The sequence below is a fragment of the Aulostomus chinensis genome, chromosome 2 (assembly GCF_037954235.1).
Source record: "Aulostomus chinensis isolate RoL2024-O1b breed Wild chromosome 2, RoL_Achi_v1.0, whole genome shotgun sequence".
In the NCBI taxonomy this organism is placed as follows: domain Eukaryota; kingdom Metazoa; phylum Chordata; class Actinopteri; order Syngnathiformes; family Aulostomidae; genus Aulostomus; species Aulostomus chinensis.
Window position 1 is genome coordinate 2,059,320 of NC_141321.1, and position 70,254 is coordinate 2,129,573.

At 44.3% G+C, this 70,254-nt stretch overlaps 4 protein-coding genes, 2 long non-coding RNA genes and 1 pseudogene across 14 annotated transcripts; 5 read left to right on the forward strand and 2 right to left on the reverse strand.

The window, feature by feature from the left end:
- Positions 1-764: 764 nt before the first annotated feature.
- On the reverse strand, positions 765-7,399 carry LOC147268763 (cilia- and flagella-associated protein 99-like). 5 transcript variants are annotated; one of them, XM_086222610.1, is made up of 16 exons: positions 7,334-7,399; positions 6,654-6,778; positions 6,420-6,561; positions 6,249-6,343; positions 5,954-6,060; positions 5,697-5,862; positions 4,870-4,958; positions 4,513-4,615; positions 4,220-4,352; positions 3,976-4,127; positions 3,688-3,890; positions 3,381-3,506; positions 3,060-3,200; positions 2,812-2,884; positions 1,688-1,756; positions 765-1,556 (listed from the first exon to the last, which is right to left on the reverse strand). In XM_086222610.1, the coding sequence occupies exons 2-16, from the start codon at positions 6,765-6,767 to the stop codon at positions 1,365-1,367; spliced, it is 1,905 nt and encodes a 634-aa protein (XP_086078736.1). In that variant the 5' UTR covers positions 6,768-6,778; positions 7,334-7,399; the 3' UTR covers positions 765-1,364. The 5 variants fall into 5 exon arrangements, 2 of the variants coding, with proteins under 2 accessions (XP_086078736.1, XP_086078744.1); XR_015119033.1 differs by having other exon boundaries at positions 1,480-1,556; positions 2,007-2,884; XM_086222618.1 differs by lacking the exon at positions 2,812-2,884 and having other exon boundaries at positions 1,369-1,556.
- Positions 7,400-8,550: 1,151 nt separating this feature from the next.
- LOC147268764 (uncharacterized) lies at positions 8,551-10,099 on the reverse strand. The gene is made up of 3 exons (XR_015111155.1): positions 9,954-10,099; positions 9,703-9,795; positions 8,551-9,563 (listed from the first exon to the last, which is right to left on the reverse strand). It is a non-coding gene; the product is annotated as an uncharacterized LOC147268764 (long non-coding RNA).
- A 10,139-nt stretch (positions 10,100-20,238) lies between these two features.
- Positions 20,239-22,105, forward strand: LOC147268765 (uncharacterized). The gene is made up of 2 exons (XM_086222633.1): positions 20,239-21,309; positions 22,041-22,105. Exon 1 carries the CDS (start codon positions 20,478-20,480, stop codon positions 21,228-21,230), a length of 753 nt encoding a protein of 250 aa, XP_086078759.1. The 5' UTR covers positions 20,239-20,477; the 3' UTR covers positions 21,231-21,309; positions 22,041-22,105.
- A 2,127-nt stretch (positions 22,106-24,232) lies between these two features.
- Positions 24,233-43,849, forward strand: LOC147268766 (palmitoyltransferase ZDHHC21-like; annotated as a pseudogene). The gene is made up of 10 exons (XR_015111074.1): positions 24,233-24,278; positions 25,052-25,163; positions 25,301-25,439; positions 25,575-25,691; positions 25,853-28,802; positions 41,948-42,190; positions 42,309-42,777; positions 42,870-42,925; positions 43,172-43,275; positions 43,498-43,849. The product of XR_015111074.1 is annotated as a palmitoyltransferase ZDHHC21-like (transcript).
- Positions 29,473-36,232, forward strand: LOC147268767 (E3 SUMO-protein ligase ZBED1-like). The gene is made up of 3 exons (XM_086222628.1): positions 29,473-33,555; positions 33,701-33,944; positions 34,260-36,232. Exons 1-3 carry the CDS (start codon positions 33,359-33,361, stop codon positions 35,673-35,675), a joined length of 1,857 nt encoding a protein of 618 aa, XP_086078754.1. The 5' UTR covers positions 29,473-33,358; the 3' UTR covers positions 35,676-36,232.
- Positions 43,850-57,284: 13,435 nt separating the features above from the next.
- On the forward strand, positions 57,285-58,794 carry LOC147268768 (uncharacterized). The gene is made up of 3 exons (XR_015111156.1): positions 57,285-57,391; positions 57,550-57,642; positions 57,782-58,794. It is a non-coding gene; the product is annotated as an uncharacterized LOC147268768 (long non-coding RNA).
- Positions 58,795-63,602: 4,808 nt separating this feature from the next.
- LOC147268769 (uncharacterized) lies at positions 63,603-66,690 on the forward strand. Of its 4 annotated transcripts, none has more exons than XR_015119042.1 (6): positions 63,603-63,653; positions 63,832-63,957; positions 64,138-64,278; positions 64,454-65,331; positions 65,582-65,650; positions 65,782-66,690. XR_015119042.1 is itself a non-coding variant. In XM_086222651.1 (6 exons), the coding sequence occupies exons 1-6, from the start codon at positions 63,613-63,615 to the stop codon at positions 65,971-65,973; spliced, it is 642 nt and encodes a 213-aa protein (XP_086078777.1). In that variant the 5' UTR covers positions 63,603-63,612; the 3' UTR covers positions 65,974-66,690. The 4 variants fall into 4 exon arrangements, 1 of the variants encoding a protein (XP_086078777.1); XM_086222651.1 differs by having other exon boundaries at positions 64,454-64,526; XR_015119041.1 differs by having other exon boundaries at positions 65,582-66,690.
- The last annotated feature ends 3,564 nt before the right edge of the window (positions 66,691-70,254 follow it).

Genomic DNA, 70,254 nt, shown 5'->3' on the forward strand with positions numbered 1-70,254 from the left:
GCGGCGTAGCGCATGCGCGAGTCATTTGTAGTCTTGATGCGGAGGAGTGCACACGTCTCCTCTGACTGCAGCTGGGAGGGACTGCTGTGACACGCCAGGACTGGGCCGCTTGTGAGTGCTGTGGGATGGGGGTGAGGCTCATGGCAGCACACGCTGCTCGTTGAGAAGAGTCACTGATACGTGCTTCAACATCAGAGTCTCCAAAAGTCTCCAATGACACCACAAAAAGTCGCTAGATTTGTCGCTAGTCGCTTTTTTGGAAAATTGGTTGCTAGAGGGGTCTGAAACTCGCGAAATATAGCAACAAAGTAACTTAGTTGGCAACACCTTTTGAATGGAAATTTGTGCGGACATGTTTGTAACATTTAAATTCCAGTGAGCTTGCTGACAAACCATGAAGGATCTCTGAGCCAATAGCATGAATACATTGATATCACATGTTGTTTATGTGTCTTTACTGACCACAGTGTAGCATCCTCAAGTTCACATGGTGTGTGTATTCAGGGACACTGTAGTTGATGACATAGTCCAGTCATGTGTGTTGTTATGGGAAAAATCCAAGATGCCAGAATAAACTACGAGTGAGACCGCAAAAGTTAGTGTCCATTATTTTATTGCTAGAAGGCAAACATAACACACAAGACCTCAGGAGTTCCCAGGTGTTGGATTAACTAGAGAAATCTCTGAGACACATGAGGCTTCATTCTGTTTTCCATGTCAAAGACTGTCGGACCAACAACGGAGCAAGAAAAAGGTTCAGCATTTCTCGGCTGGTCCAAATTCATGCTGAGGGGGCCACTTTTCTGCTTTAGATGTTTGCTAACAATAGCAACTGTGCATGTTAGCAACTTTAGCCTCTGAAGAAGGTTAATGTTGTTATTGTTAGTGTGTGACATCATCATGAAATGTACCACAATAAGACAGGCCACATGTAGTGTCCTCCTTTTTCCTGCTATCGTGAGCGTACCCGGTAGAATCGATAACTCCAGCAGGAATGAGTGAGACACCGACGGACTGGGAGATATAAATGTTGTTGATTGCACCTTGAAAGAAATAAAAATCATAAGACTTAATAAACAAACATCCATTCAAAGGTGTCAAGAAACGAGAGACATCATTAGAAAGTTTCAAAAAGATGCTAAGATGTTAAAACACAAAATAAAATTTGTTAGAAAGAGAAGTGAATGTTTCATAATATGTTGGACACCATGAGGCAGGGGTTGGGGGTCCTGCTGTCTGGGGGGAGGCAAGAGCCTTTGAAACCCAAGTTATTATTTTGAAGGTTTATGTTGGGAAGATATTTCATTCATTTTCACATCTTTATTTAAAAGTGTTTTTGCTGTCAATACTAAGAGTTGTATTAGTCATGTATGCAGGAACGGTCCATGCCAGATTTGCTGAGAGGAGGAGCTTGAGGCCTGTGTGCTGTGTGGAGGAGACTGCATGTTACAGAACCTTATTGTGTTTTTGTTTGTTGTTGTTGATTTGTGGAGACAAATCCACTGTCCTGCCTTCAATAGAGAGCAACCAGTAGCTGGACGTGGTCCGGGTCCTTCCTTCAGTCAGCACAGCATAGACAACAGAGCAGAACATACAAGGGTTAACAGATGTGCATCCATCATGATATGAGACCGTTAAAGACAATGCACGCCTGTCCCACAGAGATGAAGGTCATTTATATCTATACCAGTGGGGGGGCGTGCAGTGGAGCAGGGTTGCTGTCTGGAGTCCTGAACAGGCTGTGGGAAGTCCAATCCTGTCAAGACATGACGGTCATAGTTTGGTGACTAAATGAATTATTCTTACAGGTTTAACGTAACTGTCTGCATCAATACAGAAATGAGCATCCACAAATAATATGAAGACACCAACATAATAGGAGCCCATGAACAGAAATCAACCTGCTGCTTTTTGAGTCAATGTCTCAGAAACGCCAAATTGTCCCCACTAATATAGACTTTGCTGATAAATGTCAGACATTGATTTGTGTCATCACATCATCCTACCTGTGGCTGTTTAGCGTCCTGGTCAGTTGCAGCTGCACCTGCGGCCCCATGGTCCTGTCAGCCTCCCAGGTCCTGACCCTCCTTCTCCTCTCTGTCCTCTGATGTCCTGTCCTCCATATCTTCTTGCTCCATGCTACCACTTATTGGTCTTGTGGACACAAAGGGACTCTACTGTGGACCCTCTCCGCATCTACATGCTCTTGTCCCTGTAAGAGTCCCTGAGCCCCTTCCATTTCTCCTTCATGTGTCCTCTTAGTTGGTAGCCCAGCCCTCACTCCCTGGTAAATTACACACACTTCATAAACCATCCAGGTGGTCCAAGCTCAGCACTGACATCTTGCCAGGCATTCCTTTTGGGTACGGACCTGTGTGACAAAAGTTGTGTGATACAATTCTGTGTGCACAGATGGCCATTGATAACCATTCTATGGTAGCAGCCAGTAATAAGGAGGCCACAGGCATTTACACCCAGGGCCTCCAACCTGGAGCCCACAGTGTTTATCTGCTCACAGCAGAGGGAGGGCAATCACAAGCAGCCGTATCAAGGAGGAACACGTCCGGGTAAAAGCACGAGTCCATCAAATGAATGTCTTCTGGAGAATATGGGTCCTGGGTTTGAGTCGGTGATGGAGATTCTGAACTGTAATCCTGGTGACAGACGGTCACCATTTTCCCACGGTGTCAGTTGGAATGAGTCGGCAGCAACGTTGGCCCCTTGGCGCTGTTTTCTAGAATCAGACTGTTGATGCTGCCTGGGGGCTGGCTTGATTTTGTCTCTACCCATTTCCCTTTTCCTTTGACTCACCAGCGATTTCTCCACACATTTCTTCTTCAGATCCTGCTTCATTTTTTCATCTCTGGCTTTCTCCTTCACTTGCCTGCAACATGCAAAACTACCATGACTTTGTGGTGCTGGGTCTCTCAGAGCTTAACCTTTCCCAATCAAAATATCTGTCTGAATGCAACAGGAACAACTCGGCCTCACATGGGTCACTCCCAGGCCACTCGGCCTCTGGCCATGGGTACATTCATATTTGACTGTATCATCCTGACCTGATTGCAGCAGCCTTTGCCTCTTCTCTCTTGCAGGCATCGAGGGCCCTCTTTTTGATGCTCTTCTGCTGCTGCTGCTGCTGCTTCTCTTTCTGCAGCTTCTGCTTCATCGCTTCCTCTCTGGCTTTCTCCTCCACTTTCCTGGAACATGTGAAACAACCATGACTTTGTGGTGCTGGATCTCTCAGAGCTCACCCTCTTCAAATGAAAGCATCTGACACATTGCAATCAGAACAACTCTGCCTCACATGAGTCACTCCCAGCCTAGGAGTTCGGACCTCTAGTAAGGGATACATTCATGTTTGATCGCATTATCCTGACCTGAGTGCAGCAGCCTTTGCCTCCTCTCTCTTGCGGGCTTTGAAGACCATCTTCTTCATCCTCTCCTGCTTCTTCTCTCTCTGCAGCTGCTGCACTTTTTGTTCTTTGGCTTTCTCCTCAGCTTTCCTGAAACATGCAAAACAAATGTGACTTTGTGTTGATGGGTCTCTCAAAGCTCAACCTTTTCACATCAAAACATCTGACTCGTTGCAGTGGGAACAGCTCTTCCTCATATGGGTCCCTCCTAGCCCCCATGGGCTCTGACCCTAGGAATGGCGATATTCATGTTCCATGTTATTATCCTGACCTGGCTGGAGCAGCCTTTGCCACTTCTCTCTTGCGCGTCATATTCTTCAACCTCTCCTGCTCCTGCTGCTTTTCTTTCTTCAGCTTCTGCCTGACACGCTCGTTTTTCTCTATCTCATCTTTTTTCTGTTGTTCCTTCAGGTGGAACAGCCGCTTCCGCAGCTCCAACAGGGACATCTCTTCCATGAGATCCTGGCCTGCAGGCTGGCATGGGACACAAAGGAAAACCATGACACATGGAAGGAAGTGTGTGAACTGTGAGAAGACACCAATCCTTTCTTTCACTTACCTCAGTGCCATCAAGAGCCTTCAGTCTCTTCTGGGGAAGTGAACTAATAGTGAGGATTTCACCAATTACTCTAAATTTCAGGATGAGCTCTGCTTGTGCCTCCTCCAGTGCTTGACGAAGTAGCTCTTGATTTTTCTTGGTGACTTCTTTCACTGTGGTATTTGCATAGAAATTCTTTGAATGAAAAGGATCTCTTCAACAAATGATCATACTCGTTCATACTACGTGAAGTCTAGCAGCTTACCAATACTTTGCTTTGATTTTGTCAACTTCTCCTCTGCCACTCTGTAGTTCTTTTGGCGCTCTGCCACCTGTCGCACCAAGTCTCTCATTCCTCTTTCCTCCTGCAGCCTCTTCTTTGCGTATTTCTGCATCAACTGAGCAGCCAAAAAGATACAAACACAAGGAGCACATTTTTACATGAAAATCCCTTGTTTTAAAAAGGTGTTCAGAGAGCAGAAATGTTCTGGCTAATCCTCCTTGTATTTGTGTTGTGTAACCTTCATTTTCACCAACTGTCTACTGGTCTTTACCCACCTCTTTTTCCTGGAGTTGAGGAGCCTTCTGGTCCCTAAATGGCTCCTTGGTGGTGATGTGCCCTCGATTATGATCACCTGCCCCCTCCAACAGGCACTGAATTCTGGGTCAACACACAGAGAAATTACTCTTAACACAGAGTGGTTTACAGAAATCTCAAAACCAGACAATTCAGTTCCACATAGCAGCATCCACACTGGCCATCCCATCCATTACTGGTATTATTGGACCAGCCAGCATGTAGAATTCCCTCAGACAAATCACAGGCTTCAGCTCAGTCCAGCAGTGTCCTGTAGAGAACTCTGATCATATTGAGGAGCCTCCTCAAACAGGTTGAAGGTAAACTACATGCCATACCTCTGGAATTCCTCTTCTGCCTGACGGTTCTCGATCACCTCTTTTCTCAGGGTGTCTGCTTTGGTGGTCTTTAAGGTGTTGCTGCCTCTCTAAAGGAATCAGACCTTTTTGGTTAACTGATGCATGGGAACAGTTATCATACTGAGGAAAGAAATTACGTAGTGGGAGCAGGTATGAGGAGAGTCCAAGCCCTGCACAATACAAACCCAGCAACCAGTGGACCTGCAGGCCCACAGGTAGAAATATAACCAATGCCAATATGGTTGCTTGAGGCTCAACCTGTCACCTTTACCTGTCAGACTACAATTTTATTTTTTTTTTTACTTCTTCCTTCATCTCTTTGAACATTAAATCCATTTTTCACTTTTTCAGAATTACTGTTTTTTGATTTGCTTGAGCTTTGGCAAGGATGTAGTTTTTTTTGCCTGTTCATATATGTACATGTTCTCATTTTGGTGTTTTCAAATATTTTCAAAATAAACTAATTAACCAAAATTAACTAAAAACCCAACTGATATTGACATATTAATAAGGTCTTCATCAGAAAATGCTAAATTACCAAAGAGGTCAAACTCATTCCAACCACAATTTGTCAATTGCATGACTCTGATCTGACCTGTCCAGGGTGAAACCCGCCTCAGCCCTGAAAGATGCTGGGATAGGCTCCAGCCCCCTCCCCCCGTGACCCTTAACAGGATAAGTGGAAGAAAATGGATGGATGGATGGATGAATGACCCTGATGCAGTTCAGAATCTAAGCAAAGAGAGAGACGTACATGTACACATCTAATTGTACGGAAATATTCAAAGGCAATAAATGGGTCTTACTGGTCTGGGATTTTGCCGCAGTGGGATGAGATTTGGCACTGGTTTGGGATGGGTGAGAGGGACCTCCTGGGGCTCAGTGGGGTTTTTTGGCACCTTCTTGACCTGATGGCCTTTGGGAAACTGCTTTGCAAGCTGGACTACAATTTTATTAATCTCAGGTCGCCATCTGAAGGAGAAAATAAACGTGTTGCCTCCTACTGTATCTTGCCTTTAAAACAACTGATTTCTTCAAAATGGTCACAGACAGTTTTGTTCACCTCAACAGGGGACCAATTAACTTCTCCTCTACATGGGCAGCATCACTCACACTGCTCCACTTCTCTTGGATGCATGTGGTGAGGTTTGAGGAAAAGAAACTCAGGAACTAGAACAGAACACATGAACAAAACCATTCTCCATGAAAGAGCACGAGACAGTTCCTTCTTTCCAGTGCCTCATCCATTAAATGCGCCATCACTGGTACTATCGGATGAAGGACCAAGTTTTTGTACATTAAAGTAGTACAGTCTTATTGATGGAAAAATGTATTCTTGATCAAATTGATGTTCTTACAGCATGCATGTTTTTGCAGTCCAGTGCCTTGACAATGATGTCAAAGCGTCGAAGTCCAATCTCATCCAAGGCAAATGTGGCCAGGTAACAGATAACTGACAAAACAATAGAAGTACGTCAGTCGCCATTTTGTTTCTTTCTGACTGAAATGAAAAAGTGCTGTTTACTTACTGGCGAGCTGGCTGCGATGACTTTTGGGTATCTTTCCATTTTGGCCATAGAAGTCATCGATCACCAGGTCCACCAGGGTTTTGTGCTCAATACATCCAGAAATGACATCAAGCACAAACTTCTGCTGCTGGGTTCCCCTTTTCTACAACAAAAACCAACGTGATATTGCTGAGTTGATATGGTGGACGATCAGCATCTGAGCTTGCTAGCAGCTATTTAATCCCTCTGGTGTACCTTCAGGTCCTCTGAAGCATCTTTCAGGAAGTTCTCCACTTGATGTTTGCCTGGGGTGAACTTATCAAAGACCTTAATGGCCTCTTTGACAAGTGCTCCATACATAGTTGCCATTCTATTTTTACCTGCAGTGAGAGAATGATCAATGAAGAGAAAGACTTTTCATAGCAGATGAAAGACACGCACTTTCCAGCACCGATGCAAAGACAAATGTAACCAAGCTAAAAGCTGGTTCAGATCAATGCTACACAACAAAACTGCAGGATGTTCCAGCAAAATATTCCTGCAACGTGAATGCGTCAGTTGTAGAAAATCTGAAATTGTTGTATGGAGTCTCAGAAGTTCCACCATGTCACATCTCCAACTGCAGTTTTCCAACTTTGGAAGACGCACAAAGTAAAACGAGTGATCTTTCTGATTGTTACTCCATGAGAAGTCTGATCCCCTTCAGTTGCTAGATGGCCTCTCTACCTCTGTGCCATGCCAAAGATTCTTTTCCTGTGCTGCATTTTTGTCACTGTCAATGTTTACACAAACAAACTGCCAGTGAGAACCTCTTCAACTTGACCACCTACCAACCATGATCACTCCTCAACTATGATGTCTCTGAATCTACCAACACTCAGACATTTGCATTGGTTTGTACCTGAGGTCTTCCTGAAAAGAATGAGTCAACTTACCAAATAAAAACTTCAGGTCAGAGATGATTCAAATGTAATGCTCTTCAGCGTACGTTTGTCTGCAGGATCGGATGTCTTATATGAGGCCCATTCACCCGTTACTACACAGTCAACAGGTGTTATCATGCAGCTCTTCTGTGATGTTGCTGTGATCAACCGGTGACAAACAGGTGCTGTGTGTGTGTGTCAGTCATCATGACAGGAGCCAGTGTTCAGAGCCCCAAGACCAAAGTGATGTCACAAACTCACGGTCTTCCTCCTGAAGCCTTCCTCACCACCATTCCACTCAGACTCTTACTGTAACTGATATAACAATACTTAATCAACACTTTGGAAAAAAATAAAACACAAGGTGACTATGAAGGTTATTATTGTCCACTGTTTAGTGCTGGAGAATCAGATACCCTCTTCTTCCTCTTGGCCATGATGGGTAGTTTCTCTGCCATAGGTGGAAAGTATTTTTACTCAAGCGCTTTACTTTTGTTCCATGTTGAGGAATGGGTGTTTCAGTTTTTGCATAGTCAGAAATGTCATTTTATTTTACTACCTTTTGATGGACCCAACATTCATTCATTGTCTTCCGCTTATTCCTTACTAGTAAGGGTCGCGGGGGGGCTGGAGCCGATCCCAGCGTCTACGGGTGAGAGGCGGGGTTCACCCTGGACAGGTCGCCAGTCCATCACAGGGCCAACATACAGAGACGAACAACCATTCACACTCACATTCATACCTACGGTCAATTTAGAGTATCAATCAGCCTAGTCCCCAATTGCATGTCTTTGGACGGTGGGAGGAAGCCGGAGTACCTGGAGAGAACCCACGCAGGTACGGGGAGAACATGCAAACTCCACACAGAAAGATCCCATGCCCAACCCGGGACTCGAACCCGGAACCTTCTTGCCGTGAGGCCACAGTGCTGACCACTGCACCACCGTGCAGTCCCTGGACCCAACAGTTACTTTTAAATTTGAAGAAAAATATTTTTGAAAACAAAATATTGCAGTAATGATGAAAATACTACTACACTCTTAACCTGAATTAGTTGCATTTACTCGCGAATTGCGTGGAAACCTGTTGCCCTATACCACTTTAGTTTTTGCACAAGCTGAAACTAAATATGCTGACTTTTACTAACATGGAACGTTAACTTTTTACGCAAGCTGAAACTGGATATGTTGAGTTGTATTAATTCACTACAACTACTGTTTTTTCCTCTAATTTAATTACCTTTTCTTTTGTTTTTTAATATTGTAGAAAACATTGTTTCAATTAAATTAGATGGAAAAAATAAACACCTTTAAATGCTCCAACGCATTTTATTTTGAAGTAAATGGCAAAACACAGCCAGTGTTGTAATTACAAACTCATCATCAGGTCAACATCAACACATCCAATCTAAAATGATTCGTCTGAAAAAGGTCATTTCAAATCATTGAAACAATTATGTGTGTGGGTGTTGAATGCATCACAAATTTACAAGAAAAAACATGGATGTGCCCTGAGATTATAATGGTAAATCCATAAAAAAAACAAAATTCACAAGAAACCTCTGCTCAAATGTACAAATAACAAATATTCATCTGCCTAAATGGAGGGAGGCCAGCACATGGACCAACAGAGGCTATCAAATCAGAACAACATCCAACTCCATCTCCAGAGATGATGATCTTATGTCTCTCTGCTACAATTCGTCTCAATTCTAATTTCACATAAGTCACATCCTTCAGCCCGCTTCCTACAGCATTTAAGTGTGTGTAGGAGTGTATGTGTCAGTGTCTTTTGTGTGTGGGTGTTGAATGTGTCTGTTGTTTGTGTGCGTCTCTGCGTTTTACGTGTGCCTGTTTGTCGGCCTGTTTTACAGAAAATAAAGAAGGTTTACCCCACGGTTCAGAAAGTGTTTTTACTGGTGTAGCAAAAAGAAGCAGTCAACAGCTTATTACAGTAGAGCCGACATCTCTTTACATTGCGAGCTGATTTTTCAAAGTCTGTAGCTTCGGTTTTAGGTTAGTCTGGCCTGACGAGAGCAATACCTGTTTAGTTAAGATGGAGTGCATATGTGAGTCCAAACAGAATGCACATTGCTTTTGGCAGATCTTGAATGTTTCCCATCACTTCTCCCTAAATGACGCTTTTCAACGAGGCTGGACTGAGATGCTGGGAAGATGTGAGCACGCTCAGTGAGAAGTATCCCGATGTCAAGGTCACGGAAAGAATCGTCATCATCAGATTCCTTAATAAAAAATAACAGAGGAGCACAAGCATTACATTAGACTTCTCATTTGGAAACAACTTCAATCAGTATACTGTAAGAGTGTCCAGGTGAAAAATGAATAATGGTGAAAATGATAAGAAAGCAAGAGCTTACTTACAAAGCCTGCTTTGAAGAAGTTTGTGGGGTTGTCCCCCAGGATGATTGGAAGCCCTCTGAGCACCTGTGTCCAGATCGCAGTTGGCTCGGTAGTCTTTTGGGAATTAAACAGATAACAAGTTAGATAGCTAAAATGAAAAACAAATAAGGATCTATAAGAAATTGAATGACACAACCAATAGAGTGGCACTATGATGTTTTTTACAAAACCTGTAAAGAACAATGCCAAGAACATAATGTGTATGGACCTACGTTGGTCTGTTGGGAAATCTGTGTCAACAACTGTCCAACATTCCCTCTCTTGGAACGAAATATCTCAAGGATTCGAGGACTGTGACGATCGATGCTCTCAAAGAATTCCTGCTTGAGGGTTCTTGCCCACAATCCTGCTGAACTCCATGAACACCTGAAAAATACAGAGAACAAAAAACCAAACAACCTAAGAACCTAGAACTGAGCTACACAAGGCAAGCCATCTGCAAAGTAGAGCTGAAAAACATCCATGAATGTCCTTTTTGTATGATTTGAAATGTTGATGTAAACAACATGCCCGAAATTAAAAATATCAATGTTTTCCTTTAAGAGGACAAGAGAAATATACATCAGACACATTATATGATAGAAAGACATGAGCTATCTTCTCTTTCATGAACATACCTGATCTTCAGAGAAAAGGGCAGGCCAGCGTTTCACCATTGTGCTTATGGCGGGTTCCGACTCCACGACCTCTTATCTTCTCAGAGTAAACGTCTGATCCATCTTCTGTTTCACAAGGGGTCCATTTGGTGTTCTCCTCTGCATTTCATCAACCAAGTCTTTGCAGGCCCCCTCCAGGGCTGCCTGATCAAATCCATCCGGGAAGCTGGGCAAGTAGTTGATTTCTCCTTTCTTTGCCTTTTTGATGCGCTTGTTAGCTGGTTGTCCTTCTGCTGAATGCCTTCCCCGCTTACCGGCATTTATTGCAACATCAAGGCATCCTGATTGCTTACGCTTTGTTCTATAATTAGCCATTTTATGCTTTAGACTATTTTTCCAACCACAACAGCGAGTGGTTGAGCCTCGCTCCTGGAGACAAGGGTGTTTGCTCATCAGTGCTGCTGCAACACTTTCGAACTGGGCAGCAGTTGGGGAAGCTGTGTAGCTATACATGCTCTCTGCCAATCTCTCAAGTATGTCATGTTTTAGTTCTTTTGATACTTTAAGGTATGTTCCCTCACTCACAAACTGCAGATCTGCTTGCCTAAGTCTACACTGTACATCAACAGAAAATGTTGGGATGTCAAAAAATTCTGGCCACTGTTCCTGTTGCTCCTGAGATGAGTGTGAGAGTATCTCTGTATCTGCTGTACTCAGTGTGTCACTGAGGACTTCATCAGGTGGAACAGGTACCAGCTCAAGGACAGGCAAGACTTTAACTGTTGGTTTTTCTGGAAGTTCTTCAGTATCTGTCAGATTACAAAGTTCACTATTGAACTCAGGGTCTTGGTCTTGGAGACTGAAGTTGTATTGAAGTCCCAGTGCCTCTTTAAGCTTGCTTATCAAAGCTTCAACTGTAGAGGGCCTTGTACTTAGGATGACTTTTCTTATATCTGCCTCTGTTAGAATGACCCTCAAGGTCATCTTCTGGTTTGCAGTCTTATTGGGAATAGAAACAATAATTTGATTAGAAATGTTACACATCGATAAGGTCATTCAGTTGCTGAGCCATTGCTATGTGCATCACAAAAATAGCTGATTAATAAGTTGGTTGCTTAAGTTCAGTGCACTTTGTTTTTCCTCCAGAAGAAACATGACTGTAAAGACAGGTGAAATGATGTAAGTGTTTATGTAGACATGCAGTGGACCATTAGAAATAGTTTTACACATCTATGGAATAACAGAGCTGCACCAATGAATAGATTACATGTATGTTGATAATCTCCAACTGTTTTCAGATTTGAGTGATAATTTCAAGTGAGAATATTTGAAACTGTCACACTGGGCTTTGGAAAACACTGATCAAGCTGAACCAACACCAGCACCAACACTGAACCAAGCTCTGAGTACTGTTCTGAGACAAAGAAAGAAAAAGTGGAAATTCTCAAAAATCAAACTTAGCACAATCAACAAGAAAAAAAGAAATTATGGAAGTCTGCGAGATTAAAGTGGTACATCCATTAAAAGCTGAGTGTTGCACGCGTCTGTTGTTTGTGTGGGTGTTGCATGCGTCTGTTGTTTGTGTGGGTGTTGCATGCGTCTGTTGTTTGTGTGGGTGTTGCATGCGTCTGTTGTTTGTGTGGGTGTTGCATGTGTCTGTTGTTTGTGTGGCCGTTCTATGTGAGATTTACAAGAGAAAAATGTGATGTCCCCTGAGATTAAAGTGGTAAATCCATTAAAAAAGTCTAATTCAAAAGAAGCCCCCTTCTCAAATGTACAAGAAAAACATTTTCAAAAAGTCACACATTTAGGAAAAAAGAAAAAGAAACTTCTCAGTGTGTAATTATAAATTCCAACATGAGCTCTAAAATAAGCTCCAGAATCTTCCATTACCATCTGGACTGATTGCAGAAATCACACTGTGCCGGATCTCGGTGTTGAGTGCCACTATCTGTTTGATCTTCCTAAATGAAGGGAGGCCAGAGTATGAACCAACAGACACTGTCCTGTCAGAACAATATCTAACTCCATCTACATAGACTGATGATGCAACAAGAACTGATGTAAGCTGAGGAACTCTCTGGCAGAAAACCTGTAGGACATTCTCAGGATAAGATGTGACTGATGCTGTAGTGACCTTGTCCATTTACACTGAAGGCTTGAAAAATGAACTTGTGTCCAAATAGTAAGCCATCATTTTCTGATGCTTAACAGCCAATGTACTTGCTAGATTTTTGAAGTTGTGTGCATTACGAATCACCCGTTTGAAGAATTTGTGTTTCCCCTCAAATCGCATTGTCCAAACATCTGAAAGGGGACCAAATGCTTTGATCATCTCGGGGTAATGCTCGAGGAAGTGATGTTTCGGCCGTAATCTAAAATCTGGGAATGTTGTTTGCAACAAGTCTCTGTGCTCTGACACTTTGCAGTCAAGGAAATGTACCGACTCTTCAGTGTGCTTTGTTGCGACAGCCAACTCAACAATGTCTTTTAGGAGCAGCAGAATGTTCCATGCATTGTCTCCCTCTGGGACTTTATGGCCAATGATAAGTGGGAGCAGCCTGAGTAGGGTCAGGTTCTCATGGCCATTGCCACCTATGGTCCCTTTGGTAGAGAAGCCGTGGGCAATTGGCTGAGGCTGGTCAGTTCTGTCATGAAAAGCATATTCAAAAGTTTCATGGCATGGTTCAGTGCTTCTATGGTGAAATATTTCTTAGAAATCCTGTCTGAAATGCAGAGCGATAGCTCAACAGGAACAATCCCTTCCAAAAGGTCATGGAGGATGTCAGGGGGGTACCCACGGACAACATGAAAGTGCTCCAGACCGTCAGTCAAAACACACTCTCCTTTAACACCACACCGTTTTGCCATAGTGGGATCCTGCTTTACCTCCTGCACATGCTGGTTGTGAGAGTCTATAGTGCGGGGTTCAAAAGCGCCTGAATAACTTCCTTGGCTTGCATCTCGCTTCTTGTCGCCATGCAGAACCTGCAGAATCTGTCCACTGTAAAGCTTTGGAAGAATCCTGCCAGAGAATGAGCAGCCAGGTTATCTGTGGCCACATACAAAACTGCACCTTTGACACATTCTCCCAACTTCTCAACATACACACCTGTTGCTCCAAAGAAGCGAGATCCTGTATGAGAGGGTGGAGAATTTTGGCGTAGCCAAATTCTTTTACATCAGAGACTTTATACAAAACGGCAAGCTGAATGGAGTGGAGTGTAGATCTGTATTTGATGGCACATTAGCTATCACCCAATACACTGCACTTATTTTATGTTTCTTTTTAGATGTTCCTAAAGGATTGGACACTTCAAAATCATCTGTGTAAAGTCCCACCGCGATTTTGAATTCCTCCCCTTTAAGGAGGTCGTTGTCATTACAGTACGAACCATCTCTGTATGAACTGTACTCATGTTGCACATGCTTTTGGATGGGAAGAGCTTTATCCAAAATGTCTGCCCTATTTAACATCTTCTGTAGCATTGGATGCAAAGGTACATATACAGCACTACATTTTTTTTCCTCTTTCAATAAAGGGACTCCACTGGTTTAAGTTTTTATTCACTTACGCTGCTCTCCGCTTTGTTGCCATCCCATCCAAGGGGCCATCCTTGCCGCAAAACGTCATGATCACATTGCTCTTTGCAGCAGCCCTGACTAACTCTTCCACAACTGAATCGTCTACATCTGTATGCTGTTTCAGAATATCCTTGACTGTATTATGCAGCAGTGGTTGGGCTAGTTCACACATCTGTAACAGCTGTTGTATAACTTCTTGTACTGTATTTTCTGAAATGTGTAGCACTGTTGGCATCTTTAAAAAGAGAGCTGCTGGGTTGTGCTCCAGCTGTTTCTCTAGATCACGAGGATCTTCACTGGTCCAATCCTCACTGTCATCTGATTCGGAGGTGTCATTTAGAGGCTCATGTTCTTCTTGGGCCACTTCATTAGTTACACTACCAGAGACTATTTCTGGCCTGAACATCCTCCAGTTGTGTGTTCAGTGCTCCTTACTTCTGTGTGCATTAAATGTAGAATACACAATGGCTCAACAATGGTAAATGGACTCAATTTTATATAGCGCTTTTCTACCTTAGCGGTACTCAAAGCGCTTTACAGTGTCATCTCATTCACCCATTCACACACACATTCACACACTGATGGTGGAGCTACCATGCAAGGCGCCAACCTACTCATCAGGAGCAATTATGGGTTCAGTATCTTGCTCAAGGACACTTTGACATGGTCACCAGAGTCGGGGATCGAACCAGCGACCCTTTGGTTGCTAGACGGCCACTCCACCCCTGAGCCAAGCCGCCCACAATGTAACTGTTAAAAAATAAAATGGTAATAGAACCGAAACGACGTCTGTCTGACACATAAAACCGGCATGTAAACAAGCGTGTATGTGCGAGAGGGAGTGAGAAGGGGAAAGAGAGTGGGCACAGAGCGTGTCGAGTGGATCAATGCGTGGCGCGCAGCTCTCAGCGTCCACAACATACACCTCCACAGCAGCAGCTCCTAGACCAGGGGTGGGCAACCATGTGCCATGGAGGGCCGTGTGTACGCAGGTTTTCCTTCCAACCAAACACTTTAACAGGTGATTCCACTGATTGACACTCTTCTGTGGCTGAAGGTTGTAGATAAATGTATTCATATATTTGCTTAAACTGTAGATTAATCCATACAAAATATTTGCTGAAACTGTAGATTAATCCATACATATATATTTGCTTAAACTGTAGATTAATCCATACATAATATTTGCTTAAACTGTAGATTAATCCATCCATATATATTTGCTTTAACTGTAGATTAATCCATACATAATATTTGCTTAAACTGTAGATTAATCCATCCATATATATTTGCTTAAACTGTAGATTAATCCATACATAATATTTGCTTAAACTGTAGATTAATCCATACATATATGTTTGCTTAAACTGTAGATTAATCCATACATATATATTTGCTTAAACTGTAGATTAATCCATACATATATATTTGCTTAAACTGTAGATTAATCCATACATAATATTTGCTTAAACTGTAGATTAATCCATCCATATATATTTGCTTTAACTGTAGATTAATCCATACATAATATTTGCTTAAACTGTAGATTAATCCATCCATATATATTTGCTTTAACTGTAGATTAATCCATACATAATATTTGCTTAAACTGTAGATTAATCCATCCATATATATTTGCTTTAACTGTAGATTAATCCATACATAATATTTGCTTAAACTTTAGATTAATCCATACATATATATTTGCTTAAACTGTAGATTAATCCATACATATGTATTTGCTTTAACTGTAGATTAATCCATACATAATATTTGCTTAAACTGTAGATTAATCCATACATAATATTTGCTTAAACTGTAGATTAATCCATCCATATATATTTGCTTTAACTGTAGATTAATCCATACATAATATTTGCTTAAACTGTAGATTAATCCATACATATATATTTGCTTAAACTGTAGATTAATCCATACATATATATTTGCTTAAACTGTAGATTAATCCATAAATATATATTTGCTTAAAATAGAGTGCAGGAAACACAAGGCAGTGAAGCACAGACCAGATTGTTTAAGAGTGGACAGGTGAAAAGGTACAACAGGGAATAGCAGGAGTGTAGCTCAGGGCTAGCATCACTTCCTCAAGCTAATCAGAGTCCACAGAATTTCTACGGTAGCATGAAATAGTGGGAGTCAGAAGTAGATAAGAGCAAGGTCATGAATCAGGGGAAAGAGAGAGAGAGATGAGCAAGCATATAGAGACAAAGAAGAAGAATATGGTGGTGGACTACTACAGAGTAATGGTGACAAACCACAGAAGGACAAGACTGACCATGACGCAGCTGACAAACCCGCCCTACGAAAAAGAAAATCAGATCTACAGTAGAACCCAGACTGTTTGTCTCTACTGAGACCTGAGCCCCCTAAAAAGTGGGCAAAGCCCAGGACTGACGAAAGATGGATGTCAGTCAGAAAACTACAGACAAGAAGAGGAGTAGAAGATCACTCGCCTCACTGCAGAGGATGGGATCCCAGAGAGATGCTACCTGACAGACCTCCACTGACGTGATAAAGATCACAAACCTATGCTAGGAAAACGAAAATGTGACATTGTGTTTGAGCGCGAAGACTCTGATGATGACGTGCCAACACGAAAAAGCCGTCCACCCAGTAAAGAACTCAGTAGACCAGGCAGCCGTTCTGCTAGTCCAGTTTCTGATCACACACGCAGTCAATCTACAGGCGGGAGTAGCAAAACAATGACGTTCGCTATGCCGCTGATACAACAACCGGGGGGGGGGGGGGGGTGATATACAAACCGTGGCCACTCGCCGACAGAGACACGGTGGTTAGACGCCTCCCCCGTTTATGGGATGAGGGTGCAGGACCCTGGCTGACAAAGTTACACTCCCTGACAGTGGGGACCACACTCTCCCTAGGGGACATGAGAGCCCTGGTAGGAGCGTGTACTTCAGTATCACGTGTACTAGACATCGACACAGAGGCTGACACTAACGGTGCACCTGATAACATGCCTTACACACAAATAGCGAGAGTGAGGGGAAATGTGCTGAGAAGGGCGTTTCCGCCCTCACGCACAGCCCCTCACACAGGGTTTTCCAGACAGCCTGGTGAGTCTCCCTCCTCCTTCATAAACCGATGCGAGGATGAATGGGAGAACAGAACAGGTGAAAGACCAAATCATTCCCGCTAGCAGCCACTCAATTTAAAATGGCTCTAGCAGGAGTGTCACAGGAGGTGCGCAGTGAGATGGAAAATGATCCTCATTGCAGTGGAGATAAGTTGGCACAGTGGTGCAGAGTGTTTCCTCACAGACTCAGACAAGAAGACGGTGACTCAGCTAAATCTAATGAAGAATTAGAGGACTTGAAGATGCAACTGACTAAACTCCAAATAGCACAAGCTAGAGAACAAGCAGCCGGTGCTAAGAAGTCTGCCAAAGCAGAGAAACAGATGGTGCAACGGCACCCGCACCTGCACCACCAGCACCAGTAATGCCTGCACCTGTGGTACCAGCCTTACCGTACTATCCACCGCAGTGCCAGTGGGCTCCACCTGGACCTCAGCCTCATTCTACTATAAATCACAGCCTCCCAGAAGCTCTTATCTCTGACAGAAAAGTGGAACTTGCAGGTTTTAAAGGACAGCCAACTGCCATCCCATTTACCCACCCCCTCCTAATGGCAGTCAGTGAACAAACTTTGCAGCATCAGTTTGTGCACTCTCCATCCTGTCCTATTCCCCTGATGGGAAGAGACTTGTTGACTAAATGCAATGCTTCTATTTTGTGTGGTGAAACAGGACTGGAAATATCTTTCCCTAATGGAATAAAGATGACACCTACCAACTCGGTGCTGGCCTCCTCAGTGACTGGACAATGGTTGATGCATGAACCTGAAGTTACAGAGAATGTTAACGCTACCATCTACTGGGCAGAACTGTGTCTAGATGAACCTGGTCCCCAAAGTCTGATGACTCTTTTCCATCAATGGCGCCCATGGAGTAACTCCATGCACCCCTATGATCCTCCTACTGATCCGTATCATTGTACTCTCCTCTATGATCGATATCAGACTAATGAGGTATATGAAGAGGCGTTTAGTCAAGTGAATGGTTCACACTGGATGCTGCAGTCAGATTGTATATATGTAAATAAAACAGGAGTGGCAGCCCGTGTGGTGTTGACCCCCGAACAAGATGAATGGTTCCAGATGTCAGATACCTCAGTCCCACATATCTCACTGTTGGTGGGAGTTAGAGTGGATGCTCAGGATCTCGGACCAATGACCAAAGCGGCCCATTTAGCGACCGACTGGAAACAGACACAGGTGGCAGGCTTAACATATTCAGCCTCCCTAGAGACTTATCGCATCGCTCATCACACTGTGACCCCATTGGTGTTGCAACAGTGTGAGTTGACGAGACAACATGGACGTGAAATTTCAGATAGTGACATGACTACAGAACTCCTCAGTACCATATCGCCTTCGGTGTGGTCAGAAGGAAAAACAGACGTAGGACACTGTGACCCTGAAACACCAGTAACATTTGAAGCGTCACCTGGACCGCCCGTTTGGATATCGCAATATCCACCTAAGCCCCGTGCTGTCGGGCCCATCACTCAGATTATCAAGGACCTTGAACAAAAAGGTGTTCTGGAGGCTTCCACCTCTACTTGGAACACTCCTATTCTACCTGTAGGGAAACCCAACGGAGATTGGAGAATGGCTCATGACTTGAGAGCTGATAATGCACGTGTAATCACGCCTCCTATCTCGGTTCCAAATCTGCACACTGCCCTGTCTCAACTATCTCCAACACAACACTTTTTCACAGTGATTGATCAAGCAAACACATTCTTTTCAATACCTCAGCCAGTTGACCTGCGCAAGTACTTTGCATTCACGTGGAACGGACACAGATATCAGAACACTGTTCTACCTCCGGGATTCTCTCTCTCACCTGGCCTGTTCAATCGTGCGCTACATGAAAATTTATCTAAAACCCTCCACCTCCCACCAGGTTGCATGTTACTACAGTATGTAGACGATCTTCTCATTGCCGCACCCACTGAATCTGAGTGTCTACAAGCCACCCAGGCATGCAGAGGGACCTTCGAGAGCCTGCTGATCAGCTGCATCTCCGTCTGGTCTGGGAGCTGCAGGGCCTCAGACTGGACGTCTCTGCAGAAAGTGGTGAGGACGGCGGAAAAGATCATTGGGACCCCGCTCCCCCTCATCCAGGACATAGCAGACAACCGCTGCCTGTCCAGAGCCCACGGGATCCTCTCCGACCCCACCCACCCCCAGCATGGACTGTTCTCCTGCCTGGCGTCTGGCAGAAGGTTCCGCAGCATCTGCTGCAGAACAGCCAGACTCAGAAACAGTTACTTCCCCCTTGCCATCAGACTGCTAAATGCCAAATAACCCCACCCCCCACCCACCCATGGACAACATCAGAATGGCTTTAGGGACCACTTCTTTCTCAAAGCACATTTCGCATATGGACAACACATTTCTGTGCAATATTTCTTATTTATTAATTACCTCCTATTTGTGCAATACAGATACTGTTTATTCTGTTGTCTCCATTCAGTTTCATCTATTTATCTATTTATTCTCTGTTTGCACTCATTATTATTAGCTCTTGTTGTTTTTAGTTTTAGTTTCTGAGTCTATATTTCATTTTTTAAACTGCCCTATAATTCCATCCCTGTTGCAAATGCGGAAGCCAAGCAACGGCATTTCGTTGCCAAAATTTCGCTGTGGTGTTTTTTGTGCAATGACAATAAAGGAAGTCTAAGTCTAAGATCCCGAGCCTTAGGAGGCTTTAAAGCGTCAAAATCCAAATTACAATGTGCGCGCTCCCAAGTCACATTTTTGGGAAGGTTAGTCGCCGGTAACGCCACTTCCATTTCTGCAGAGCATCGTAACACCATTCTGAGATATCCCAAGCCTCAAACAGTTCGTGACATGATGTCATTTCCGGGCCTCGCGGGCTACAGCCGTCATCATATTAGCGACTACACCCACAAGACGACCCCGCTTCGCCGGCTAGTTAACGAACAAGGACTGAAGAATAGGTTCAGTCCCTTGGTGTGGACACCAGAAGCAGAGGACCCATTTGTTCGAGTGAAACAAGAACTAGCAACGGCAGCCGCTCTTACAGCACCAAATTACTCTCCGACTTTTTACCTTGATGTTTCTGGAAAAGAACACCATGAATGGTGTTCTTTCCAGAAAACAGGGGAAGGGAGGCGAGCAGTGTTAAAGTATCTGACTGTAGCATTAGACACAGTCGAAACCGGAGACTGAGACAGAGGAGAGAGGAGGAGCATGTCAGAGTGAACGTCACACTCGTGCGTGATTCAACATGGCGGCACACATCTGAAGATTCGAAAACAAGCTAACTCCTTAACGCCAAGTTACACAGTTGGATTAATCGAAAACTCAAACTACGGTAAGAGATTTTCAACTCTCTCATCCACAAACAATCCTCAAAATAAATCTGGAAGAAGAGACAGTGGAAAGTTTGCAGGAGTACGTTGATGAGTGCTACCACCGACTCGTCATGGGTGAGACCGACAACGTGGCGACCCCGCTTCCTGAAAGAAGCAGACCATCCAGCGCACCCTCATCGCCCGATAAGGATTTCGGAGACATCCTGGAGTCAATAGACAAGAAACTGACAAGTTTCGAGGCAAGACTCTCTCTAGTGGAAATCCTCCACAGAGAGTTCCAGGCTCTCCGTGAGTCGCTGGAATTCAGCCAGCAACAGGTGGCTTCACTGGCCACTGACAATCAAGCCCTTAAAGCCTCCATTAAAACACTCACCGAGGGGGCGACGGAGATTACAGCGGAGAACAAACGGATGAAAGAGGCTATCCTCCACATCCAAGCTAGGAGCATGCGGGACAACCTGGTATTCTCCGGCATACCTGAGAGGACGGAGGAAGACCCCGAGATGTCCATCAAAGACTTCCTCCACAAACTGCTAAATCTTCCGATGGAGACCGTGAAGAACATCACCTTCCACCGGGTGCATCGCCTTGGAGGGAAGAGGCCAGAGAACCGGCAGCCCAGACCCATCGTTGCGAAGTTGGAACACTTCAAGCAGAAGGAGCTGGTGAAGAGCCGGGGCAGGGAGCTGAGAGGAACGGACTTCAGCGTGAACGATCACTTCCCTAAGGAGATGCTGGAGCGCCTGTTCCCTGTCAGGAAGAGGTTCATCGACGGTGGATCCCGCGCTGTCATCACGGTGGATAAACTGTATGTTAACGGCCAGTTGTTCCGTGATCCGGAGATCATCCCTTGGCTCTACTGAAGCGCGTCTCCTCTCTCCACCCGGAACTCACCGGATTCAGCCGAGGATGGTATGAGCATGGTTAAGGTCATGGAATAAGGTAACACCAATTTCTCTCATTCGTTGTTGTTTTTTTCTTCTTTCTCTTTCAATACTGTGTTAAACCTAAAACATAAAAACTCACGTGGTAGACTGCTACATGCGAGTTCACTCATAAGTGTGTATTTACGTGTGTATTTATGTCACCCCTTTGTCTTTCCTGTCGTTGTTCTGTGTTCCATGTCATTTTTAAATGTGATGTTTATGTGGTTTGTAGTGCAGGGATATAATATTGTTACATTTGCAACACACATGCACTCTCATCCTCTTTGGCGCCACCACACACGCGTACGCACAAAGACACAGGTACACGTTCCCTTGCTCACTCACCTACTTGTTACAATTTACACTCAGTAGATTAGTTTAGACACAAACAAACTATGGTTTGTCACTTGGAATGTGCGTGGAATCGGCTCATGTGAAAAACGGCTAAAAATGTAACACACCTACAAAATTTACAAGCAGACATTGTCCTGTTACAGGAAACCCATCTACCTAAAACAGGTAATCATTTGTAAAGCCCACAGTTCCCGCACACATACACAGCGAGTTCTAACACCAAGCAAAGAGGCGTAGCCATTCTGATTCACAAAAATGTCAGGTTCACTTGTAAAAACACCATTGTAGACCCAGAAGGTAGGTTTATAATAGTCACCATATCCACACACAACACAGAGGTATGCATGGCCAGTATATATGGTCCAATGTTGATGACCCCTCCTTCTTCCACAGCTTCTTCACTGCACTCTCAGCCCACTCAGACACAGCACTCATAGTAGGAGGGGACTTCAACCTGGTATTGAACCCACAAGTGGACAGAATCAGTACAGCAGCTCGTCAACACAACTGCCAATCATCCGATATAATTAAGCAGTGTCAGAGTGATTTTGGTCTTTGTGATGCCTGGCGCTCACGCCACCCAACGCTTAAGGAATACACCTACTGTATGTATATATATATATATATTATATATATATATATATATATATATATATATATATATTATATATATATATATATATATATATATATATATATATATATATATATATATATATATATATATATATATATAATGTGTGTGTGTGTATATATTTTTTTTCAATGGTCGTTCTAAGTTTACGCAGCCCCCTGACTTTGTCCAAACTGAACCAAAATGGTGTCGTTAGTTTGTGCAGAAAAACAATTGTTGGTGCTGCTTCACTTTCTTGTCGTTTTTTCCAAACTAGTTTAGTTGAGGCGTCTTTTTCCGCCTTTTTTTGTGATTGGCACTTTCCTGCTTGTTCAACGTCGCCGGTCGTGCTGCCTTTTCTAGTGCCCTTAATGTCTCCTCATTCATCGGCTGACTGTCCGTAATAAGGAGTGTGGCTCATCTGTTTGTGTGTGTGTTACCATGGAAGCATGGATTCACTCCAGTCCATTGAATTGCATCAATGAGCGAGATATTTTCTCTGTTTGTCGTTGGCAGGAAAAATAAATGTGGGTCAATGATGAAATGATTTTCACTCAGTAAATTGGGCTTTTCAACTGCAATTAAAAAAAACTTGAACTGAACAAGAATAAAATTGTCTGATCTCCCACAGATGAGCATGTATGGTTATTCAGGTATTGCTATATACTGTAGTATGTATACACTGTGAAGAGGAGCTGGCTCTTTGAGTGCTGTTTTGTAACATCATGAAAGCTGTTAAACCCTAACAAGAAACTCAAGCTGGAGAGCAGCTGATTTTACAAAGAACCTCATTGATTTGTTCTGTGGCCCTGCTAATTGTGTGCCAGTTCGTTATCTACCAGGTAGGAGTTATTAAAACGTAGTAGGCTGAGACATTTCCTCCATAGCCACACAGGCCAGTGTCCATGTGTGTATCTAGACTGTCCTTGCACATTCACGAGCTGGAAAAACCTTTAGAGTCACACTTATCGAACACACAGCAAGTTAGAAATAACAGGTGCTCAGTCCACTACGTTCTCATGTCAGACTTGTGGGTGTGAAGAACTGTCAACAGAAAAGGAAAGCTTCAGTCATAGTAATCAACACCTCAGGCAGTATGAAAATGTAACTTGTAAGTTTGAAGGATGTCCATATCAGTCAAGTTGTGTAGCATGTACTGGATTCTTCATAACTTGGGACCTGGCTCTCATTCAGCACTCACCTCTATTGATGTAGCAGTTTTGTGCAAGAGTAATGATGTAAAGACTTGGATATAGTAAAATATTAGAGCCACTGTTATCTGATCTTGTGCCATTAGAAGAGCGTGGTGTCTTTGTTTCAACCCTTGGGACTTTCGTCAAGGGTACAGTGCATAGTGTTACTGCTGACAATTTGGGTGCCCATGCTTTGGCTGGTTTTGTAGAAAGCTTCTCTGGGCATTCTATTGGTAGATTTTGTACTGCTCAGAAAGAAGAGATCCAGTCAGCTGATGTTTATTCAGGTGCTTTTTCTCTTCGAACCAAAGAAATACATGAAGCACATCTAAAGACTGCACAGGACACTGGAACGAGTTGCTTTGGAGTGAAGCGAGCTTGCCCTTGAACTGAGCATCTTAACCATTTTCACGTTAGCACAGGTTATCCCCCAGACACAGTGCATGATTTGTTTTTAGGGGATTGTCCCAGTTGAAGTAGCACTGTGTTTGAGCATTCTGATCTCAAAGAAGTGGTTTAGTCTGGAGTCTTTTAACACATGCATCCTCAAGTTTCCTTTCAAGTGGAGTGACAGAAAGAATCGGCCTCACCTTCTTCCACACAAGTGTTCCAGTAGGAAGACAGTAGGTGGCAGTGCACATGAGAATTGGTGCCTGATGCGTTTGCTCCCATTCCTGATAGGAGACCTTCTACCAGAAGATGAGCTTGCTTGGCAAGTAATACTGGACCTGAAGGAAACTGTAGAGTTCGTTGTGGAACCTGTTCACACCCAAGAGACAATGGCCTACCTTGATATCAGAGTGTCTGAGCACAGTCAGAGACTACGTGAGCTTGTCCCAGGGAGACACTGAAACCTCAACACTACCATCTTGAGCACTATCCACACTTGATCACGTGCTCTGGGCCTCTTGTGGGTGTAGGACATTAAGATTTGAGGCAAAACCTAGTTTTTTTCAAACATGTTGCCCGACACACAAATAATTTCAGGAATGTTGCACTCACTCTGGCAACCAAACACCAGCAGTTAATCAGTTGTCACTTGCACTCATCCAGTGTCAGTGCTTCCAATCAGGAAGTGACAAATGTCTCCACAGTCCTTCTTGATGCTTTGAATGAGGAGGTTGTTGTGGCTCTGAGACAGAAATGTCCAGACATGAATCAAGTTCCTCTCACAAAGAAAATCAGGATGAGGGGATCAACTCCAGAAATGGAATGATGGTTGTTTGTGATTCAACCGCTGGAATGCCTGAATTTGCAGAGATTCTACAAATGTGTATCATTAGAGATGAGTTGAGCTTCATAGTTGGTTTCTATTTTGCTTGGTATCAGGAGCATTTCAGGGCCTTTCAGTTGCCTTTGTCAGCAGATAGAAAGGTTGCCCTTGTTCAGTTTGAGGAGCTAAGAGATCGCTACGCACTTGTGGCCTACACAGATGGATCCAGATGTATGGTGACCCTGAAGAGACACATCATCATCAAACCCTCCTGGATTGGTCGGCAGACCAAATTCCTGCTTGAATGCTCCATGAGTGTGTGACCACGTCAGCTGGAGCAGAACCACCACAACGCCACTGATCGCTCTCTCTCTTTGTGCCACAGAGCAACAGCACTGGACGCTGTGCAAGAAATGTGAGGCAATGAGACCTAAAAGGTCCCACCACTGCAGGCGTTGTGGCCACTGTGTACGCAGGATGGACCACCACTGTCCCTGGTGAGGACACACACACACACACACACACACACACACAGAGGAAAACAGTGTTAAAAACACAAATACATCAAAAGGTTCCGGTCATGTCAACACAACAGAGGTAGATGATGTGATCTCAAGGGTTCATTGTCCTCCAGGATCAACAACTGTGTAGGAGAGGACAACCACTGGCTCTTCCTGCAGCTCTGCCTCTAAACGCTGGTCCTCAGTCTCCTCACACTGATGCTGGTCTTCTGCCACCACTTCTATTTCCAGCCACTAGCCACGCCAGACCAGGTACATCCAGCAGGAATGACCTCAGGTCAACAGGTTCTGCTGGCAAAATGTGTTCAGAATCTACCGGTGGTGTTTGAGACATGAAATGTGCACATCAGAGTTGGTCTTTCTGACGTTTTCTGTTTTCCAAACCAGGAGACGTTCACAGGGCGGCATGAAGTGGGTCTGCTGAGAGCCTCAGGACTCATGAGCGTCCTCATGTTGACTGGCATCAGCGTCCTGTCCTGCATCCAGATGTCAGGCATCCTCTCTGTGAGTACTGACTCCTGACCTCTAGACTTCTTTTCCTGCTTCAGGTGAACGTTACTGCTCCAGTTTGAGTTGTGTGTTTTCTTCCTAAAGAAACAACTTTGTGGGGGAGTTTATTTTGTAAGATGACGTCTCAGCTTCCACTGTCCTTTACCCCCCAACAGGACACGACCATGATTGAGAGAGCAGTTCAACTCCCAGGTGACGGGTGAGTGTGTTGACCTCTTGAGACTCTTTCAACTGTAGAAATGGTTTAAAGCAGTTTACAACGCTGAGAGACAGGATTCAACTGTGGAACGTTTCTATGATTGTGAGTTAAACTGGACAAATACACTGTGGAATCCATTTAAACAGTCGTAACAGAGTTTATCACTCAGCGTTCCGGCACCTTACGATTTACAAATTAAGCAAAAGTTATCAGCTATTTTTCCCTTGCAAGTTAGGAGGTCGTTTTTGTAGCCGTGTGTTTAATAATGAAACCGTTGTTAATCATTGCTTTAAGGTGTAAACCATGTGAATAATGTCAAGGTGAGGCATCAGATCACCAAACACCCAGCAGAAACACATCTTAGCTGGAGAGGAGTTAGCGCCTAAGAGACGAATCTGCTTCTGACAGCAGGAGGAACACTTTCAAAATAAGAGGAGAAGAAAGAAACCATACGACCGGCATTGGCAAATAACGTAGTGGTGCCTCCCTTCAAAAACAAACACCAGAAAAAGATGGTGTTAACCTTGCTGTATCTAGGAAATAGAAATGAGGACATTCTTGCTATATAGTACAGAGAAAAAGCAGGAAGCAGATATTAAAAACAAGCATTAAAGAGTTTTCTAATCACAAAATGCCTGAATCCTGTGGCAAAAATAATAAAAGCATTTGATGGTGAATGTGGGACAATGTGATGCAGCATAGAGTCAGGATTCTTCAACGTACAGGCCTACAAACACTGAATAATACCCAGTTAGAAAGAGGACATGATGTTAACATGTTGTCAGGCTTTATCAAGGTTCAGAAATTAAATCAGTCAAACCCCTCTGTGCCCCGTGGCAGATATGACTGTCGTGCTGATACGCACAAAATTAACCTCTAATTGAAATACATAAGTTTGAATTACGTTCTGAGCAGCACGTAGAAAAAAGAGAAAATCATGTTGGCACGCAGGAAACAACAGATTAATATTTAAATATCAAAAACCACTTTTCCAACTCTGCCAATATTTTCTCTGATTATTGGTTGTTATTTCAAGATGTGATCACTGCTATTCTTCAACTGCGTTCTGTGCACTATGGAAGCTCTCTGAGTATGATAATAAAATCTGTTCCTAGAGTGCAATATTTTTATATTATTTAGAGGTCCCTCTCACTAATTCAGTGACTTGAAATACAACAATGAAATCAAGCTCTCCTTTTTGCTGTCCTGAAGCCTGAAGTGTGCCTGAGAGCACTCTTGTCATCTTTCATCAAAGTCTAGTTGAACTGAGATTTGTCATTTAAAAGCCATGATCTGATGACAGCTCTCAACATTTAAGACAGCAGTCAAGAAACATGACTTGATTTTTAAAACATTTTGTTAAAAAAATCCCATGTGAAAATGTGGGTGTGAGGGAGCAGAGACTGGGATGCAGGGTTGAAGATGTGACGGGGCTGAAGGAACAAATGCAGCTGGACATGAAGAGTTGCTGTTGTTTCCTCTCAAATTGACTGTGGAGGACTTCCTGTTAGCATTGGACTTCATGATGGAACAAGAAGAAGGACAACAGATACAAACTGCAGTTGAACTGACTTTTATTGACCAACAGCAAAAACAACTACAGCAACATTGTATCTGTCAAACATTGAAAAGTGAATTGCTCAGATGTAGCATAATGTGGATTTAGTGTGAGAGAGAGTGAGAGAGAGAGAGAGAGAGAGAGAGAGAGAGAGAGAGTGTGTGTCCAGGTATAAGAGCCAAGCTTCATCTGGTCAAATACTTTTAAAGACTTAGAGCCTGTCTGTGTCGGGTACCTCAAAACAGCAAGTTAAAAGATGAAGTTCCTGGGAGTCACAATGGATGAGGGCTTGACATGATCAGACCATATTGATGCTGTTGTAGTAAAAATGGGGCAGGGCCTTGCTGTTCCACTTGTGTGGACCCAAAGCACCTGAGAAAGTACACCTGAAAGAGGCCTGGTTTACAGCAAGCATAAAATGAAATGTTACTGTAGGTGGACAATGAAGACATCATTGGGAAGGTCTTGACCTCAGTAGGAACGTATTTCAGAATTGGACTTGTGGGTGGTTCCTTCTTGTCAGGAATGACCTTTAAACCTTGAAATTGGGACGTTTTTTAAGGCTCATCCAGCAGCAACAAAATGTGCTACAGATATGGGGTCAACAGTTCTTGATCTTCACTACTATAACCGAGTGAGTGCCACTAGGGGGCGCCACTGGTGAGGGCCAAAATCGGGGGAAAAAATCACGATTTTACCATTTATCAATAAGAAGCATAGAATTTGACCAATTAAATGTGTTTCCCATCCTCCAAACCTATTAGTAAGCCCACAATATTTCAAGTTATGACTCCACGTAACACAGAAAACACAATGGAACTACAAAACAATATGGCGGAGCACAGGAATGTATGTTGCAACCTCTGTACATTTAACACAGTGTTGTAGTTTTTCAATTGATGTTCAGGCTTGGTTGATAGATTAGTGTTCAGAAAACGTATGTCTCATTACTTTCTAACACAAAAAGTTTCAACTTAAGATAAACGGTCATATTGTGGGGAAAAACATAAAAATCTATGTTTATTATTGCTTACTAGCCTGTAGGCGGCAACCAGGAATTGTTGATCTAATGAGACTTTTCAAAGTAAACAGACTCAGAAATAAAGCTTTCCATCTACAATCTACAAACACTGGTCTGCCCAACAAATGTTTCCCATTGTTGTCCCAAATAGGATTTTCTATGTCACACAGCAAAGGTTTTTCAGGTTTGAGCAGATTTTCTGAGTTGAGTGGGGAACCCACGTGAAACGCCACAGATACCTGAGGAGCGCATGCGCACACGTGTCTGAACAGGTCCCGGAGCCGAGCGAAGTCTGCTGCTGGATAATCAGGATGACGGCGCCCTCAGGTACAGTTAAGCTAATTAACTTGAATGTGTGGTCGGGGTCTGGCGCTCTTTTGATATGTTTGAATATCATCCTTGTGTAGAGACATGATGTTGACTCATGGAAGCTAACGCTACGAGGGCTTCCATGGGCGTTGACTTTTGAAGTAGAATCGCGGACATAAGCGCCAATTAGCTTGCATGTTGTTTTATCCGGTGCTGCAGTTCTGTGTCGTCCCTGCTGTGGTTGTGCTCACATTTGGCTGACAGGAGTCTCATTCGCCCCCGTGTGGGCCAAATACTGTCCGTCACGGGCCGACCTGAGTGTTGTCGGCGCTCACCTTCCACGGAGCACTCCGACCTCTCCTGAGTGGGCGGCGCTGCGCCCCCTCCCTCAGTTGAAGAGTTTTGTTGATGAATGTCATTCGCCACTGTGGATGGTAGTCATTGCTGTGTTGGCTGTGGGGCTCTTCTGCTGGCTGGTGATGGCCATGACCTCTGCCCAATGCAGGGGCGTTGTAAGGAAAATTAAAGTGGGGCAGTCCACTGGGGGGGGGGGGGGGGGTGAAATAAAAACTTTGCAATTTCCTGCATTCTAGTGCCTTTTACAGGTGGTTTTATAGAGCGATAACAAGAGAGGAAATATCAAATGAAATGGTGTGCTTGGTAAACGACTACATGTCCCAGATGTGATTCTCTTCCCCTTCAATGGCTGTCTTTGTGGCTTTCACCCACAAATCAAAATGGAACAAAGAAGAAAACTTCAGACTTTGGACTTTCAACTTAATCTGTCTTCAGGTATTTTTCAGATATTTTCCCCTCCGAATGGGAATAGGACACAAGGCATGACAACTCAATTGCTTATGGTACTTAAATGAATTTAATAAACATATTCAATCAACATTTACAAATATAAATGACGATCAAACCAGAACAAATATAAAATAACTTAATTCCTCATAATACTGACATTTCTCAGAAATCAATGTATCTCAAGGCTGGGTGACAAACTCCCTCTCTCTCCCTCTCGTTCCCTCTCTCCATTTCTCGTTCCCATTCTCTCTCCTATCTCTCTCTTGTCTTCACCTGATTCTCCCCCTATAGTTGGAGGATTCTCATTCATGTTGGTTGGACTGTTCTGATGGTTTTTTGTTGGATGGTTCTTAGTGTCCAAGTGTTGGTGGGATGGATGATTGTGCTGGTGGTTGGATTGTTGCATAGAGTTTCACTGTCTCTCTGTCTCCCTGTCTCTCTCCGTCTCTTTCTCTTTCTCTCTCTTTCTTCCCCTCTTTCCCTGTCTCTCCCTCTCCCTTTATCGCTCGGTCTCTCTACTTCTCCCTGTCTCTCTCCATTTCTTTCTTTCTTTCTTTCCCCTCTCCCTATCTCTCCCCCTCCCTGTCTCTCTTTCTTCCCCTCTCTCCCCGTCCCTCCCTCCCTCTGGCTCTCCCTGTCTCCTCCATCTCTCTCCCTCTCTCACTAAATGCCCCAAAGATATTCCTTAGTGAAGCCTTTGTAGAGATGAAGATCCTGCAAAGCTCTCTCAGGTTCACCTTATCAAGCTCGTCCTGGTGGATGTGGCAGACAGCAGCACTGTTCAGACGATGCTGAGACATGGTATTGCGGAGCCATGTTGGAAGCCTTCGTAAGGCACTGAAGCTTGGCTCTGCTTCAGCTGAGGAGCGTGGTACCACAAGGAGAAGTCTGACTAACACTCAACCTGGGTGAAGAGAGCAGCTGGCAGCATCATTCTGAGTTGGTTTGCTGCATCGCTGACAGTTCTGGATGGAAACTGAAGCTGGAACATGCTTAGTTGTACCTCAAGTGAACGACGGTTCAATTCTGGATACAAACTAACAACCGCTTCTTCCACCTTTCCATCGACAAGCACCCTTTCTAGTTTCTCCACAGTCTCAAAACTGCTCTGGTCAAAGCGCTTAGTCAGCTGAACATCAACAGCAGCTAATAACTTGTAGTATTGACTCTCTAGTACTCTTCAGCAGATCCTGGCTGATATGCTGTTACATTTCCTGTGTATCTCTGAGGAGGTTTTCAGACGTGGCAACTTGATCTCCTGGAGCTTCATCTCATCTGTCTTCTTCCAGGCAGTTGCGTAAAGCTGGTGGAAGCTTTCCTCCGACCTTTTAGCTTGAACAGTTCCCTTCACACCCTCAACAGCAGCAAGCATCCCTGTGACACTTTCTGTCCTGCTTTGAAGGGAGCGCTTGAGGTGCTCGAGTTCCCTGAGGGCTTCAGCAGCAAGAAGAAGACCAAGGAAGGTCTTGCCCTTCTCCAAGTTCTCCAGGAGTCCTCTTGCTGTCTGGGATGTCTCAGAGGAGCCAGATTTAGCCATTTCATCCAGACTGAGTAAAACCTCTTCATATTGGTCTATGACCGCCTTCACAGCCACCGTCCTCACAAGCCATCATGCAGGCAGAGGGGCTTCAACGTTTTGTAACTCCCAGTTTCAGACTGTGCAATGGCTTTGAAAATAGTCTTGTCCTTGCCGGACTGGTTGTAAAGCGTACCAAGCTTGTGGACCACGTTCAGGGCATCACTCACCACAGGGGATGAGCTGCACGCTGTCTGTGTTACAAGATTGGCACAATGAGGACCACAGTGCACATACACGGCAAGAGGTTGCTTCTCTCGGATCACAGCTCAGACTCCTTTCGTATTGCTGGACATGTTAGCCGCTCCATCATAGGTCTGTCCTCGAAGACATGATCAGGGCAAGTTAAGCCGCAGGAGGACATCAAGTGCCGTCTCAGCCAAATCCTTTCCTGTCGTTGAGGACACCTCGTACAGTCCTACAAAGTCTAGCGAGGAATGAGATGGTGATCCACGTAGCGGATGCAGATACATTCCTGCTCAACACCTGCCACATCCTGAGTCCCATCTATAATGAGGGAGAACTGCACGGTGGGCAATTTCTGGATGGTGCTCACAATTCCCCTGAGGATTGAGTTGGACATTAGACCCCAAATCTCATTTTGAATTTCACTACTGGTGAAAGAGTTAGCTGGTTTGCTGAGCCATCGCCTCAGCTCCTCCTCGTCTTCAGCTTTGTTGTGTAAATGCTGTTCAAAGTTTCCTTCATTTTCCTGACCCTGCAGAGCCAGACCTTGGCGGGCGCAGTACCTAACGGACTTCAATATTTTCACAAGGCAAGATCGACCCTCTCTTTGCTGCTGCTCTTTGGCTGTGGATGTCTGTGTGCCTCCACTGTTGCTTTGGTAGATAAAAGTGTGCATTGGGACTTTGTGTGCATTACTCTGCTGTTGGCTTGAGAATTTATCAAGGGCTCTCTTCCAGATTTGGAATCCAGTAGAAACAAAGGCTTGATCCATGTTTTTTGCCAGAGTGTTGCTCTTTTCTTTGAATGCTTGCATGCAATGAAAGCAAAGCTCACCTTTGGCACTGGGGGAGGAATGAAGCCATGAGTAGTCCCTGAAGCACTTCTCCTGAAAACTAAGTGTCTTGGTCGGTAGCTGCTGATGAGGAATGACTCTTAGGATGAGCTGCATGACAAGCCAAACCAGCCTGACCCGGCTCTCAATCTCTCCCCTGTCGAAGCCTGCCTCTTCTTCCTAAGAACAAAAGTGAAAACCAAATAAACCTATCATTTCTTCAAACTGACAAAAATCTGCGCATGTAAGCTAGCCTGTGTAAGATTTGTATTTCTAGGTAAGAATATAAGAGAGCTGAGAAACTTTCATGATTGCAAACAACAGTTTACCTGGGACTCTCTGCCTCCCTGAGTCTGCTCCTGCAGTCATGGTGCTTCACTACTCTGCCCTGCTGCTACCTGAGAACATACCGGTAACAGGTGACATTACAGTACCATGTTCGGTTTACTCGTTTCACATTTCTTGTGAAGATTAATCAAGTATTATTTTGGGCAGAATTCCTCTGAAGGATTCTTACTTTGCGCTTTGGGGCACTAAAAAGCACTCTGATGTCTGACCCCTGTCTCTTTTCGGCTTTTCTTCTTCCCATGGCCTAATAAACAAATCAACACACACACACACACACACACACACACACACAGGTTAGTATTGTACGACGTTTCCTACAGTAGCCACAGTGTACACTGTGTAAAGGTTCTGCTTCACTCACTATCATTTATTCCATCCAAATACAACTGTTTTTTTTTTCTAAAATTGAAAGTTCACCCTGACCTCTTTTACATTTCACCATCCAAATGACAGGCATGTACTTTTAACAGTGAACAAGGAGTGAGGTTTGACTGGAGCAGCAGGTACTATTTTACTGACACAACATCTAGGACCTAGTTTTAGCGTACAGACAACTTCCTCTGCTGAAAACCTCATTTTTTTCAGCTTCACATTATTTTTTATCTTTCACAAAATGCTGAAAATGTGAGTAGGACAAACATAAACAAACACAACTTGTCCTGACCAGGGCTGCAACGATTCGTCGACGTTGTTGACAAAAATCGATAACAGAAATAGTCGACAATTAATTCCATTGTCGGCTATTGTTGCTAGACTTTTTTTTTTTTTTTTTTACAGAGTGAGACGTCGCACTTAATTGCAAGCTGTGGAGCGTTAACATACAAAATGGCGGCGTCCAGCGTATCGCGTAGCAAAACTTCGAAAGTTTGGGAGCATTTTAGCCTGGATACGGCGAAGAAGATTATTACTTGCAAGGTTTGCAAAGCAGACCTTGCGTATCACGGCAGCACCTCGGTGATGCACGAACATTTAAAGAGAAAGCACGTTGGGCAGTTGAAGGAAACAGAGTCTGACTCGCCTCGGTAAGATTCAAGTAACATTCAAGCTGATATGTTTTGTTTTTGATGTACATTGTATATTTTATAAGCGTATTTTCGCTTTAAAAGAGAGCTTTAACGTTATTCCTGACTGTGCCTGACAAACGTATTTTCAATTTAATGCATGCAGTCCGAAGAAGATAGCCACCATGGACCCCTTTCTGCAAAAGAAGCAGATGTGCACCCCGCAACAGGCGACTGCCCTCACTGAGTCAGTATTGCACATGCTGATCTATGATATGAGGCTGCTGTCCATGGTCGATGATGCCGGGTTTCAACAGATGATAGCCCAGTTCAAGCCAGACTATGTCCTGCCATCCAGAACCCATTTCACCCTCTTAATGGAGCAGAAATACAGTACTACGTTTCTGAAGGTAATTGTTTGAAAAACACACACACAGTTCACATAAGCAATCACACATTTCATATTAGCAATCACACACACACCATTATTCATAAACAGTCACACATATTTCATAAAAACAATCACAAATTTTGTCTAAGAGCAAATACATACTTCATTCATAAATTATACATTTACATATATATATTAAAATGCATTACTTAATTTTGGTAAAATCATAGAGTAGCTGCAATTATTAAAATTGAAAAACTTGTTGAATGGTTTCTGTTGACATGTAGGTTTTTGCACGTTAAATATTTACAAAAATCAAATTTTGTGTTTCAAGGTAAAGGAGATCCTAAAAGAGGTCAACAGCTCCCTCACACTGACGTGTGATGTTTGGACCAGCCGTGCCACAGAGGCATATCTTGGAGTTTCTTGTCACTTCATCACCAAAGACTGGCAAATGAAGACTTTGAACCTCGCCACTCTACCTCTGGAGGAGAGGCATACTACTGCAAACATGATGATATGGATGGAACAGGTGATAGAGAAATTTGACATCTTGCCAAGCAAAATTAAAGCAATAGTACATGACAACGGGTCTAATATGGTAGCGGCAGCTCGACTCCTGGAAGAAAAACACGGTTGGTTCTCAGGCCGCTGTGCTGGGCACACCCTCCAACTTATTGTCAACAGTGCCCTCAAAGAGCCCAGCATCAACAAAGCTACTGGTGCTGCAAGAAGCTTAGTGGAGCACTTTAGGAGAAGTGAGCTGGCAAATTCAAAACTTAAGAAGAAGCAGCAGCAAATGAACACAGCAGAGCACAAGCTGATCCAGGATGTCAGTACGCGATGGAACAGTACTTATTACATGGTGGAGAGACTCCTGGAGCAGCGCTGGCCAGTCACTGCAACTCTCTCTGACCCTGAGGTAACACCAAGAGGCAAGCACTACTTTGATCTGAAACCAGAACAGTGGGTGCTCCTGGAAGAGCTGGTGCAAGGGTTGGGGCCTTTCGAATGTGCGACCGTTTTCCTCAGTGGACAAGAGTATGCTACTGCTTCATGTCTTCCACAGCTGGTGAAAGGGCTGCAACAGTCCATACAGCAGATCCAGTTTGAGACGAGCTCAGGAAAGGCCTTTCAAGCCATTGCAGGAAAAGCAATGAGTGAGAGATGGGAGAATCTTAACGCTGTGTCTGCAGAGAGAGACAACCCAATTGTTCTTGCAGCTGCCATCGATCCAAGGTTCAGAAAGATGAAATTTATCTCACCTGAAGATGGCACAAGGGTGCAAAGTACAGTTGAAGTTCTTGCCATAAAAGAAGCAAAGGCTGAGACTGAGATACATGATGACCCTGAGCTACAGCAGGAGAAGAGGGCTAATGTCCCAGGGCGAAAGTCAGTGCTGGATAACCTGCTTCAGTCTGACACTGACAGTCTGAGTGAGGAAGAGGAGGAAACCCAGGAGGACAAAAAAATCCAAATGGTGAGGAGGGAAGTTCAGATGTTCTTCACAGAGGCACCAATAGCCAAAAAGGATGACCCTCTCAGCTGGTGGAGAGAAAATGAGGGGCGCTTCCCCACACTGTCAAACCTAGCAAGATCTCTTCTGTGCATTCCTGCAACATCCACCCCGGCAGAGCGGATCTTCTCAGCAGCAGGAAATATTTGCTCCCAGAAGAGAGCAAGCTTCACAGGAGACCATGTGGATATGCTGACTTTTCTTAGTATGAATAAACTGAACGACATAGCCTGAGCCTCATGTTGATTTTAAACCTGGTCTGTCCACCATGACAGGTTTGTGTCCAGGTTGTATCACACAGTCCATGTTTACATAAATATGGACTGTTGTCAATTTGTCAGTTGTTAAAACCATTGCTTTAATGTTGATTGAACAGATTGTGCAGTTGACCACTGAATGTACTTCAGAAAAAGCACTTAATATTTGTTTTATTTACCGTTTTACTGCTGCTAATGTGCCTGTCCTTGGTTTACAGGAAAATTGTTTACTTGATTTTAATGTATTTTATTTTTTATAAAACACATTTGGCTGTCCTTAAAAAATGGACAGAGGTTTATTTATTTCTGGATTTATGTCTATACTGACTGAGCACTTTTTAATTTACTTTTATTTACTTGAATCAGCAGCAAAGTTTAATAAAAGGTGCATTTTTCATTGAAGTGCCTATCTTTCTTGTGTTGATTATCATTTGCCACATAATTAAAGCAACTTCATGGTAAATTTAAGAAAAAAAGTCATAATTATCCGATTAGTCGACTAATCGTTTCAATAGTCAGTGACTAGTCAACCATTAAAATAGTCGTTAGTTGCAGCCCTAGTCCTGACTGATTCACGGAGTCATTTGTCTGCACTGTGCAGTCATGACAGTGCAGAAGCAGTAACCCCAAAGATCGTATAATAACAGATGGCACACTTCACTTTTTTGAACCTCTTGGTTTGTAAACACCCTTCGCAATGCATGACAAGTAACTAGCTAACAAACTAGTGTTTTTTTAGAGCAGGAACATAACTTTTGACCACAAAACAGCAAAGGTCAGACACATTTTACGATTTTATGATGTTTATTTTCGCTACTGTTTGGTTGCTCGTTCGCCGAGTTTATGTCCCACAGTGAAGGGGGAGAAATCTCTGGAGTCAGCCAAGTCTCTGCTTTCAGATGATAGGTCATTTGTTTGGTTAGCATCGGGTAGCATGAGGTGGTGGAATATGCAGAAGCAGAAACGCCCTTTTGGTGTTTTTGTTACATGCCGACATACTTGCTTGGGTTGTGAGCTGTGTTTTGTTTGGTTGGCAGTGCTTAGTATGTGGTTTTAGCTGAGTTTCTCTCCATCATTTTGGTATGCTACATGTCAGGATTGGAGCCTACTAGCGTGTTCAAAGATCGTACAGATGAAATTATATTGCAAAATAAATGGTACAGGCTGATAATCAGTTCTCAAAGATCTCAATAATCTAGTACATAGATTGATGTATTGAATTCTGACCAGAAAATGTCCCCAAATTATGGTAAAAGTGGGTGGGTCCAATATTGGGCATCTCACAGCGTTGAGAGGGGACGGAAGAAAGCGAGGAGTCACTTTTGTGTATCTGAGACGTATTTACTCTCGTCTCCAGACCGAATGAGATTTGGGTGAGAGGTCTCCAAAACGCGAGCTGGGGGAGGGAAGGACGCCAGCGTGACGGCGTTTGCGTTGCAGGAGGAAAGTTTTGTTATGAGATAAAGTACGCGTGTGCTTGATAAATCATCCGCCTACTCAACTGCCTCCTTCAAACACGGTCTTGCTGCATGGACGCCACTTCCTTCTTTGCAATTCAAATGCACAACTCATGCATTACATTACCGGTTTCAAAGCCAAGTAATCAGAGTACTTTCCACCTGCGTGAGGATGTGCAGCGTGAATGGAGCCCACAAAGCTTTCCACTTCTCTGCATACGTCTGGTTTTTGTTGCCCACAGCAATAAAGATTCTTTCACTCTTCTTCAGGCCGTCCTGGTGGTTGCTCCGCCCCCTCTGCTCCTCGCGGGAGCTCCGTGGACGACCACATGCCTCCTCCATCACACGTGAAGTCAAGGGACGGCCAGTTACACAGACATCTACACACAGGGAATCAAACCAGTGGCTCCTTCGTTGGAAGGAAATGCAACAGACCGCTGCATTCACCAGCTGCCAGTAGTTTCCTGATCGACTTCCTGGAAGTACAAAACAGTTGAATGTATGTTGCTGTAGCAAAAACAGTGGAAACAGGAAACTCTGAGGATGCGGAACGTCAGGGGGTAAAGGAACCCAGCAGCTTTCCAGCGGAACACAAACCTGACTCAACCTCTCACACAGAAAAGTTACACATTAAACGTCATGACTTTGTCCAGTTCAGGGTAACTGACTCAGATAATAATGCAGTTTCTTTATGTCTAAGAGTCGGTGAAGCGTCGATGAGTCGGAGCGTCACGCTTCAACGGAACCCAAATAACATGACAGCAAATGTAAAATCCTCCCCACGTCGGAACGAATCTCCATTTTTCATCATTTTTAAATGATGTGTCAGAGGAACCTACCGCAGACGTTCAGTACTTTACTGAGTCGTTCTCCTCCTCCTCCTGCTCGCTCGGCCTTTCAGGGAGTGATGGACGAGTGATGGATTATTGATGGAGGGATGGGCGGATCAATAAAGGGAGGAGAGAGGCCAAAAGTAGGCCACCCATCTGCTCCGACCCATCCATGAATCTAGAACATTCAACTGGATGGAAAGAAAAGCGAAAGGGAGGAGGACAGAAGGAAATTAGCTAAGGATTAATAATAGAACTCAAATGATGAGAGACGGAGTGAACGGAGGACTGAAAGGAAGGACGTGAGGAATGTTTCCTTCCGAGAAGGTTCGTCATCAGGGAACGTTCCTTCATATGATCGCAACGTGGCGCTCGTTAAAGGTTAGAGGAAGTTATCAGTCAGATTTCAGACAATATTCAAGATGTTCTCCCAGCGTTTGAGGGGAAGCTGCATGTGACGTTCTGGAAATGGGATGTTAGCAGTTGGTCGCCTGAAGGCTCCCGTACAGTCAGGAAGGAAAGACCTCAAAGACAAACGACCATGGGAGTCGTTCGTTCCAACCCTCTGATTCCACGCACTTTATTACCGACCAATGTCAAAAGAAACGTTTTTACAAGTTTTGCTCAAAAAACAAGACTATAACCAGCCAGTTTTCAGCTGGAGGCACATTCATGGTTCTGTCTACACCCGAGAGTGAAGCATTGAAAGGAAGAAAACATGTGGATGGCCGTCTATGGACGGCAGAAATGTCGCGGTACTGATGGAGAACCTTGTTGACGAGCACACAGACGGCTCAGGGAACTTCAGACTTTTTCTTGCCCACATGTTTGCTGTTGGCAGCGGAGCTCAACCAGCTGTTGTGGATGGGAGCAGTGGTAAATACCTGTGACTGAACAGCCCAGGAAGAGACACGGATGCTGGTTAAAGTCCTCCCCCACGGATGCTGGTTAAAGTCCTCCCCCACGGATGCTGGTTAAAGTCCTCCCCCACGGATGCTGGTTAAACTCCTCCCCCACGGATGCTAGTTAAACTCCTCCCTCACAGATGCTGGTTAAACTCCTCCCCCACGGATGCTGGTTAAACTCCTCCCCAGTGCAGATCCAAGCCTGATGTTAGCAAGCAGGTTGATGGACTGAGAACTGCTAGAAATCCCTGGATGTTAGAAGCTCTGAGTTGGAGTGACTGAGATTAGAGTGAATGTCACAGTGACAGCTAGACTGAGTGATAGAGACGGCGGTCAGGACTCTGCCTGTGAAACAGTCCAGAATTCTGTCTCTGAGTTCTGTATTTGTGCTTTGACTTTGATCTGAGAACTGTGGCTTTGATCTCTGTGAAGCGCAGAAACCACGACGACGGTTTCCAGCCCACGATGCGTTCACGTTTGATCTCAGAATTGTGTCTTTGAACTATTTCATACTGGCGATTCTGACAGGGTATATAGAGCACGCTCAGCCTCACCACCACACATTGATCTCATCATTCAAGTGGACTGGACTAAACAGTGGAACTCTGCGATTCTAAGATGTCTCGATGGAACAGGAGAAAGAGGAGGAATGGAGGACCAGCCTACTCAACCTACCCTCAGCTGACAGCCACACGTCTGCAGTTCGAGGCGAATGTGGTTGAGAGTGTGGAGCCTCAACCAGAGGAGGAGTTCATCTCCACACCACCACAACCTGAGACTCCCCCTGAGCAGCTGCAGAATCTGGACGAGGTTGTGGTCGAAGAGGTTGTGATCCAGGCCACGGAGGAGGAGTTTCATTGCTTCGTGGAAGAAGCTAAACAGGAGCAGTTGCATCTGTTCTCACTGCAGGTGGCGGCCCTGAACCTGGAGATCGATCAGTTGAATGCACAGATCCGAGAAGTGCAGCGAGAGGCTGACATCAGGCTGGAGAGGGAGCGTGAAGAAGCTGCCCTCAGGCTGGCCCAGGTTCAGCTGGACCTGGAGAACAAGCTGAACCAGGGTGTGCAGGAGAAAATCGCCATCCTGAAGGAAACGAAGAGCGCCAAGGAAACTATGAAGGACATGATGGAAAAGAACAAGGACCTGCTCCTGACTGTGTCCCTGGAAAATGAGGCCTTGCACTGCAAGGTGAACCTGCTGAAGCAGCAGATGGGCGACTACAAAAAGGAGGTGGAGCTCCAGATAGAAAAGACTCTGGAGTTCAAACACGAGTTGTCCCAGAAAATGGAACGGATGCTGGCCCAGTTAGTGGAGGAAAACCACAACATGAAGGCGGAGCTGGAACAGACAAACATGGAGCTGAGACAGGAGAGGGAGACGACGTCCCAGCTGCTGCAGCGTCTCAGTGAGACTGAGAGGCTCCTCCAAGACGCCCAGAAGAAGAAGTTGTCGAAAATCAGACGGTTTTTCTCACGTCTGTTCAGGCCTTTCAGGTCCAGGACCCGGCTCAACGACAGTGAAGACTAGTCAGTCTCTGCAGTTTCAGTGTCACCATTAAAAACACATTAATGATTCTTGTAAATCTGAGCATGTTATTCCATCAGTCTTTTTTTTTTCATTCATTAAAAGTGAAATGTTTGATAATTGACTCACTGTCACTCCTTCAGGAACAACGTGGCATAGCAACAGGAAATTATGTGATTGTTGACTATGAATAACAGCGATTCAGCACCTTTTCCCCTCCCGGATGGTCGACTCTGAGCGCTGAAGCAGGAATGTCGATTCATTTGTACCTGCAGAATCACGGGGATGCGTTCCATTCGGGCCTGAAGGCCAAGAGGACCGACAGTCGTGGCTGTTCTGTCAGAATAAGTTTGACGTTTAGAGGGCGGGGTCTTTTCCAGGGATCCTGGCGATGACGTCGTAGCAATGGAGCGATGACAAGTTTACGTGACGAGCCCCTGGCTTGGGTTGGTCTTAACTCTGAAGTTCTGCTGCTGCATTAAAACAAAAACGTCGTGTTGGGGATGAAGAGACGCCGTCCTCCGAACGCTTCCTGTCAGAGCATCAAAGCTGACACTCATCTCCACACACGCCGACGTCGTTAATGACCGCCGACGCCAACAAAGCCAACTTTTGATGCAGATGTTTTGTAAAAGAAGAGCTGTTTCACTGTCCAAAATGTCACTTTTACTATGCTGGTACCACCTGATAATCAGCGCTCAGTCAGCTTACATTTTGGAGGTGGCCTCAAGTTTAGGAACAGATTTTGGTGTCTTGATCAGAAAAGACCTGCTGGAGACAAACTTCATGGACATTTAAACGTCAAAACACAGCCTCTTAAAGACTTGAATTTACTTCCTGAGGTTTTCTTTTTTTGTTGACCTTTCAAAACTCCATGACACTCATTTTAAACTTGTGGTCACTGCGTTCTTGAGTCGTGGTCACGACACACTGGACGTTCCCTCGAGTCAAACAAATGACAGCTGTTGTTTTAATTTGTCCCGTCACGACGGCGTAGCTCGCGTCGCCCGCCGCCGTCAGACCAGCGGATCGCTGGTGCGCTGTCCTGGACCTTCAAGAGTTAAAACTGCCCATAAACTCACTAGATTGGTGTTGTAGAGTCAAATTACAATATCTCTAGTGTGAGCGGCGTGGTGATGTCATCACATCAACAGCACCTGAATGACAACAAGAGCAACAACAGCTGTTTACTGCAGTACAGGTGCTGTATCTGGTACCTGAGTACATGTACTGGAGTGCTGGCTACTGACAGAAAACTAGGAACAGTTTGTGTTCTACTAAAAGTTTCTGTATTAATGTTTGGGCTCGTTCACGATCAGTCCAGAAGTAGAATCGATGCAAAGATGAGCTTCTTCAAGCAACCCAGGCAGGACAGCCCTGCTCTTAGGTTCCTCAACAAGTCTCCACAGTTTGATTATTTACAGGACTCAAGTACAGCATTGTTTCATGTCGGGTTGGAGATCATGAGCCCAGTTCTCCAATCGTGGCTCAATTCCAGGGACAGTTTTCTAACAATGTTCTTGTTGTTCCCAGGTCCAAGCCAGGCATGACAATGAGGTCAGATCTTTAAAGAAGGAGCTGTATCAGACTCGTTCCTGCCGTAACTGTCTGGGACAGGAGCTGCAGGAAAAAGACAAGAGGTTGCTACATGCTGTTGATCGCATACAGCACCTGGAGCAGCTCAACCAGGAGAAGAGCCTGTTGGAGAGGGAGGAGCTCAGCCTCCAACTGGCCAAGGTGACACAGGAACGGGCTGAGATCACCAGGAAGTAGGAGGTATGTTTGTGTTGACTGATGTGGTTCAACGTCAGAAATGTGGATCAGATTATAAACCCAAGGTGGGAACATTAAGATTATAATTCTCTTTTTGTTGGCTTTCTGTCTTTTCTACTAGGACTTACAGAGAGAACAGGATTTGAGTGAGTCTGCATTCAATCGCCAAATAGCCATGGAACAAAGAAAGGCTGCCACAGCCCAAAACACATGTTGTTCTCTACAAGAGCAGATAGAGCAGTTAAACAAGGACCTACAAGTGAGTTGGAGGAGCAGTCAATCTGACCTCACGTCGTCCCAACCTGCGTCCAGTTTCTGGGCGTTTGAGGACATAAATGATCACGTTGAATAATTAGACGTTAGCACAGGTGAGCCTTGCTGGAAGGCTGATATTAATGTTGAGTGAACCCAATATTGGAGACTGATTTTCCTCATCAGCTTTGGGTCAACAGTTGTAATGTGTGTGATGCTGGAATACGGAGGAATCCTTCAGTAACTTCATGTGTTGTTCATCAAACAGGATCGAGACAGAGAGCTGGAACGGAGGAATATTTACTTGCAGAAATTCCCCAAACCTTCCACCAACAGAGGTATCAAACATAATCTCCTGAGTGACTCAGCTGTTCTGGATCTTCTCAGTTGACACTGATGGCTCATTATCTGAGTCCTTTCTCTTTGACAGGGAGAAAAAACAAGGGGCTTCAAACAGAGGAATCTCTCCTTTCACCCACTGAGGCTGTGAGTGTTGTCGACATTCAACATGAGGAGCCTGGCCAGAGATTTCATTTATAGTTTCAGAACTTGCATGACATTTTCGAGGTCTACCTTGTTGATTATGCTGAGTTTCTAAGTCCTGTTCTTTCCTCTTGATTCCTTTTTCACGTGTTTACTCACGACAACAGGAGCCTTTGGCAAGTGGATATCCTGGATACCCTGGACCAGCTTCCACTGTAACACTCACTCATGGTCGTGTCTGATTCACAGGAACAGAGACCAAGATGGTTCAGACAGAAGAGGAATTCCCTTCAGCCACAGAGGCCGGTAGTCTGGTGCCACTGCTGGAGGAGCAGAGGAGCTCTGGCAAATCAGTAAGTGATTCAGATCATTGGAACACGTGCATTTTTTTAGAGACATGCATTTTTATTTTCTAAAGCTTGAACGTTGAATCGTGCTGAGTGTTTTTACAAATTTCTGTATTTTTAAATACACACATTTTGACACGTGAAGCTTGGAACATTGAAAAAAGCTGAATAGAACTCAGACATTTCTGATCTCTGATGAACCTTTTATACTTTTGTCTTGTGCTTCAGGATTCAACCGAATATCCAGAGGTCCCAGTCGAGGGAAACGACTGTCCAGACCCTGATAACCAAAGACAGAGTACAGAAAGGAGGACAGCAGACGCCTCACCAGAGACAGGTCATGAGAGCCAGATGTCACTCTCATCATGTGGGTCTAGGGAACCACCCAGACCTGTTGAGGAACACCGGCAGCCCAGATTTATCCGCAAGTACATCTTCAGAGATGTTGATGTTAACCTGCACTGTGGGAGACCTGCCTACTGGAACCTGGACAAGGAGACAGAGTAAAATAATCTTCATTCACATTGTAAGTTGGCAGTTTGGTATCATGACACGGTTCATGATCGCCTGTTACGGTATCAAAGAGATCATCAAGCATTGACCTCTGTCTTTGTCTCTGTCTATTTTTGTATTTTACATTTTGTTTATATTTATTTTTGATCATTAAAGATGGATCCTGTAAAATGATGGCCTCCAGTCCTGTTTCATGGTTCTGTATCAGAAGTGATTTGGGTCTTGATTGTGTTTTATTTACATTTCTAGAGGAATTATCTAAATGACTTTGGTTTTTATTGTCTTAAATACATTTCCAGGTTAATGATCTTGTTCATATTTTTACTCCATGGAACCCCCAGTCCATGGGGACTCATTCTTCCCCTCACTAGAAGAGGTCCAGATGTATGAACATGATGATCAACAAAACTGGTGATGAAGGGAACTTCACTTGCCTTCAACATGTGTTAAAAGACTCCAGACTAAACCACTTCTTTGAGATCAGAATGCTCAAACACAGTGCTACTTCAACTGGGACAATCCCCTAAAAACAAATCATGCACTGTGTCTGGGGGATAACCTGTGCTAACGTGAAAATGGTTAAGATGCTCAGTTCAAGGGCAAGCTCGCTTCACTCCAAAGCAACTCGTTCCAGTGTCCGGTGCAGTCTTTAGATGTGCTTCATGTATTTCTTTGGTTCGAAGAGAAAAAGCACCTGAATAAACATCAGCTGACTGGATCTCTTCTTTCTGAGCAGTACAAAATCTACCAATAGAATGCCCAGAGAAGCTTTCTACAAAACCAGCCAAAGCATGGGCACCCAAATTGTCAGCAGTAACACTATGCACTGTACCCTTGACGAAAGTCCCAAGGGTTGAAACAAAGACACCACGCTCTTCTAATGGCACAAGATCAGATAACAGTGGCTCTAATATTTTACTATATCCAAGTCTTTACATCATTACTCTTGCACAAAACTGCTACATCAATAGAGGTGAGTGCTGAATGAGAGCCAGGTCCCAAGTTATGAAGAATCCAGTACATGCTACACAACTTGACTGATATGGACATCCTTCAAACTTACAAGTTACATTTTCATACTGCCTGAGGTGTTGATTACTATGACTGAAGCTTTCCTTTTCTGTTGACAGTTCTTCACACCCACAAGTCTGACATGAGAACGTAGTGGACTGAGCACCTGTTATTTCTAACTTGCTGTGTGTTCGATAAGTGTGACTCTAAAGGTTTTTCCAGCTCGTGAATGTGCAAGGACAGTCTAGATACACACATGGACACTGGCCTGTGTGGCTATGGAGGAAATGTCTCAGCCTACTACGTTTTAATAACTCCTACCTGGTAGATAACGAACTGGCACACAATTAGCAGGGCCACAGAACAAATCAATGAGGTTCTTTGTAAAATCAGCTGCTCTCCAGCTTGAGTTTCTTGTTAGGGTTTAACAGCTTTCATGATGTTACAAAACAGCACTCAAAGAGCCAGCTCCTCTTCACAGTGTATACATACTACAGTATATAGCAATACCTGAATAACCATACATGCTCATCTGTGGGAGATCAGACAATTTTATTCTTGTTCAGTTCAAGTTTTTTTTAATTGCAGTTGAAAAGCCCAATTTACTGAGTGAAAATCATTTCATCATTGACCCACATTTATTTTTCCTGCCAACGACAAACAGAGAAAATATCTCGCTCATTGATGCAATTCAATGGACTGGAGTGAATCCATGCTTCCATGGTAACACACACACAAACAGATGAGCCACACTCCTTATTACGGACAGTCAGCCAATGAATGAGGAGACATTAAGGGCACTAGAAAAGGCAGCACGACCGGCGACGTTGAACAAGCAGGAAAGTGCCAATCACGAAAAAAGGCGGAAAAAGACGCCTCAACTAAACTAGTTTGGAAAACACGACAAGAAAGTGAAGCAGCACCAACAATTGTTTTTCTGCACAAACTAACGACACCATTTCGGTTCAGTTTGGACAAAGTCAGGGGGCTGCGTAAACTTAGAACGACCATTGAAAAAAAATATATATACACACACACATATATATATATATATATATATATACACACACACACACACACACACACATACATACATACATATACATACACACACATATGTATATACACACACATATATATACATACAGTAGGTGTATTCCTTAAGCGTTGGGTGGCGTGAGCGCCAGGCATCACAAAGACCAAAATCACTCTTACACTGCTTAATTATATCGGATGATTGGCAGTTGTGTTGACGAGCTGCTGTACTGATTCTGTCCACTTGTGGGTTGAATACCAGGTTGAAGTCCCCTCCTACTATGAGTGCTGTGTCTGAGTGGGCTGAAAGTGCAGTGAAGAAGCTGTGGAAGAAGGAGGGGTCATCAACATTGGACCATATATACTGGCCATGCATACCTCTGTGTTGTGTGTGGATATGGTGACTATTATAAACCTACCTTCTGGGTCTACAATGGTGTTTTTACAAGTGAACCTGACGTTTTTGTGAATCAGAATGGCTACGCCTCTTTGCTTGGTGTTAGAACTCGCTGTGTATGTGTGCGGGAACTGTGGGCTTTACAAATGATTACCTGTTTTAGGTAGATGGGTTTCCTGTAACAGGACAATGTCTGCTTGTAAATTTTGTAGGTGTGTTAAATTTTTAGCCGTTTTTCACATGAGCCGATTCCACGCACATTCCAAGTGACAAACCGTAGTTTGTTCGTGTCTAAACTAATCTACTGAGTGTAAATTGTAATAAGTAGGTGAGTGAGCAAGGGAACGTGTACCTGTGTCTTTGAGCGTACGCGTGTGTGTGGTGGCGCCAAAGAGGATGAGAGTGCATGTGTGTTGCAAATGTAACAATATTATATCCCTGCACTACAAACCATATAAACATCACATTTAAAAATGACATGGAACACAGAACAACGACAGGAAAGACAAAGGGGTGACATAAATACACACGTAAATACACACTTGTGAGTGAACTCGCATGTAGCAGTCTACCACGTGCGTTTTTATGTTTTAGGTTTAACACAGTATTGAAAGAGAAAGAAGAAAAAAACAACAACGAATGAGAGAAATTGGTGTTACCTTATTCCATGACCTTAACCATGCTCATACCATCCTCGGCTGAATCCGGTGAGTTCCGGGTGGAGAGAGGAGACGCACTTCAGTAGAGCCAAGGGATGATCTCCGGATCACGGAACAACTGGCCGTTAACATACAGTTTATCCACCGTGATGACAGCGCGGGATCCACCGTCGATGAACCTCTTCCTGACAGGGAACAGGCGCTCCAGCATCTCCTTAGGGAAGTGATCGTTCACGCTGAAGTCCGTTCCTCTCAGCTCCCTGCCCCGGCTCTTCACCAGCTCCTTCTGCTTGAAGTGTTCCAACTTCGCAACGATGGGTCTGGGCTGCCGGTTCTCTGGCCTCTTCCCTCCAAGGCGATGCACCCGGTGGAAGGTGATGTTCTTCACGGTCTCCATCGGAAGATTTAGCAGTTTGTGGAGGAAGTCTTTGATGGACATCTCGGGGTCTTCCTCCGTCCTCTCAGGTATGCCGGAGAATACCAGGTTGTCCCGCATGCTCCTAGCTTGGATGTGGAGGATAGCCTCTTTCATCCGTTTGTTCTCCGCTGTAATCTCCGTCGCCCCCTCGGTGAGTGTTTTAATGGAGGCTTTAAGGGCTTGATTGTCAGCGGCCAGTGAAGCCACCTGTTGCTGGCTAAATTCCAGCGACTCACGGAGAGCCTGGAACTCTCTGTGGAGGATTTCCACTAGAGAGAGTCTTGCGCCGAAACTTGTCAGTTTCTTGTCTATTGACTCCAGGATGTCTCCGAAATCCTTATCGGGCGATGAGGGTGCGCTGGATGGTCTGCTTCTTTAAGGAAGCGGGGTCGCCACGTTGTCGGTCTCACCCATGACGAGTCGGTGGTAGCACTCATCAACGTACTCCTGCAAACTTTCCACTGTCTCTTCTTCCAGATTTATTTTGAGGATTGTTTGTGGATGAGAGAGTTGAAAATCTCTTACCGTAGTTTGAGTTTTCGATTAATCCAACTGTGTAACTTGGCGTTAAGGAGTTAGCTTGTTTTCGAATCTTCAGATGTGTGCCGCCATGTTGAATCACGCACAAGTGTGACGTTCACTCTGACATGCTCCTCCTCTCTCCTCTGTCTCAGTCTCCGGTTTCGACTGTGTCTAATGCTACAGTCAGATACTTTAACACTGCTCGCCTCCCTTCCCCTGTTTTCTGGAAAAGAACACCATTCATGGTGTTCTTTTCCAGAAACATCAAGGTAAAAAGTCGGAGAGTAATTTGGCGCTGTAAGAGCGGCTGCCGTTGCTAGTTCTTGTTTCACTCGAACAAATGGGTCCTCTGCTTCTGGTGTCCACACCAAGGGACTGAACCTATTCTTCAGTCCTTGTTCGTTAACTAGCCGGCGAAGCGGGGTCGTCTTGTGGGTGTAGTCGCTAATATGATGACGGCTGTAGCCCGCGAGGCCCGGAAATGACATCATGTCACGAACTGTTTGAGGCTTGGGATATCTCAGAATGGTGTTACGATGCTCTGCAGAATTGGAAGTGGCGTTACCGGCGACTAACTTTCCCAAAAATGTGACTTGGGAGCGCGCACATTGTAATTTGGATTTTGACGCTTTAAAGCCTCCTAAGGCTCGGGATCTTAGACTTAGACTTCCTTTATTGTCATTGCACAAAAAAACACCACAGCGAAATTTTGGCAACGAAATGCCGTTGCTTGGCTTCCGCATTTGCAACAGGGATGGAATTATAGGGCAGTTTAAAAAATGAAATATAGACTCAGAAACTAAAACTAAAAACAACAAGAGCTAATAATAATGAGTGCAAGCAGAGAATAAATAGATAAATAGATGAAACAGAATGGAGACAACAGAATAAACAGTATCTGTATTGCACAAATAGGAGGTAATTAATAAATAAGAAATATTGCACAGAAATGTGTTGTCCATATGCGAAATGTGCTTTGAGAAAGAAGTGGTCCCTAAAGCCATTCTGATGTTGTCCATGGGTGGGTGGGGGGTGGGGTTATTTGGCATTTAGCAGTCTGATGGCAAGGGGGAAGTAACTGTTTCTGAGTCTGGCTGTTCTGCAGCAGATGCTGCGGAACCTTCTGCCAGACGCCAGGCGGGAGAACAGTCCATGCTGCGGGTGGGTGGGGTCGGAGAGGATCCCGTGGGCTCTGGACAGGCAGCGGTTGTCTGCTATGTCCCGGATGAGGGGGAGGGGGATCCCAATGATCTTTTCCGCCGTCCTCACCACTTTCTGCAGAGACGTCCAGTCTGAGGCCCTGCAGCTCCCAGACCAGACGGAGATGCAGCTGATCAGCAGGCTCTCGAAGGTCCCTCTGCATGCCTGGGTGGCTTGTAGACACTCAGATTCAGTGGGTGCGGCAATGAGAAGATCGTCTACATACTGTAGTAACATGCAACCTGGTGGGAGGTGGAGGGTTTTAGATAAATGTTCATGTAGCGCACGATTGAACAGGCCAGGTGAGAGAGAGAATCCCGGAGGTAGAACAGTGTTCTGATATCTGTGTCCGTTCCACGTGAATGCAAAGTACTTGCGCAGGTCAACTGGCTGAGGTATTGAAAAGAATGTGTTTGCTTGATCAATCACTGTGAAAAAGTGTTGTGTTGGAGATAGTTGAGACAGGGCAGTGTGCAGATTTGGAACCGAGATAGGAGGCGTGATTACACGTGCATTATCAGCTCTCAAGTCATGAGCCATTCTCCAATCTCCGTTGGGTTTCCCTACAGGTAGAATAGGAGTGTTCCAAGTAGAGGTGGAAGCCTCCAGAACACCTTTTTGTTCAAGGTCCTTGATAATCTGAGTGATGGGCCCGACAGCACGGGGCTTAGGTGGATATTGCGATATCCAAACGGGCGGTCCAGGTGACGCTTCAAATGTTACTGGTGTTTCAGGGTCACAGTGTCCTACGTCTGTTTTTCCTTCTGACCACACCGAAGGCGATATGGTACTGAGGAGTTCTGTAGTCATGTCACTATCTGAAATTTCACGTCCATGTTGTCTCGTCAACTCACACTGTTGCAACACCGATGGGGTCACAGTGTGATGAGCGATGCGATAAGTCTCTAGGGAGGCTGAATATGTTAAGCCTGCCACCTGTGTCTGTTTCCAGTCGGTCGCTAAATGGGCCGCTTTGGTCATTGGTCCGAGATCCTGAGCATCCACTCTAACTCCCACCAACAGTGAGATATGTGGGACTGAGGTATCTGACATCTGGAACCATTCATCTTGTTCGGGGGTCAACACCACACGGGCTGCCACTCCTGTTTTATTTACATATATACAATCTGACTGCAGCATCCAGTGTGAACCATTCACTTGACTAAACGCCTCTTCATATACCTCATTAGTCTGATATCGATCATAGAGGAGAGTACAATGATACGGATCAGTAGGAGGATCATAGGGGTGCATGGAGTTACTCCATGGGCGCCATTGATGGAAAAGAGTCATCAGACTTTGGGGACCAGGTTCATCTAGACACAGTTCTGCCCAGTAGATGGTAGCGTTAACATTCTCTGTAACTTCAGGTTCATGCATCAACCATTGTCCAGTCACTGAGGAGGCCAGCACCGAGTTGGTAGGTGTCATCTTTATTCCATTAGGGAAAGATATTTCCAGTCCTGTTTCACCACACAAAATAGAAGCATTGCATTTAGTCAACAAGTCTCTTCCCATCAGGGGAATAGGACAGGATGGAGAGTGCACAAACTGATGCTGCAAAGTTTGTTCACTGACTGCCATTCGGAGGGGGTGGGTAAATGGGATGGCAGTTGGCTGTCCTTTAAAACCTGCAAGTTCCACTTTTCTGTCAGAGATAAGAGCTTCTTGGAGGCTGTGATTTATAGTAGAATGAGGCTGAGGTCCAGGTGGAGCCCACTGGCACTGCGGTAGATAGTACGGTAAAGCTGGTACCACAGGTGCAGGCATTACTGGTGCTGGTGGTGCAGGTGCGGGTGCTGTTGCACCATCTGTTTCTCTGCTTTGGCAGACTTCTTAGCACCGGCTGCTTGTTCTCTAGCTTGTGCTATTTGGAGTTTAGTCAGTTGCATCTTCAAGTCCTCTAATTCTTCATTAGATTTAGCTGAGTCACCGTCTTCTTGTCTGAGTCTGTGAGGAAACACTCTGCACCACTGTGCCAACTTATCTCCACTGCAATGAGGATCATTTTCCATCTCACTACTTACCTCCTGTGACACTCCTGCTAGAGCCATTTTAAATTGAGTGGCTGCTAGCGGGGAATGATTTGGTCTTTCACCTGTTCTGTTCTCCCACTCATCCTCGCATCGGTTTATGAAGGAGGAGGGAGACTCACCAGGCTGTCTGGAAAACCCTGTGTGAGGGGCTGTGCATGAGGGCGGAAACGCCCTTCTCAGCGCATTTCCCCACACTCTCGCTATTTGTGTGTAAGGCATGTTATCAGGTGCACCGTTAGTGTCAGCTTCTGTGTCGATGTCTAGTACACGTGATACTGAAGTACACGCTCCTACCAGGGCTCTCATGTCCCCTAGGGAGAGTGTGGTCCCCACTGTCAGGGAGTGTAACTTTGTCAGCCAGGGTCCTGCACCCTCATCCCAGCGAGTGGCCACGGTTTGTATATCACTCCCCCCCCCCCCCCCCCCGGTTGTTGTATCAGCGGCATAGCGAACGTCATTGTTTTGCTACTCCCGCCTGTAGATTGACTGCATGTGTGATCAGAAACAGGGCTAGCAGAACGGCTGCCTGGTCTACTGAGTTCTTTACTGGGTGGACGGCTTTTTCGTGTTGGCACGTCATCATCAGAGTCTTCGCGCTCAAACACAATGTCACATTTTCGTTTTCCTAGCATAGGTTTGTGATCTTTATCACGTCAGTGGAGGTCTGTCAGGTAGCATCTCTCTGGGATCCCATCCTCTGCAGTGAGGCGAGTGATCTTCTACTCCTCTTCTTGTCTGTAGTTTTCTGACTGACATCCATCTTTCGTCAGTACTGGGCTTTGCCCACTTTTTAGGGGGCTCAGGTCTCAGTAGAGACAAAAAGTCTGGGTTCTACTGTAGATCTGATTTTCTTTTTCGTAGGGCGGGTTTGTCAGCCGCGTCATGGTCAGTCTTGTCCTTCTGTGGTTTGTCACCATTATTCTGTAGTAGTCCACCACCATATTCTTCTTCTATGTCTCTATATGCTTGCTCATCTCTCTCTCTCTTTCCCCTGATTCATGACCTTGCTCTTATCTACTTCTGACTCCCACTATTTCATGCTACCGTAGAAATTCTGTGGACTCTGATTAGCTTGAGGAAGTGATGCTAGCCCTGAGCTACACTCCTGCTATTCCCTGTTGTACCTTTTCACCTGTCCACTCTTAAACAATCTGGTCTGTGCTTCACTGCCTTGTGTATCCTGCACTCTATTTTAAGCAAATATATATTTATGGATTAATCTACAGTTTAAGCAAATATATATGTATGGATTAATCTACAGTTTAAGCAAATATATATGTATGGATTAATCTACAGTTTAAGCAAATATTATGTATGGATTAATCTACAGTTAAAGCAAATATATATGGATGGATTAATCTACAGTTTAAGCAAATATTATGTATGGATTAATCTACAGTTTAAGCAAATATTATGTATGGATTAATCTACAGTTAAAGCAAATACATATGTATGGATTAATCTACAGTTTAAGCAAATATATATGTATGGATTAATCTACAGTTTAAGCAAATATATGAATAAATTTATCTACAACCTTCAGCCACAGAAGAGTGTCAATCAGTGGAATCACCTGTTAAAGTGTTTGGTTGGAAGGAAAACCTGCGTACACACGGCCCTCCATGGCACATGGTTGCCCACCCCTGGTCTAGGAGCTGCTGCTGTGGAGGTGTATGTTGTGGACGCTGAGAGCTGTGCGCCACGCATTGATCCACTCGACCCGCTCCGTGCCCACTCTCTTTCCCCTTCTCACTCCCTCTCGCACATACACGCTTGTTTACATGCCGGTTTTATGTGTCAGACAGACGTCGTTTCGGTTCTATTACCATTTTATTTTTTAACAGTGACATTGTGGGCGGCATGGCTCAGGGGTGGAGTGGCCGCCTAGCAACCAAAGGGTCGCTGGTTCGATCCCCGACTCTGGTGACCATGTCAAAGTGTCCTTGAGCAAGATACTGAACCCATAATTGCTCCTGATGAGTAGGTTGGCGCCTTGCATGGTAGCTCCACCATCAGTGTGTGAATGTATGGGTGAATGACATGACACTGTAAAGCACTTTGAGTACCGCTAAGGTAGAAAAGCGCTATATAAAATTGAGTCCATTTACCATTGTTGAGCCAATGTGTATTCTACATTTAATGCACACAGAAGTAAGGAGCACTGAACACACAACTGGAGGATGTTCAGGCCAGAAATAGTCTCTGGTAGTGTAACTAATGAAGTGGCCCAAGAAGAACATGAGCCTCTAAATGACACCTCCGAATCAGATGACAGTGAGGATTGGACCAGTGAAGATCCTCGTGATCTAGAGAAACAGCTGGAGCACAACCCAGCAGCTCTCTTTTTAAAGATGCCAACAGTGCTACACATTCCAGAAAATACAGTACAAGAAGTTATACAACAGCTGTTACAGATGTGTGAACTAGCCCAACCACTGCTGCATAATACAGTCAAGGATATTCTGAAACAGCATACAGATGTAGACGATTCAGTTGTAGAAGAGTTAGTCAGGGCTGCTGCAAAGAGCAATGTGATCATGACGTTTTGCGGCAAGGATGGCCCCTTATTGGCAACAAAACGGAGAGCAGCGTAAGTGAATAAAAACTTAAAGCAGTGGAGTCCCTTTATTGAAAGAGGAAAAAAAATGTAGTGCTGTATATGTACCTTTGCATCCAATGCTACAGAAGATGTTAAATAGGGCAGACATTTTGGATAAAGCTCTTCCCATCCAAAAGCATGTGCAACATGAGTACAGTTCATACAGAGATGGTTCGTACTGTAATGACAACGACCTCCTTAAAGGGGAGGAATTCAAAATCGCGGTGGGACTTTACACAGATGATTTTGAAGTGTCCAATCCTTTAGGAACATCTAAAAAGAAACATAAAATAAGTGCAGTGTATTGGGTGATAGCTAATGTGCCATCAAATACAGATCCACACTCCACTCCATTCAGCTTGCCGTTTTGTATAAAGTCTCTGATGTAAAAGAATTTGGCTACGCCAAAATTCTCCACCCTCTCATTCAGGATCTCGCTTCTTTGGAGCAACAGGTATGTATGTTGAGAAGTTGGGAGAATGTGTCAAAGGTGCAGTTTTGTATGTGGCCACAGATAACCTGGCTGCTCATTCTCTGGCAGGATTCTTCCAAAGCTTTACAGTGGACAGATTCTGCAGGTTCTGCATGGCGACAAGAAGCGAGATGCAAGCCAAGGAAGTTATTCAGGCGCTTTTGAACCCCGCACTATAGACTCTCACAACCAGCATGTGCAGGAGGTAAAGCAGGATCCCACTATGGCAAAACGGTGTGGTGTTAAAGGAGAGTGTGTTTTGACTGACGGTCTGGAGCACTTTCATGTTGTCCGTGGGTACCCCCCTGACATCCTCCATGACCTTTTGGAAGGGATTGTTCCTGTTGAGCTATCGCTCTGCATTTCAGACAGGATTTCGAAGAAATATTTCACCATAGAAGCACTGAACCATGCCATGAAACTTTTGAATATGCTTTTCATGACAAAACTGACCAGCCTCAGCCAATTGCCCACGGCTTCTCTACCAAAGGGACCATAGGTGGCAATGGCCATGAGAACTTGACCCCACTCAGGCTGCTCCCACTTATCATTGGCCATAAAGTCCCAGAGGGAGACAATGCATGGAACATTCTGCTGCTCCTAAAAGACATTGTTGAGTTGGCTGTCGCAACAAAGCACACTGAAGAGTCGGTACATTTCCTTGACTGCAAAGTGTCAGAGCACAGAGACTTGTTGCAAACAACATTCCCAGATTTTAGATTACGGCCGAAACATCACTTCCTCGAGCATTACCCCGAGATGATCAAAGCATTTGGTCCCCTTTCAGATGTTTGGACAATGCGATTTGAGGGGAAACACAAATTCTTCAAACGGGTGATTCGTAATGCACACAACTTCAAAAATCTAGCAAGTACATTGGCTGTTAAGCATCAGAAAATGATTGCTTACTATTTGGACACAAGTTCATTTTTCAAGCCTTCAGTGTAAATGGACAAGGTCACTACAGCATCAGTCACATCTTATCCTGAGAATGTCCTACAGGTTTTCTGCCAGAGAGTTCCTCAGCTTACATCAGTTCTTGTTGCATCATCAGTGTATGTAGATGGAGTTAGATATTGTTCTGACAGGACAGTGTCTGTTGGTTCATGCTCTGGCCTCCCTTCATTTAGGCAGATCAAACAGATAGTGGCACTCAACACCGAGATCCTGTTTGTTTGCAATGAGATGACTGCTTGGTACCACGAGCATCTGAGATCTTTCGAACTCATCAGTGACAGCAGTGACCCCTCTCTGTGTGTGGTGCAGCTGAAAGAGCTGAATGATGTTTTCCCTCTTTCAGCATACACATGTGGTCAAATTTAGTCGTGACCCTCAGACGTCATATTCTGTGTTAAGAAGGCACAGTGTGATTTCTGCAATCAGTCCAGATGGTAATGGAAGATTCTGGAGCTTATTTTAGAGCTCACGTTGGAATTTATAATTACACACTGAGAAGTTTCTTTTTCTTTTTTCCTAAATGTGTGACTTTTTGAAAATGTTTTTCTTGTACATTTGAGAAGGGGGCTTCTTTTGAATTAGACTTTTTTTAATGGATTTACCATTTTAATCTCAGGGGACATCACATTTTTCTCTTGCAAATCTCACATAGAACGGCCACACAAACAACAGACACATGCAACACCCACACAAACAACAGACGCATGCAACACCCACACAAACAACAGACGCATGCAACACCCACACAAACAACAGACGCATGCAACACCCACACAAACAACAGACGCGTGCAACACTCAGCTTTTAATGGATGTACCACTTTAATCTCGCAGACTTCCATAATTTCTTTTTTTCTTGTTGATTGTGCTAAGTTTGATTTTTGAGAATTTCCACTTTTTCTTTCTTTGTCTCAGAACAGTACTCAGAGCTTGGTTCAGTGTTGGTGCTGGTGTTGGTTCAGCTTGATCAGTGTTTTCCAAAGCCCAGTGTGACAGTTTCAAATATTCTCACTTGAAATTATCACTCAAATCTGAAAACAGTTGATTATTAACATACATGTAATCTATTCATTGGTGCAGCTCTGTTATTCCATAGATGTGTAAAACTATTTCTAATGGTCCACTGCATGTCTACATAAACACTTACATCATTTCACCTGTCTTTACAGTCATGTTTCTTCTGGAGGAAAAACAAAGTGCACTGAACTTAAGCAACCAACTTATTAATCAGCTATTTTTGTGATGCACATAGCAATGGCTCAGCAACTGAATGACCTTTTCGATGTGTCACATTTCTAATCAAATTATTGTTTCTATTCCCAATAAGACTGCAAACCAGAAGATGACCTTGAGGGTCATTCTAACAGAGGCAGATATAAGAAAAGTCATCCTAAGTACAAGGCCCTCTGCAGTTGAAGCTTTGATAAGCAAGCTTAAAGAGGCACTGGGACTTCAATACAACTTCAGTCTCCAAGACCAAGACCCTGAATTCAATAGTGAACTTTGTAATCTGACAGATACTGAAGAACTTCCAGAAAAACCAACAGTTAAAGTCTTGCCTGTCCTTGAGCTGGTACCTGTTCCACCTGATGAAGTCCTCAGTGACACACTGAGTACAGCAGATACAGAGATACTCTCACACTCATCTCAGGAGCAACAGGAACAGTGGCCAGAATTTTTTGACATCCCAACATTTTCTGTTGATGTACAGTGTAGACTTAGGCAAGCAGATCTGCAGTTTGTGAGTGAGGGAACATACCTTAAAGTATCAAAAGAACTAAAACATGACATACTTGAGAGATTGGCAGAGAGCATGTATAGCTACACAGCTTCCCCAACTGCTGCCCAGTTCGAAAGTGTTGCAGCAGCACTGATGAGCAAACACCCTTGTCTCCAGGAGCGAGGCTCATGAAAGAGAAGATAGCTCATGTCTTTCTATCATATAATGTGTCTGATGTATATTTCTCTTGTCCTCTTAAAGGAAAACATTGATTTTTTTAATTTCGGGCATGTTGTTTCCATCAACATTTCAAATCATACAAAAAGGACATTCATGGATGTTTTTCAGCTCTACTTTGCAGATGGCTTGCCTTGTGTAGCTCAGTTCTAGGTTCTTAGGTTGTTTGGTTTTTTGTTCTCTGTATTTTTCAGGTGTTCATGGAGTTCAGCAGGATTGTGGGCAAGAACCTCAAGCAGGAATTCTTTGAGAGCATCGATCGTCACAGTCCTCGAATCCTTGAGATATTTCGTTCCAAGAGAGGGAATGTTGGACAGTTGTTGACACAGATTTCCCAACAGACCAACGTAGGTCCATACACATTATGTTCTTGGCATTGTTCTTTACAGGTTTTGTAAAAAACATCATAGTGCCACTCTATTGGTTGTGTCATTCAATTTCTTATAGATCCTTATTTGTTTTTCATTTTAGCTATCTAACTTGTTATCTGTTTAATTCCCAAAAGACTACCGAGCCAACTGCGATCTGGACACAGGTGCTCAGAGGGCTTCCAATCATCCTGGGGGACAACCCCACAAACTTCTTCAAAGCAGGCTTTGTAAGTAAGCTCTTGCTTTCTTATCATTTTCACCATTATTCATTTTTCACCGGGACACTCTTACAGTATACTGATTGAAGTTGTTTCCAAATGAGAAGTCTAATGGAATGCTTGTGCTCCTCTGTTATTTTTTATTAAGGAATCTGATGATGACGATTCTTTCCGTGACCTTGACATCGGGATACTTCTCACTGAGCGTGCTCACATCTTCCCAGCATCTCAGTCCAGCCTCGTTGAAAAGCGTCATTTAGGGAGAAGTGATGGGAAACATTCAAGATCTGCCAAAAGCAATGTGCATTCTGTTTGGACTCACATATGCACTCCATCTTAACTAAACAGGTATTGCTCTCGTCAGGCCAGACTAACCTAAAACCGAAGCTACAGACTTTGAAAAATCAGCTCGCAATGTAAAGAGATGTCGGCTCTACTGTAATAAGCTGTTGACTGCTTCTTTTTGCTACACCAGTAAAAACACTTTCTGAACCGTGGGGTAAACCTTCTTTATTTTCTGTAAAACAGGCCGACAAACAGGCACACGTAAAACGCAGAGACGCACACAAACAACAGACACATTCAACACCCACACACAAAAGACACTGACACATACACTCCTACACACACTTAAATGCTGTAGGAAGCGGGCTGAAGGATGTGACTTATGTGAAATTAGAATTGAGACGAATTGTAGCAGAGAGACATAAGATCATCATCTCTGGAGATGGAGTTGGATGTTGTTCTGATTTGATAGCCTCTGTTGGTCCATGTGCTGGCCTCCCTCCATTTAGGCAGATGAATATTTGTTATTTGTACATTTGAGCAGAGGTTTCTTGTGAATTTTGTTTTTTTTATGGATTTACCATTATAATCTCAGGGCACATCCATGTTTTTTCTTGTAAATTTGTGATGCATTCAACACCCACACACATAATTGTTTCAATGATTTGAAATGACCTTTTTCAGACGAATCATTTTAGATTGGATGTGTTGATGTTGACCTGATGATGAGTTTGTAATTACAACACTGGCTGTGTTTTGCCATTTACTTCAAAATAAAATGCGTTGGAGCATTTAAAGGTGTTTATTTTTTCCATCTAATTTAATTGAAACAATGTTTTCTACAATATTAAAAAACAAAAGAAAAGGTAATTAAATTAGAGGAAAAAACAGTAGTTGTAGTGAATTAATACAACTCAACATATCCAGTTTCAGCTTGCGTAAAAAGTTAACGTTCCATGTTAGTAAAAGTCAGCATATTTAGTTTCAGCTTGTGCAAAAACTAAAGTGGTATAGGGCAACAGGTTTCCACGCAATTCGCGAGTAAATGCAACTAATTCAGGTTAAGAGTGTAGTAGTATTTTCATCATTACTGCAATATTTTGTTTTCAAAAATATTTTTCTTCAAATTTAAAAGTAACTGTTGGGTCCAGGGACTGCACGGTGGTGCAGTGGTCAGCACTGTGGCCTCACGGCAAGAAGGTTCCGGGTTCGAGTCCCGGATTGGGCATGGGATCTTTCTGTGTGGAGTTTGCATGTTCTCCCCGTACCTGCGTGGGTTCTCTCCAGGTACTCCGGCTTCCTGCCACCGTCCAAAGACATGCAATTGGGGACTAGGCTGATTGATACTCTAAATTGACCGTAGGTATGAATGTGAGTGTGAATGGTTGTTCGTCTCTGTATGTTGGCCCTGTGATGGACTGGCGACCTGTCCAGGGTGAACCCCGCCTCTCACCCGTAGACGCTGGGATCGGCTCCAGCCCCCCCGCGACCCTTACTAGTAAGGAATAAGCGGAAGACAATGAATGAATGTTGGGTCCATCAAAAGGTAGTAAAATAAAATGACATTTCTGACTATGCAAAAACTGAAACACCCATTCCTCAACATGGAACAAAAGTAAAGCGCTTGAGTAAAAATACTTTCCACCTATGGCAGAGAAACTACCCATCATGGCCAAGAGGAAGAAGAGGGTATCTGATTCTCCAGCACTAAACAGTGGACAATAATAACCTTCATAGTCACCTTGTGTTTTATTTTTTTCCAAAGTGTTGATAAAGTATTGTTATATCAGTTACAGTAAGAGTCTGAGTGGAATGGTGGTGAGGAAGGCTTCAGGAGGAAGACCGTGAGTTTGTGACATCACTTTGGTCTTGGGGCTCTGAACACTGGCTCCTGTCATGATGACTGACACACACACACAGCACCTGTTTGTCACCGGTTGATCACAGCAACATCACAGAAGAGCTGCATGATAACACCTGGTGACTGTGTAGTAACGGGTGAATGGGCCTCATATAAGACATCCGATCCTGAAGACAAATGTACGCTGAAGAGCATTACATTTGAATCATCTCTGACCTGAAGTTTTTATTTGGTAAGCTGACTCATTCTTTTCAGGAAGACCTCAGGTACAAACCAATGCAAATGTCTGAGTGTTGGTAGATTCAGAGACATCATAGTTGAGGAGTGATCATGGTTGGTAGGTGGTCAAGTTGAAGAGGTTCTCACTGGCAGTTTGTTTGTGTAAACATTGACAGTGACAAAAATGCAGCACAGGAACAGAATCTTTGGCATGGCACAGAGGTAGAGAGGCCATCTAGCAACTGAAGGGGATCAGACTTCTCATGGAGTAACAATCAGAAAGATCACTCGTTTTACTTTGTGCGTCTTCCAAAGTTGGAAAACTGCAGTTGGAGATGTGACATGGTGGAACTTCTGAGACTCCATACAACAATTTCAGATTTTCTACAACTGACACATTCACGTTGCAGGAATATTTTGCTGGAACATCCTGCAGTTTTGTTGTGTAGCATTGATCTGAACCAGCTTTTAGCTTGGTTACATTTGTCTTTGCATCGGTGCTGGAAAGTCCGTGTCTTTCATCTGCTATGAAAAGTCTTTCTCTTCATTGATCATTCTCTCACTGCAGGTAAAAATAGAATGGCAACTATGTATGGAGCACTTGTCAAAGAGGCCATTAAGGTCTTTGATAAGTTCACCCCAGGCAAACATCAAGTGGAGAACTTCCTGAAAGATGCTTCAAAGGACCTGAAGGTACACCAGAGGGATTAAATAGCTGCTAGCAAGCTCAGATGCTGATCGTCCACCATATCAACTCAGCAATATCACGTTGGTTTTTGTTGTAGAAAAGGGGAACCCAGCAGCAGAAGTTTGTGCTTGATGTCATTTCTGGATGTATTGAGCACAAAACCCTGGTGGACCTGGTGATCGATGACTTCTATGGCCAAAATGGAAAGATACCCAAAAGTCATCGCAGCCAGCTCGCCAGTAAGTAAACAGCACTTTTTCATTTCAGTCAGAAAGAAACAAAATGGCGACTGACGTACTTCTATTGTTTTGTCAGTTATCTGTTACCTGGCCACATTTGCCTTGGATGAGATTGGACTTCGACGCTTTGACATCATTGTCAAGGCACTGGACTGCAAAAACATGCATGCTGTAAGAACATCAATTTGATCAAGAATACATTTTTCCATCAATAAGACTGTACTACTTTAATGTACAAAAACTTGGTCCTTCATCCGATAGTACCAGTGATGGCGCATTTCATGGATGAGGCACTGGAAAGAAGGAACTGTTTCGTGCTCTTTCATGGAGAATGGTTTTGTTCATGTGTTCTGTTCTAGTTCCTGAGTTTCTTTTCCTCAAACCTCACCACATGCATCCAAGAGAAGTGGAACAGTGTGAGTGATGCTGCCCATGTGGAGGAGAAGTTAATTGGTCCCCTGTTGAGGTGAACAAAACTGTCTGTGACCATTTTGAAGAAATCAGTTGTTTTAAAGGCAAGATACAGTAGGAGGCAACACGTTTATTTTCTCCTTCAGATGGCGACCTGAGATTAATAAAATTGTAGTCCAGCTTGCAAAGCAGTTTCCCAAAGGCCATCAGGTCAAGAAGGTGCCAAAAAAACCCACTGAGCCCCAGGAGGTCCCTCTCACCCATCCCAAACCAGTGCCAAATCTCATCCCACTGCGGCAAAATCCCAGACCAGTAAGACCCATTTATTGCCTTTGAATATTTCCGTACAATTAGATGTGTACATGTACGTCTCTCTCTTTGCTTAGATTCTGAACTGCATCAGGGTCATTCATCCATCCATCCATCCATTTTCTTCCACTTATCCTGTTAAGGGTCACGGGGGAGGGGGCTGGAGCCTATCCCAGCAGCTTTCAGGGCTGAGGCGGGTTTCACCCTGGACAGGTCAGATCAGAGTCATGCAATTGACAAATTGTGGTTGGAATGAGTTTGACCTCTTTGGTAATTTAGCATTTTCTGATGAAGACCTTATTAATATGTCAATATCAGTTGGGTTTTTAGTTAATTTTGGTTAATTAGTTTATTTTGAAAATATTTGAAAACACCAAAATGAGAACATGTACATATATGAACAGGCAAAAAAAACTACATCCTTGCCAAAGCTCAAGCAAATCAAAAAACAGTAATTCTGAAAAAGTGAAAAATGGATTTAATGTTCAAAGAGATGAAGGAAGAAGTAAAAAAAAAAAGAAAATTGTAGTCTGACAGGTAAAGGTGACAGGTTGAGCCTCAAGCAACCATATTGGCATTGGTTATATTTCTACCTGTGGGCCTGCAGGTCCACTGGTTGCTGGGTTTGTATTGTGCAGGGCTTGGACTCTCCTCATACCTGCTCCCACTACGTAATTTCTTTCCTCAGTATGATAACTGTTCCCATGCATCAGTTAACCAAAAAGGTCTGATTCCTTTAGAGAGGCAGCAACACCTTAAAGACCACCAAAGCAGACACCCTGAGAAAAGAGGTGATCGAGAACCGTCAGGCAGAAGAGGAATTCCAGAGGTATGGCATGTAGTTTACCTTCAACCTGTTTGAGGAGGCTCCTCAATATGATCAGATTTCTCTACAGGACACTGCTGGACTGAGCTGAAGCCTGTGATTTGTCTGAGGGAATTCTACATGCTGGCTGGTCCAATAATACCAGTAATGGATGGGATGGCCAGTGTGGATGCTGCTATGTGGAACTGAATTGTCTGGTTTTGAGATTTCTGTAAACCACTCTGTGTTAAGAGTAATTTCTCTGTGTGTTGACCCAGAATTCAGTGCCTGTTGGAGGGGGCAGGTGATCATAATCGAGGGCACATCACCACCAAGGAGCCATTTAGGGACCAGAAGGCTCCTCAACTCCAGGAAAAAGAGGTGGGTAAAGACCAGTAGACAGTTGGTGAAAATGAAGGTTACACAACACAAATACAAGGAGGATTAGCCAGAACATTTCTGCTCTCTGAACACCTTTTTAAAACAAGGGATTTTCATGTAAAAATGTGCTCCTTGTGTTTGTATCTTTTTGGCTGCTCAGTTGATGCAGAAATACGCAAAGAAGAGGCTGCAGGAGGAAAGAGGAATGAGAGACTTGGTGCGACAGGTGGCAGAGCGCCAAAAGAACTACAGAGTGGCAGAGGAGAAGTTGACAAAATCAAAGCAAAGTATTGGTAAGCTGCTAGACTTCACGTAGTATGAACAAGTATGATCATTTGTTGAAGAGATCCTTTTCATTCAAAGAATTTCTATGCAAATACCACAGTGAAAGAAGTCACCAAGAAAAATCAAGAGCTACTTCGTCAAGCACTGGAGGAGGCACAAGCAGAGCTCATCCTGAAATTTAGAGTAATTGGTGAAATCCTCACTATTAGTTCACTTCCCCAGAAGAGACTGAAGGCTCTTGATGGCACTGAGGTAAGTGAAAGAAAGGATTGGTGTCTTCTCACAGTTCACACACTTCCTTCCATGTGTCATGTTTTTCCTTTGTGTCCCATGCCAGCCTGCAGGCCAGGATCTCATGGAAGAGATGTCCCTGTTGGAGCTGCGGAAGCGGCTGTTCCACCTGAAGGAACAACAGAAAAAAGATGAGATAGAGAAAAACGAGCGTCTCAGGCAGAAGCTGAAGAAAGAAAAGCAGCAGGAGGAGAGGTTGAAGAATATGACGCGCAAGAGAGAAGTGGCAAAGGCTGCTCCAGCCAGGTCAGGATAATAACATGGAACATGAATATCGCCATTCCTAGGGTCAGAGCCCATGGGGGCTAGGAGGGACCCATATGAGGAAGAGCTGTTCCCACTGCAACGAGTCAGATGTTTTGATGTGAAAAGGTTGAGCTTTGAGAGACCCATCAACACAAAGTCACATTTGTGCATGTTTCAGGAAAGCTGAGGAGAAAGCCAAAGAACAAAAAGTGCAGCAGCTGCAGAGAGAGAAGAAGCAGGAGAGGATGAAGAAGATGGTCTTCAAAGCCCGCAAGAGAGAGGAGGAAAAGGCTGCTGCACTCAGGTCAGGATAATGCGATCAAACATGAATGTATCCCTTACTAGAGGTCCGAACTCCTAGGCTGGGAGTGACTCATGTGAGGCAGAGTTGTTCTGATTGCAATGTGTCAGATGCTTTCATTTGAAGAGGGTGAGCTCTGAGAGATCCAGCACCACAAAGTCATGGTTGTTTCACATGTTCCAGGAAAGTGGAGGAGAAAGCCAGAGAGGAAGCGATGAAGCAGAAGCTGCAGAAAGAGAAGCAGCAGCAGCAGCAGCAGAAGAGCATCAAAAAGAGGGCCCTCGATGCCTGCAAGAGAGAAGAGGCAAAGGCTGCTGCAATCAGGTCAGGATGATACAGTCAAATATGAATGTACCCATGGCCAGAGGCCGAGTGGCCTGGGAGTGACCCATGTGAGGCCGAGTTGTTCCTGTTGCATTCAGACAGATATTTTGATTGGGAAAGGTTAAGCTCTGAGAGACCCAGCACCACAAAGTCATGGTAGTTTTGCATGTTGCAGGCAAGTGAAGGAGAAAGCCAGAGATGAAAAAATGAAGCAGGATCTGAAGAAGAAATGTGTGGAGAAATCGCTGGTGAGTCAAAGGAAAAGGGAAATGGGTAGAGACAAAATCAAGCCAGCCCCCAGGCAGCATCAACAGTCTGATTCTAGAAAACAGCGCCAAGGGGCCAACGTTGCTGCCGACTCATTCCAACTGACACCGTGGGAAAATGGTGACCGTCTGTCACCAGGATTACAGTTCAGAATCTCCATCACCGACTCAAACCCAGGACCCATATTCTCCAGAAGACATTCATTTGATGGACTCGTGCTTTTACCCGGACGTGTTCCTCCTTGATACGGCTGCTTGTGATTGCCCTCCCTCTGCTGTGAGCAGATAAACACTGTGGGCTCCAGGTTGGAGGCCCTGGGTGTAAATGCCTGTGGCCTCCTTATTACTGGCTGCTACCATAGAATGGTTATCAATGGCCATCTGTGCACACAGAATTGTATCACACAACTTGTGTCACACAGGTCCGTACCCAAAAGGAATGCCTGGCAAGATGTCAGTGCTGAGCTTGGACCACCTGGATGGTTTATGAAGTGTGTGTAATTTACCAGGGAGTGAGGGCTGGGCGACCAACTAAGAGGACACATGAAGGAGAAATGGAAGGGGCTCAGGGACTCTTACAGGGTCAAGAGCATGTAGATGGGGAGAGGGTCCACAGTAGAGTCCCTTTGTGTCCACAAGACCAATAAGTGGTAGCATGGAGCAAGAAGATATGGAGGACAGGACATCAGAGGACAGAGAGGAGAAGGAGGGTCAGGACCTGGGAGGCTGACAGGACCATGGGGCCGCAGGTGCAGCTGCAACTGACCAGGACGCTAAACAGCCACAGGTAGGATGATGTGATGACACAAATCAATGTCTGACATTTATCAGCAAAGTCTATACTAGTGGGGACAATTTCGCGTTTCTGAGACATTGACTCAAAAAGCAGCAGGTTGATTTCTGTTCATGGGCTCCTATTATGTTGGTGTCTTCATATTATTTGTGGATGCTCATTTCTGTATTGATGCAGACAGTTACGTTAAACCTGTAAGAATAATTCATTTAGTCACCAAACTATGACCGTCATGTCTTGACAGGATTGGACTTCCCACAGCCTGTTCAGGACTCCAGACAGCAACCCTGCTCCACTGCACGCCCCCCCACTGGTATAGATATAAATGACCTTCATCTCTGTGGGACAGGCGTGCATTGTCTTTAACGGTCTCATATCATGATGGATGCACATCTGTTAACCCTTGTATGTTCTGCTCTGTTGTCTATGCTGTGCTGACTGAAGGAAGGACCCGGACCACGTCCAGCTACTGGTTGCTCTCTATTGAAGGCAGGACAGTGGATTTGTCTCCACAAATCAACAACAACAAACAAAAACACAATAAGGTTCTGTAACATGCAGTCTCCTCCACACAGCACACAGGCCTCAAGCTCCTCCTCTCAGCAAATCTGGCATGGACCGTTCCTGCATACATGACTAATACAACTCTTAGTATTGACAGCAAAAACACTTTTAAATAAAGATGTGAAAATGAATGAAATATCTTCCCAACATAAACCTTCAAAATAATAACTTGGGTTTCAAAGGCTCTTGCCTCCCCCCAGACAGCAGGACCCCCAACCCCTGCCTCATGGTGTCCAACATATTATGAAACATTCACTTCTCTTTCTAACAAATTTTATTTTGTGTTTTAACATCTTAGCATCTTTTTGAAACTTTCTAATGATGTCTCTCGTTTCTTGACACCTTTGAATGGATGTTTGTTTATTAAGTCTTATGATTTTTATTTCTTTCAAGGTGCAATCAACAACATTTATATCTCCCAGTCCGTCGGTGTCTCACTCATTCCTGCTGGAGTTATCGATTCTACCGGGTACGCTCACGATAGCAGGAAAAAGGAGGACACTACATGTGGCCTGTCTTATTGTGGTACATTTCATGATGATGTCACACACTAACAATAACAACATTAACCTTCTTCAGAGGCTAAAGTTGCTAACATGCACAGTTGCTATTGTTAGCAAACATCTAAAGCAGAAAAGTGGCCCCCTCAGCATGAATTTGGACCAGCCGAGAAATGCTGAACCTTTTTCTTGCTCCGTTGTTGGTCCGACAGTCTTTGACATGGGAAACAGAATGAAGCCTCATGTGTCTCAGAGATTTCTCTAGTTAATCCAACACCTGGGAACTCCTGAGGTCTTGTGTGTTATGTTTGCCTTCTAGCAATAAAATAATGGACACTAACTTTTGCGGTCTCACTCGTAGTTTATTCTGGCATCTTGGATTTTTCCCATAACAACACACATGACTGGACTATGTCATCAACTACAGTGTCCCTGAATACACACACCATGTGAACTTGAGGATGCTACACTGTGGTCAGTAAAGACACATAAACAACATGTGATATCAATGTATTCATGCTATTGGCTCAGAGATCCTTCATGGTTTGTCAGCAAGCTCACTGGAATTTAAATGTTACAAACATGTCCGCACAAATTTCCATTCAAAAGGTGTTGCCAACTAAGTTACTTTGTTGCTATATTTCGCGAGTTTCAGACCCCTCTAGCAACCAATTTTCCAAAAAAGCGACTAGCGACAAATCTAGCGACTTTTTGTGGTGTCATTGGAGACTTTTGGAGACTCTGATGTTAAAGCACGTATCAGTGACTCTTCTCAACGAGCAGCGTGTGCTGCCATGAGCCTCACCCCCATCCCACAGCACTCACAAGCGGCCCAGTCCTGGCGTGTCACAGCAGTCCCTCCCAGCTGCAGTCAGAGGAGACGTGTGCACTCCTCCGCATCAAGACTACAAATGACTCGCGCATGCGCTACGCCGCGGCTGGTTGAACCCGTAGGTTGAATCAGGGTGGGAAGTAAATATAAAACTTTCTTTGTCAAAAAAAAAGCACTGCAGTAAAATAAATCACTGCATTTCACTCACACAGCCTCAGTCACTTATTGACCTTGTCCACTGTGTGTGTGCCTCTCTGTGAAACTGAACATGTCTCAGTCTAAACTGTACAGTCAAAAATACAGGAAGGAGTGGGAATCAAACCCAGAGTTCAAAGCCTGGTTGAAGCCATTCATTGGTGATGATCCACGGGCGTTCTGTATGTACTGTAAGGCTGATTTCTATGCCAAACTGTGCGATGTAAAAAAAACAACAAAACATGACAACACAAAAACACATTCAAAAGGCAAAGCGTTCCACTTCCACACAAATTTATGGTTAAAAAAACAGATTCTGAAGGCTGAGGCCACCATGGCATTAGCTATCGCTAAACACTGTTCAATGCTGGGATGTGACCACCTTGGAGAAGCATGTAGAGTGGCTTTCTCAGACTCAACTGCTGCTACCCACTTCAAAATGCACAGGACAAAGTGCACAGAATGATCAATGGTGTTCTAGCACCTCACTTTCTGAAAAAGTTGGTTGCAGATGTGGGTCAGCCTCCTCCTTGATGAATCTATGGATGTCAGTTTTTCGAAGTACCTGGGGGTTGTAATAAGGTACTTTAGCGACAGCAAGCACACAACTGTGTCTACATTTCTGGGGCTTGTTGAGTTGGAGGGAGGAGATGCCAGATCTATAGCCGGTGCTGTTGTTGCTTTCCTCGAGAAGTGTAGCCTTAAAAAAGAAAAACTCCTGGGAATAGGGACTGACAATGCCTCTGCTATGACGGGGGTTAACATTGGGGTCCATGAAGTGCTGAAGGTGGAATATGGCCTCAAAGATCTTGTGCTTATTGGTTGAGTGTGTCACTCTCAGCAGCTCGCTGTTAGTCATGCTTCAAATGACACCATCCCTCGTAGTGTGGAATACTTGGTATGAGAGACTTACAATTGGTTTCCAGTGTCTCCAAAGGGCTGATAAGGGAGGCCTACAAGGCCATATATGAGACTATCAACTGTGGTGAGAAACCCTTCCAGACAACTAAGGCGTGTGCCACATGTTGGCTCTCCACTGAACCTGTGGTTTCAGGCATTTTGGACCAGTGGGAGGAGCTAAGGCTGCATTTCTCAGTCACAAAGTCCAGTGAACATCGCTACATGAACAAGCATCCTCAGAACATCTTGTCTCTAACATTTTTAAAGTCAGTGCTGGGTGAGGTACAGCTGGCCATCAAGGCTTTTGAGGGAAAGCAGGTTGATCCTCTTCAGCTACTTGACAGCTTGGTGAGCCTGATAAAGTGTGTGAGCAGCAGGGTGCTGAATCCACTGGCAAATGTTGATGTGCTCAAAGGGCCAATGGATGGACACATCAGCCCCAAACCATTCCTTGGTTACCTCTTTGAGTCCAAGGCAGCTGAGCTCCACCTTGCGCCAGAGGATGAGAACAATGTCAGAAAGTGGTGTGTTGCTTTCACCATCTCGCTCACTAATGAGTTGAGGGGGAGTCTGCTAGACAACATGGAAGCATTGCAGTACACGTCAATTTTCAATGTGGAGGAAACACTGAAGCACAATAAGAGCCCTGCAGAGACAGACAAGATTGTCCAGCAATGGCGTGTCATCCATCTTTGTAAATGGAATGAGACAAACACACACTGGGCTTCTGGAGTGAGATTTGGAAGTTCAGGGATGCAGCTGATACCAACCTGTTCCAAGAACTTGCCATGGCTGCTGCGTCCGTGTTGTCCTTGCCACACTCGAATGCTGAAGTCGAGGGAGTATTTAGCCAGATAAGTGTGGTAAAAAGTAAACTCAGACTTTGATGTCCTTGCAGACCCTTCACTCCATCCTGTACATCCGATATGGACTGAAGCTGTCAGGTGAGGCTTGCTATGAGCACCAGCTGCCCGATAATGTTTTGCAGCTTTTTGGCACATCAGCTGCTTTCTCACTTCAGTCAGCTCCCTCAGTTGCTGAACCTGCCATTGACAGCCTTGACCAAAAGGATGATGACCCACTCTTTCTGTGAGCCAGCGCAGCCTGTGTGTGTGTGGATGGAGGTCTGGGAAAACAACAAAACACTGAACCTGCGTGAGGGCCAGACAAACACCACTGTCTCACATTGCTGCTGACAGCTTTTTCTTTTGTCTCTTTTTGGTCCATTTAGATTTCGACTGTACAAAATGTTTAAAATGTTACAGTTAAAATGCTTTAACTGGGATTTGTTGTTGTTTAAAACCTCACAAAACTTTAAAACAAAACAAAGAAAACCTCAGTAACTCTGTCAAATTGTCTCAATTGGGACACATTTCCCGGTGCCAACCCTGGATAAAGGAGGAGGGTTGGTATTGTGACATTAAAAAAAACAAGCATCAACAGAAGAAAGTTATAAAAAGTCAACATAATTTTGGGGCTGATGCCAAACAAGCTAAGCCTGCGTAGAAAGTGCAGTCTCTGAGACACTTTAGAACATAAGAGATCAACATGTGCGCTCCATTTCAGTGCGTTATCCATCATTACACCCAGATATTTGTATGAATCAACCTGCTCAATATCACAGTCACCGATAACAGCACAGCTGTGACGTTCACATTCCCTCGGATCCAGGATCATCTCTTTGGTTTTATTCGTGTATAAGATAAGATGGTGCCTCTCACACCAGACCTTAAAGGAAGCGATCTCATTAAAATAAACAGAAGCACAGTCACCGACATTCAAGAGACTTAAAATCATTGTGTCATCAGAAAATTTGATGGTAAAGTTGTTGGGCTGACTGCTGCGGCATTCGTTTGTGTACAGGGTAAATAAAAGAGGAGAACTAACAGCTCCTTGGGGGATCCCTGTACTGCAACTTTTTGCTTC

Bases quoted from the DNA above. Each gene is read 5' to 3' on its own strand.
- LOC147268763 (XM_086222610.1), bottom strand. From the start codon at position 6,767: ATGGCAACTATGTATGGAGCACTTGTCAAAGAGGCCATTAAGGTCTTT. The intron at 4,128-4,219 runs GTAAGCTGCTAG...CAAATACCACAG, and splicing joins AAAATCAAAGCAAAGTATTG to TGAAAGAAGTCACCAAGAAA. The intron at 3,507-3,687 runs GTCAGGATAATA...TGCATGTTTCAG, and splicing joins GCAAAGGCTGCTCCAGCCAG to GAAAGCTGAGGAGAAAGCCA.
- LOC147268765 (XM_086222633.1), top strand. From the start codon at position 20,478: ATGGGTGAGACCGACAACGTGGCGACCCCGCTTCCTGAAAGAAGCAGA.
- LOC147268767 (XM_086222628.1), top strand. From the start codon at position 33,359: ATGGCGGCGTCCAGCGTATCGCGTAGCAAAACTTCGAAAGTTTGGGAG. The intron at 33,556-33,700 runs GTAAGATTCAAG...TAATGCATGCAG, and splicing joins ACAGAGTCTGACTCGCCTCG to TCCGAAGAAGATAGCCACCA. The intron at 33,945-34,259 runs GTAATTGTTTGA...TTGTGTTTCAAG, and splicing joins ACAGTACTACGTTTCTGAAG to GTAAAGGAGATCCTAAAAGA.
- LOC147268769 (XM_086222651.1), top strand. From the start codon at position 63,613: ATGACGCGCAAGAGAGAAGTGGCAAAGGCTGCTCCAGCCAG. The intron at 64,279-64,453 runs GTCAGGATGATA...TGCATGTTGCAG, and splicing joins GCAAAGGCTGCTGCAATCAG to GCAAGTGAAGGAGAAAGCCA. The intron at 65,651-65,781 runs GTATAGATATAA...TGCTGACTGAAG, and splicing joins CACTGCACGCCCCCCCACTG to GAAGGACCCGGACCACGTCC.